This window comes from Bos indicus x Bos taurus, chromosome 26 (assembly GCF_003369695.1).
Source record: "Bos indicus x Bos taurus breed Angus x Brahman F1 hybrid chromosome 26, Bos_hybrid_MaternalHap_v2.0, whole genome shotgun sequence".
Classification (NCBI taxonomy): Eukaryota; Metazoa; Chordata; class Mammalia; order Artiodactyla; family Bovidae; genus Bos; species Bos indicus x Bos taurus.
This window is the reverse complement of record NC_040101.1, coordinates 48,247,033-48,319,121: the sequence shown is the minus strand read 5'-3', so window position 1 is coordinate 48,319,121 and position 72,089 is coordinate 48,247,033.

Here is a 72,089-nt window from a genome sequence, read left to right as displayed (position 1 = left end):
AATCCTGGGTCGAGTCAATTAACCTCTTAATTCTCAGTATCCTCATTTATTATTTTTCTTTTTTTAAAAAATATAGGAATACTATAATTTCTAGTTTCTATTCCTGAAAAATAATTTTTAAATGTATGTCATAGAAGTAGATGATCCTTTGGTAGAGACCTGTCACCTCGGGGAAAGTGAGAAATGTATTGTTACAGTAGAAATGTAGTTTTGGTGTTGCTGATTTTAAATACACTGATATTAAGAATAAAATCACCTTTGTAACATGTTTACTACTTCATCCCCTACAGATACGGTGAGGTTTTGCTTATTTAATTAATCAGGCATCTAAATGATTTAATCTTAAAGAACTTAGAAAATGCCCAATTAATACATAATGAATTCATACATAAGTCTACCAGATATCTTTGGTCTATTCTTAAGAATCTTAAAGAGCTAGTCATGATTTGCTGTATTATTTACTATACTCACTAGAGAAAAAAATAATAAATATTTAATAATATAAAGAATAAGTTTAAAATGCACATTACTCTACCACTCAGTTATAAACACAATATCATAGCAGATTTCCAAGTTTGCAATACATCTATATTTTTTTCCTATTTAGTGTTGGTATAGCTCACATATGCAATAACTTATTTTTCAATTAGTTTTGTAATATAGGTGTGTCATATAATTTGTAAAGTTCTCATAAACAGCATATCATGGCAACAAAAACTTCTATAACAAGTAACAAATTACCAAAAACTTAGTGACATAAAACAACATAAATTTATTCTTACCCAGTTATGAGATTCAAAAGACTAAAGTGCCTTTAGAACCTAGCATTTCTTCTGGAGACTGTAGAGGAGAATCTGTTTCCCTGGATTTCTAATTTTAAAGGCAGCCTGCATTTCTTGGCTTGTGACCCCTTCTCCATCTTCAAAGCCAGCAGTCTAGAAATTTTTCTTCTCTTATTTCCTTCCTACCTCTCATAAAAGACCTTGTAGATTTTATCATGCAGATTTAGAGAGGATAATTCAGGATAGCTAATTTCAAAATTCTTGATTAAATCCCACCTACATCATGAGAAACGCTGGGCTGGAAGAAGCACAAGCTGGAATCAAGATTGCCAGGAGAAATATCAATAACTTCAGATATGCAGATAACTCCACCCTTATGGCCGAGTGAAGAGGAACTAAAAAGCCTCTTAATGAAAGTGAAAGGAGAGTGAAAAAGTTGGCTTAAAACTCAACATTCAGAAAATGAAGATCATGGCATCTGGTCCCATCACTTCATGGAAAATATATGGGGAAACAGTGAAAACAGTGTCAGACTTTATTTTTTTTAGGCTCCAAAATCACTGCAGATGGTGACTGCAGCTATGAAATTAAAAGACACTTACTCCTTGGAAGAAAAGTTATGACCAACCTAGATAGCATATTCAAAAGCAGAGACATTACTTTGCCAACAAAAGTCAGTCTAGTCAAGGCTATGGCTTTTCCAGTGGTCATGTATGGATGTGAGAGTTGGACTGTGAAAAAAGCTGAGTGCCGAAGAATTGATGCTTTTGAACTGTGGTGTTGGAGAAGACTCTTGAGAGTCCCTTGGACTTCAAGGCGATCCAACCAGTCAACCCTAAAGGAGATCAGTCCTGGGTGTTCATTGGAAGGACTGATGTTGAAGCTGAAACTCCAATACTTTGTCCACCTGATATGAAGAGCTGACTCATTGGAGAAGACCCTGATGCTGGGAAAGATTGAGAGCAGGAGAAGTGGGTGACAGAGGATGAGATGTTTGGATGGCATCACCGACTCAATAGACATGAGTTTAGGTAAACTCCGGGAGTTGGTGATGGACAGGGAGGCCTGGAGTGCTGCGGTTCATGGGATCACAAAGAGTCGGATACGACTGAGCAACTGAAACTTAACTGAACTGATTAAAACTAGGCAACTGACATAGGTACATTGTGGTCATGATTACAGGGCAAGCTGCATTGTATGAAATGTGGGTCTTCCTAGGTTTGTGAGAAAGCACAGCTTTTGGAGCCTTTGGGATATGGGTACTTTTGAATTTGTTTATTTTCTATAAGATTCCCATAGTTCACAACCTAAATACAGCAGACAAAATTCATTATTGTTATATTTTCTCTGGGAACTTCTCAGGTGTTACACGGTAAAGAATCTGCCTGCTAATGCCGGAGACGCAAGACACGTGAGTTTGATTTCTGGATGGGGAAGATCCCCTGGAGAAGGAAATGATAACCTGCTCCAGTATTCTTGCCTGAAAAATTCCATGGACAGATGGGCCTCGAGGGCTATGGTCCGTGGGGTTACAAAGAGTCAAACATGACTGCGCATGCATGCAGATATTTTCTCTGGGATTTCTTCATAACTAATTTGCAGTGTGGGAAGTCACTAATTTTAAAGCAACTCAAAGATATTAAAAGAGGTTCTCGGAATAGGGAACCAAAGCTATGTTACTCTAATAACCTTAAAAAAAAAAAAAAACTTTTAATTTTTTTAAAGGATTTAGATCGGAATAATTCCTAGTGAACCTCATGTTTAACATTCTGTGATTATGTATACCTTCAAGATATAAGCATTAAAGTCTGAGGAGTTTGCATATGATATGCCTAATTTGACAGTTCTCATTTAGAAACTCAATAACATCCCTCTTGCCAAGAGAAGATAGTCTTGTTAAATACAATTATATTTTACTTTATCTAAGTGATACTAGTAATCTTATTCAAAAGATAAGCAATAAAATGATGATATGAAGAGTATCTTGCTGATATGTGGGAAAACACATTATTTGCTCTATGATTACACGTATTATCAGAATAAAAGCTGTATTTATTTTGACTGTCAATCATTTGAATGTGCCAGTGACATTATAGGACGTCTTGATTTAAACATGAGTGTCTAACAAATATATTTGCTTCTTCCTTCTTTCTAAATATGCTAATATCTTTATGGAAAATTATAAAAAAGGTGAACTAATTGCTAGACTCTGATATTTTAATATAAAAGCATATGAAAAGATAAATCATTGCCATAGGAACAATTCTACTATTCTACAGTGTAATTATCATTGTGATAAAAGATCCAGATTTTGCTCCTTATAACAACAATATCTTGTTCTTAAAATTCATTCTGCCATATATCTTTTAACAATAATATCTGAAACTTTTTAAAAAGCAACACTGTAACAAGACTATGAATTACATGGAAGTTTTTGAGGGTATATGTTGGTATATTATTTTATTTAAAAATTTTTTTGACTATCAACTATTTGATAGGTACTGTGGCTTAGAATCTAAAATATCACTAGCCTCCTTCTTCTGGTTCTCACTATTCATGCCTCTTTACTATAAAGTTTAATAAAACAACATGAAGTTCAAATACCCATCACTTTTCTTTGTGGCCACCATTCCTTGCTTCTTTGTTGTATACCTCAAGACCTGACAGACAAACACAGACACACCCTCTCACCTTTTCTCTCTATAAATTACTCAAAATGAACAGGATAATTATAGTATATGTGGTAATACTGTCAAACATAATCAATAATTCTAGATTAAGTGTGATTTTTATGACAAAATACAATTATTTATAATTGATTCTTATATGCTTAACGCTATTGAGTATAGAGCTTAGCTAATAATAAACTGCAGTTTATCTAGAAATAGTATCTGTAATAATTAGATAATAGGGAATCGATCACTTTTGTATAAATAAGAAAATAGTGGGGGTTTTTTTGTTTGTTTTAATTTAAGGTAAGCAGCTTTCTCAAAAATACAGACAGATACACACACACACAAACACACACACACACACATGATTCTTATAGGATAGCTTAGAAATTAGCACATATTAAAATGATGGAGGATGCGATGTTTGGATGGCATTGCCGACTTGATTGACATGAGTTTGAGCAAGCTCCAGGAGTTGGGATTGACAGGAAGGGCTGACATGCTGCAGTCCATGGGGTCGCAAAGAGTCGGACAGGACTGAGGGACTAAACTGAACTGAATGCCAAAGTGTAGAGCTTCCCAGGTGACTCAGTGGTAGAGAATCCTCCTGTGTATGCAGGAGAGGCAGGTTTGATCCCTGGGTTGGGAAGATCTCTTCGAAAAGTTTTTGCTGAACGACCCAAAAACACCAGGATTTTTGGCCTCCAGAGAAGAAGAATTCAATTTGGGCCCAGAGACGAGGCTTGATCGCTCAGAGCTTTTGTGTAATAAAGTTTTATTAAAGTATAAAGGAGATAGAGAAAGCTTCTACATAGGCATGAGAAAGGGGCAGAAAGAGTACCCACTTGCTAGTGTTAGCCATGGAGTTACATACTCTCTAATTAGTTATTAGAAAGAAAGTGAAAGTGAAGTCGCTTATTCGTGTCCGACTCTTTGCGACCCCATGGACTGTAGCCTACCAGGCTCCTCCCTCCATGGGATTCTCCAGGCAAGAGTATTGGAGTGGGTTGCCATTTTCCTTCTCCAGGGGATCTTCCAGACCCAGGGATCGAACCCAGGTCTCCCACATTGGGGGCAGATGCTTTAACCTCTGAGCCACCAGGGAAGCAGTGAATCAAAAGAATGTCTGGAGATTGTAAAGACCTCACTAGACCTACTCCCATAATTTCCACCTTAAGATAACAGGATTAGCCAGAAGGTTTTTTCCAGAGACTATCCTCAAGCAGAATATATTATTGTTATATAATCCTAAGGAATGTAGAGAGACAAAAAAGTTTGTCCTTTCCTGCTCCTTGAGAAATCCAGACCCCTCTTTCCTTGGGGACCCCTGGACTTGTTATCAGTCTGCTTAGGGAATGACTCTCTCATTCCCCCCTTTTCATTTAGGAGAATTATGTTACCAAGAAAAAGGGACGTTGTTTTATTTCCATAATTACTTCCTGCTGTTTAGGGGCATGGTCCCTAAAATTTTAAGGCAACATATTCTCCTAACCCTAATAGTGAGGGTCTGTGATCCAGGGACCTCAAGTAATAGTTGGAGGAGGCTGTGGCACACATAGGAGCTTGGACAACCATTTATAACTTAAAAGCTTTTAGAAGGTTAGAAAACCCCATTATACAGTTACAGATGTAAGGCAAAATAGTCATTAAACCAAGTTAAAATCAAAATGAAAAGTCACATTATGTCCATAGTTACATCAGTCTATCTTAAGGTTGTTCAGTTCAATTCAGTTCAGTTGCTCAGTCGTGTCCGACTCTTTGCGACCCCATGAATCGCAGCACGCGAGGCCTCCCTGCCCATCACCAACTCCTGGAGTTCACTCAGACTCACGTCCATTGAGTTGGTGATGCCATTCAGCCATTTCATTTTCTGTTGTCCCCTTCTCCTCCTGCCCTCAATCCCTCCCAGCATCAGAGTCTTTTTCAATGAGTCAACTCTTTGCATGACGTGGCCAAAGTACTAGAGTTTCAGCTTTAGCATCATTCCTTCCAAAGAAATCCAGGGCTGATCTCCTTTAGGATGGACTGGTTGGATCTCCTTGCAGTCCAAGGGACTCTCAAGAGTCTTCTCCAACACCACAGTTCAAAAGCATCAATTCTTCGGCACTCAGCTTTCTTCACAGTCCAACTCTCACATCCATACATGACCACTGGAAAAAACCATAGCCTTGACAAGATGGACCTTGGTTGGCAAAGTAATGTCTATGATTTTCAATATGCTGTCTAGGTTGGTCATAACTTTTCTTCCAAGGAGCAAGCATCTTTTAATTTCATGGCTGCAGTCACCATCTGCAGTGATTTTGGAACCCCAGAAAATAAAGTCTGACACTGTTTTCACTGTTTCTCCATCTATTTCCCATGAAGTGATGGGACCAGATGCCATGATCTTCGTTTTCTGAATGTTGAGCTTTAAGCCAACTTTTCTACTCTCCTCTTTCACTTTCATCAAGAGGCTTTTTAGTTCCTCTTCACTTTCTGCCACAAGGGTGGAATTATCTGCATATCTGAGGTTATTGATATTTCTCCTGGCAATCTTGATTCCAGCTTGTGCTTCCTCCAGCCCAGCATTCCTCATGATGTACTCTGCATATAAGTTAATCCTGAAAGATGATGCTGTGAAAGTGCTGCACTCAATATGCTAGCAAACTTGGAAAATCAGCAGTGGCCACAGGACTGCAAAAGTTCCGTTTTCATTCCAATCCCAAAGAAAGGCAATGCCAAAGAATGCTCAAACTATAGCACAATTGCACTCATCCTACACTCTGGTAAAGTAATACTCAAAATTCTCCAAGCCAGACTTCAGCAATACGTGAACCGTTATGTTCAAGCTGGTTTTAGAAAAGGCAGAGGAACGAGAGATCAAATTACCAACATCCACTGGATCATGGAAAAAGCAGGGGAGTTCCAGAAAAACATCTATTTCTGCTTTATCGACTATGCCAAAGCCTTTGACTGTGTGGATCACAATAAACTGTGGAAAATTCTGAAAGAGATGGGAATACCAGACAACCTGACCTGCCTCTTGAGAAACCTGTATGCAGGTCAGGAAGCAACAGTTAGAACTGGACATGGAACAACAGACTGGTTCCAAATAGGAAAAGGAGTATGTCAAAGCTGTATATTGTCACCCTGTTTATTTAAGGTTGTTAGATGTCATCAGTTTAAGAAGAGGCATCACACACGATTGTTGTTGAAAGTATTCACAGATTTGGCAAAAGTCTTTCTCTTGAAGTGGATATGTCCACCGCCGGAAGCCTTCCACTGATGAAGAAGGGAGCACTCCACAGACCCAGGAGTTAGAATTGATTGTGAAATTCTGCATAGGAAGTGAGCCCAGGACAAGAAGGCATTGTCTTGAGGATCAAATGGCAGATTCAGGATTGTTGGAGTCAGCAGAAGTAGGCTCACATAGATTATCAGGCCCATCTGAAAAGTACAAAGTAAAAGCATAGAAAGTAAAGACATAAAATGATGCCACTTAGTTCTGGTCAGGGTGCCACCTCTTAACTCGAGTGTGATGTACCCACGAATCAATTCCTGGCACTTTGACAGCTGTGGGAAAAGAAAGAATAACCTAGTAAGGGCCTTCCCAGGGGGGCTCAAGGGATGGGCCCCCAGACCCCAATGTTTTTATGAGGACCTCAGTTTCTGGCTCAAAGGCTTCCTGGCTAGAGGCTTGCTTAACTCAGAGGCTGGGTCAGGAGTCATCCCCTGGAGTTCTGTTAATGCCTATTGAAAAGCTGAGGGCTGAGTTACATAACGAGTTAATTCCAAGGCTTCAGGGTCTATAACAATGTCTGTGCATAAGAAAGGCCTTCCATAAATACATTCAAAGGTGGACAGTTCAAGCCCTCATTAAAGCTATGGTAGGGCTTTAATCCAGTGTCCTGTGTTTCTTGAGTTAATTTGTGCAGATGTCTTTTGATAATGTCACTAGCTTTTTCAACCTTTCCTGAGAATTAGGGTCTCCAGGAACAGTGTAAGTGATATTCTATTCCTAGAGCTTTAGACACCCCCTGAGTTACAGCAGCTTTACAGGTGGAGCCATTGTCACTCTGAAGGCTCCGTGGTAGCCCAAACCTGGGGATAATTTCATGGATTAAAATCTTTATAACTTCCTTAGTCTGGTCCCTACAACAGGGAAAAGCCTCAATCCATCCAGTAAAAGTATCTACCCAAACTTGTAAGGAAGAATATCCATTAGCTTTTGGCATATGAGTAAAATCAATTTTCCAGTCCTCTCCAGGATACTTTCTGCTTCGTTGTAATCCAGATTTTGCTAGCTTTTCAGTCTTTGGGTTATTTTTCTGACAAACCTCACACCTTTTGGTAATGTTCTTTAAAGTTTTCATTATATTTTTACCTTCAAACAAATGAGAAGCCATCTGGTAAGTACTCTCTGCACCCACTGAAAACTCAGGTGTAAACTCTTAAGAATTTTTCATTAAGCACTTTCAGGAATTATTAATTGCCTATTTTCAGACTGTAACCATCTTTTATCAGTGATCTTTGCTCCTCTTTTCTCATATCTTTCTAATTCTTCCTCAGTATATTGTGGTTTTCCTGTTCCACAGGACCTGTCCAGATCGAAGGTGTCTGTAGTGAAGGGGAATTTCCTAAAGTGCTGCTTTTCAGGCTTGACAGTCAGCCAGCTGATTGATTACCTTCAGCTACTTTACTCCCATCCCTATTGTGTCCTTTGTAATGCATAAAAGCTACTTCTTTAGGGCAATATATAGCAGTTAAAAGTCTCTTGATCTCTCTGAAATGTTTAATAGGTTCTCCTGTTGTTGTTTTAAACTGTCTTTCTTTGCATATTGCAGCATGAACATGTAAAGTCAAATAAGCATACTTAGAATCAGCGTAGATATTTACCCGCTGCCCTTTGCTTAACTCTAGAGCTCAGGTCAGAGCCACAGGCTCTGCTAACTGAGCACTGGTTCCGTGGTGGAGAGATTTTGCTTCTAAAACCTGTTCAGCAGTTACCACAGTGTAACCTGCTTTATGCTTTTCATCGCAGACAAAGGAACTGCCATCAGTAAATACTTCTATGTCAGGATTGTCTAATGGGGTATCCATTAGATCTTTCCAAGCTGCATAGATTAAAGTTAGGAATTGGGAACAATCGTGATCAAGTGTTTCATTTTACTTCTCAGGAAGGAAAGTGTCAGGATTTAAATTTACACAGACTTTAAGATTATTTACTGGTCTTTCTAAAAGCAATGACTGTTATTTAAGAAGCCTATTGTCTGTGATCAAATATTAACCTTAGAATTTAAGATTCCACTCACATCATGAGAAGTCAGTACAGTAAGATTCCATTCATTAATTATTTTTAAAGTTTCAGGTCATGAAACTAGAACACTTTCTAACACCATACACAAAAATAAACTCAAAATGGATTAAAGATCTAAACGTAAGACCAGAAACTATAGAACTCCTAGAGGAGAACATAGGCAAAACACTCTCCAACATACATCACAGGACTATCCTCTATGACCCACCTCCCAGAATATTGGAAATTAAAGGAAAAATAAACAAATGGGACCTAATTAACCTTAAAAGCTTCTGCACATCAAAGGAAACTATTAGCAAGGTGAAAAGATAGCCTTCAGAATGGGAGAAAATAATAGCAAATGAAGCAACTGACAAACAACTAATCTCAAAAATATACAAACAACTCCTACAGCTCAACGCCAGAAAAATAAATGACCCAATCAAAAAAGGGGCCAAAGAACTAAATAGACATTTCTCCAAAGAAGACATACAGAGGGCTAACAAACACATGAACAGATGCTCAACATCACTCATTATCAGAGAAATGCAAATCAAAACCACAATGAGGTACCATCTCGCACCAGTCAGAATGGCTGCAATCCAAAAGTCTACAAATAATAAATGCTGGAGAGGGTGTGGAGAAAAGGGAACCCTCTTACACTGTTGGTGGGAATGCAAACTAGTACAGCCACTATGGAGAACAGTGTGGAGATTCCTTAAAAACCTGGAAAAAGAACTGCCTTATGATCCAGCGATCCCACTGCTGGGCATACACACTGAGGAAACCAGAAGGGAAAGAGACACGTGTACCCCAATGTTCATCGCAGCACTGTTTATAATAGCCAGGACATGGAAGCAACCTAGATGTCCAACAGCAGATGAATAGATAAGAAAGCTGTGGTACATATACACAATGGAGTATTACTCAGCCATTAAAAAGAATACACTTGAATCAGTTCTAATGAGGTGGATGAAACTGGAGCCTATTATACAGAGTGAAGTAAGCCAGAAAGAAAAACACCAATACAGTATACTAACACATATATATGGAATTTAGAAAGATGGTAACAATAACCCTGTGTACGAGACAGCAAAAGAGACACTGATGTATAGAACAGTCTTATGGACTCTGTGGGAGAGGGAGAGGGTGGGAAGATTTGGGAAAATGGCATTGAAACATGTAAAATATCATGTATGAAACGAGTTGCCAGTCCAGGTTCGATGCACGATACTGGATGCTTGGGGCTAGTGCACTGGGACGACCCAGAGGGATGGTATGGGGAGGGAGGAGGGAGGAGGGTTCAGGATGGGGAACACATGTATACCTGTGGCGGATTCATTTTGATATTTGAAAAACTAATACAATTATGTAAAGTTTAAAAATAAAATTAAAATTAAAAAAAAAAAAAAAGGTTTCAGGTCCCAATAAAGCTGCTGCCCCAATTACTCTTAGGCAGTGGGGCCACCTACATGAAATTATATCTAATTATCTGCTTAGATAAGCAATAGGTTGCTGGTGAGGCCCTCGGAGTTGTGTCAAAACTCCCAAGGCCACACCTTTTCTTTCAGTTCAGTTCAGTTCAGTCTCTCAGTCCTGTCCGACTCTTTGCAACGCCATGAATCACAGCATGCAAGGCCTCCCTGTCTGTCACCATCACCGCAGTCCACTCAAACTCATGTCCATCGAGTCGGTGATGCCATCCAGCCATCTCATCCTCTGTCGTCCCCTTCTCCTCCTGCCCCCAATCCCTACCAGCATCAGAGTCAACTCTTTTCCAGTGAGTCAACCCTTCGCGAGAGGTGGCCAAAGTACTGGAGTTTCAGCTTTAGCAGCACTCCTTCCAAAGAAATCCCAGGGCTGATCCCCTTTAGAATGGACTGGTTGGATCTCCTTGCAGTCCAAGCGACTCTCAAGAGTCTTCTCCAACACCACAGTTAAAAAGCATCAATTCTTCAGCTCTCAGCTTTCTTCACACTCCAACTCTCACATCCATACATGACCACTGGAAAAACCATAGCCTTAACAAGACGGACCTTTGTTGGTGAAGTAATGTCTCTGCTTTTGAATATGCTATCTAGGTTGGTCATCACTTTCCATCCAAGGAGTAAGCGTCTTTTAATTTCATGGCTGCAATCACCATCTGCAGTGATTTTGGAGCTCCCCCAAAAAAGTCCGACACTGTTTCCCCATCTATTTCCCATGAAGTGATGCGACCAGATGCCATGATCTTTGTTTTCTGAATGTTGAGCTCTAAGCCAACTTTTTCACTCTCCTCTTTCACTCTCAAGAGGCTTTTTAGTTCCTCTTCACTTTCTGCCATAAGGGTGGAGTTATCTGCATATCTGAGGTTATTGATATTTCTCCCAGCAATCTTGATTCCAGCTTGTGCTTCTTCCAGCCCAGCATTTCTCATGATGTACTCTGCATAGAAGTTAAATAAGCAGGGTGACAATATACAGCCTTGATGTACTCCTTTTCCTATTTGGAACCAGTCTGTTGTTCCATGTCCAGTTCCAACTGTTGCTTCCTGACCTGCATATAGGTTTCTCAAGAGGCAGGTCAGGTTGTCTGGTATTCCCATCTCTTTCAGAATTTTCCCCAGTGCATTGTGATCCACACAGTCAAGGCTTTGGCATAGTCAATACAGCAGAAAGAGATGTTTTTCTGGAACTCCCCTGCTTTTTCCATGATCCAGCGGATGTTGGCTATTTGATCTCTGGTTCCTCTGCCCTTTCTAAATCCAGCTTGAACATCTGGAAGTTCACAGCTCATGTATTGCAGAAGCCTGGCTTGGAGAATTTTGAGCATTACTTTACTAGCGTGTGAGATGAGTGCAATTGTGATGTTGTTTGAGCCTTTCTTTGGGGAGGAATGGAAACGGACCTTTTCCTGTCCTGTGGCCACTGCTGAGTTTTCCAAATTTGCTGGCATATTGAGTGCAGCACTTTCACAGCATCATCTTTTAGGATTTGAAATAGCTCAACTGGAATCCCGTCACCTCCACTAGCTTTATTCGTAGTGATGCTTTCTAAGGCCCGCTTGACTTCTCATTCCAGGATGTCTGGCTCAAGGTGAGTGATCATACCATCGTGATTATCTTGGTTGTGAGGATCTTTTTTGTATAGTTCTTCTGTATATTCTTGCCACCTCTTCTTAATATCTTCTGTTCTGTTAGGTCCATACCATTTCTATCCTCTATCGAGCCCAACTTTGCATGAAATGTTCCCTTGGTATCTCTAATTTTCTTGAAGAGATCCCTAGTCTTTACCATTCTGTTGTTTTCATCTATTTCTTTGCATTGATCGCTGAAAAAGGCTTTCTTATCTCTTCTTACTGTTCTTTGGAATTTTGCATTCAAATGCTTATATCTTTCCTTTTCTCCTTTGCTTTTCGCTTCTCTTCTTTTCACAGCTATTTCTAAGGCCTCGCCAGACAGCCATTTTGCTTTCTGCCATTTCTTTTCCATGGGGATGGTCTTGATCCCTGTCTCCTCTACAATGTCATGAACCTCAGTCCATAGTTTATCAGGCATTCTATCTATCAGATCTAATCCTTTAAATCTATTTCTCACTTCCACTCTTTAATCATAAGGGATTTGATTTAGGTCATACCTGAATGGTCTAGTGGTTTCCCCTACTTTCTTCAATTTAAGTCTGAATTTGGCAATAAGGAGCTCATGATCTGAGCCACAGTCAGCTCCCAGGCTTGTTTTTGCTGACTGTATAGAGCTTCTCCATCTTTGGCTGCAAAGAATATAATCAATCCGATTTCGGTGTTGATCATCTGGTGATGTCCATGTGTAGAGTTTTCTCTTGGGTTTTTGGGAGAGGGTGTTTGCTATGACCAATACATTCTCTTGGCAAAATTCTATTAGCCTTTGTCCTGCTTCATTCTGTATTCCAAGGCCAAATTTGCCTGTTACTCCTGGTGTTTCTTGAATTCCGACATTTACATTCCAGTCCCCTATAATTAAAGGGACATCTTTTTTGGGTGTTAGTTCTAAAAGGTCTTGTAGGTCTTCATAGAATCGTCCAACTTCAGCTTCTTCAGCTGTTGGGGCATAGACTTGGATTACTGTGATATTGAATGGTTTGCCTTAGAAATGAACAGAGATCATTCTGTCGTTTTTGACCTTGCATCCAAGTACTGCATTTAGGACTCTTTTGTTGACTATGGTGGCTACTCCATTTCTTCTAAGGGATTGCTGCCCACAGTAGTAGATATAATGGTCATCTGAGTTAAATTCACCCATTTCAGTCCATTTTAGTTTGCTGATTCCTAGAATGTCGACGTTCACTCTTGCCATCTCCTGTTTGATCACTTCCAATTTGGCTTGATTCATGGACCTAACATTCCAGGTTCCTATGCAATATTGTTCTTTGCAGCATCAGACCTTGCTCCTATCACCAGTCACATGCTCAACTGAATATTGTTTTTGCTTTGGCTCCATTCCTTCATTCTTTATGGAGTTATTTATCCACTGATTTCCAGTAGCATATTGGGCACCTACTTACCTGGGGAGTTCCTTTTTCAGGATCCTATCATTTTGGCTTTTCATACTGTTCATGGGGTTCTCAAGGCAAGAATACTCAAGTGGTTTGCCATTCCCTTCTCCAGTGGACCTCATTCTGTCAGTGACAAACAAATTAAATTCTGACCCTGTGGGCAAGCTCAAAGTGGGAGCTTGCAGGAGAGCAATCTGAAGAACCTTAAAAGCCTTTTGAGCTTCTGGAGACCAAACCAGTTTGTCGGTTTGGCCCTGCTGAGTTTCAGCTATAAGTTTATATAAAGGCTGGGCAAGTTCCCCATAACCCGGAATCCAAATGCGACAGTAACCTATCATTCCCAAAATTCCTCTCAATTGTCTTAAAGTCATAGCTAGGGGATGATTTAGTATAGGTTTAATTCTCTCGGGGCCTATGGCCCTAGTCCCTTCTGGTATGATTTGGCCCAGATATCTAACAGATTGTTGACAACTGAGCTTCTTCTCTTGATGCCTTGTAACCGCAGCCTGCCAGAAAGTTTAAGAAATCTTCTGAGGCTTATGAACAAGCTTCCTCTATCTCAGCACAGAGCAAAATATCATCTACATATTGTAACACCACTGCTTCGGAGCTATTAAAATTTTGTAGATCCCGTGATAAACTTTGTCCAAATAAGTGAGGACTGTCACAAAATCCTTGGGGCAAAACTGTCCAGATTAATTGAGAAGCTGGCTCCGTAGGGTCCACAAAGGCAAATAAAAATTGACTTTCCTTCGCCAAAGGCACTGAATAGAGGGCATCTTTCAAATAAATTACAGAGAAATATTTGGCTCCTTCAGGAATTTCAGACAATAGAGTATAAGGATTAGGCACCACAGGATGTAAAGTAACTACAGCCTCATTTATTATTCATAAATCTTCAACTAGTCTCCACTTACCATTTGATTTCTTTATACACAAAATAGGAGTGTTGCATGGACTGTTACAGGGAATTAATAGTCCCTGCTCCTTTAAATTCTCAATGATGGGTTTTAACCCTTCCTTAACCTCAGGTTTCAGTGGGTACTGCTTCTTATGTGGAAATAATTGCGGGTCTTTGAGCTTGACAACTACAGGAATAGCATTCTGTGCTCGACCCACAAATTTTCCATCAGCTCATACTCTAGGATTTACATTTTGTTCAATTAAAGGGAGAGAAAGGGAAGGCTCCATATTCATGAAAACAGAGGCATGGACCTTGTTCAGTATATCCCTCCCCAAAAAGGGTGAGGGAGATTCTGGCACAATCAGAAACTCGTGTGAAAATAGCACAGAGTCTAAGTCTATAACAGAGTTATAGCTTAAAGAACAACTGAAGTAATACCTTTTGGTTCATCAAGACAGTCTCATTATGGAAGCGGATTGGGAAGAAAGCGGGCCAGGGGCTTCAGTAAGCAGGGAGTAAGTTGCCCCAGTACCTAAAGGAAATCGATGGATTGGCCCCCTACAGTTACTAATACCCAGGATTCCTCAGGTGTAATTAGGACGGGAACTTATGTGGGGACCCCCGGGCACCTTCAGTCCTGATTGTCTTGAGGGTCTGACCCCTGAAACCTACGCTTCTGGGGGCAGTCTCTCTTCCAGTGTGGTCCTTTGCAGACTTGACATGGAGCCAGGGATGGCTTAGATGCCTGAGGGCAATGCCGCTTGAGGTGCCCCTCCTTTCCAGAGTAATAGCCAGCCCATCCCTTTTCACCTGGGTCCCTCTGGGCATTTTTCTCAAGCTGTTCAAGAACAGTTTTCATAGCCATATCTGAGTAACCTTTAACCTCAGAGATGCTCTTGGAGCTAGAGCTCCATCTAGCTTCCAAACTTTCCATGCCTAGTGAGGCTAGGCGCTTCTTGACTACCAATCCAAGCTTAGGATGTAGGTAACAGTACACAGTAACAGCATAGACCACAAGTCCCTTGAAAGTCTATGATCCGACAGATGAGGTTAGTACTTCTAATTCCCAAGGAGTTATGAAATGGCCAAAGAGACCAAAAAGTTTGACCGAGAAAGGAGAGTTCAGTCCACATCCTTTGGCCATTTCTGATCTGTTCCCAAAGTAGACATTGGGTGCCTCTTGGGATTGGCAGGTCAGTATAAACCCCTGACAGGTTTCTGCCATAAGGTGTAGGAGGTTGACGTGGAACCGCAGAGCAGGGCTCCTCACTTGCTTCACGCAGGGCATTTCATTCATTCACACAAGCACACAGTAGAGTTAGTAAAGTACAGCAGAAAACGTGTTCGCTAGGAGAACAAAGAACTAGAGCTCCAAGCATCCTTACCTTGTCCTGAAGAATCCCAGATGAGCCACCAAATGAAAGGTTGTTGCTGAATGACCCAAAGACACCAGGATTCTTGGCCTCCAGAGGAGAAGAATTCAATCTGGGGCCAGAGATGAGGCTTGGTCGCTCAGAGCTTTTGTGTAATAAAGTTTTATTAAAAATAGTATAAAGGAGTTAGAGCAGAGAAGGCAATGGCAACCCACGCCAGTACTCATGCCTGGAAAATCCCATGGACAGAGGAGCCTGGTAGGCTGCAGTCCATGGGGTCACTAAGAGTCGGACATGACTGAGTGACTTCACTTTCACTTTTCACTTTCATGCATTGGAGAAGGAAATGGCAACTCACTCCAGTGTTCTTGCTTGGAGAATCCCAGGGATGAGGGAGCCTGGTGGGCTGCTGTCTATGGGGTCACACAGAGTCGGACACGACTGAAGCGACTTAGCAGCAAAGGAGATAGAGAAAGCTTCTGACATAGGCATCAGAAGGGGTCAGAAAGAGTACCCGCTTGCTAGTGTTAGTCATGGAGTTATATACTCTATTACTTATTACCGTGAATCAAAAGATTGTCTGGAGGTTGTAAAGAGCTCACTAGACCTACTCCCATAATTTACTCCTTAATATAACAGGATTAGCCAGCAGGTTTTTTCCAGTGACTATCCTCAAGCAGGATATATTATTGTTATATAATCCTAAGGAATGTAGACAGACAAAAAAAGTTTGTCCTTTCATCCTCCTTGAGAATTCCAGACCCCTCTCTCCTTGGGAACCCCTGGATTTCTTATCAATCTGCCTAGGAAATGACTTTCTTACCTTGCAGAAGGAAATGGCAACCCATTCCATTATTCTTGCCTGGGCAATCCCATGGGCAGAGGAGACTATTTGGTTACAGTCCATTGGGTTGCAAGAGTTAGACACAACTGAGCACATGCACGTGCACACACACACACACACGCTAGAGGATAGAGAGTAGATTCATTAGATTTCTTTTAAAAAAGTATTTGCTTGAGAGTGATTTCCAGAGGGAGCTCCAGTATTTATTAAGTACTATGTGTTTGTTGAGTCGCTAAGTCATGTCTAAATATTTGTGACACCATGAACTATAGCATGCCAGTCTTCCCTGTCCTTCACTATCTATATGTTTTAAATTGTTCTAAAATGTTCAGAAAAAAATCACAAAACAGTTTGTCTATAAGGTGTATTTAGCTTATTTTAAGAAGTAAATCAAGTCACATGAAGTGAATAGTCAAAATATAGCTTTATGTGAAATAGTAAAGACACTCTGTAGTTTCCTAGATCAGAATAAATGAAAAAAAGAAACCATTTAGTCAACAGCATCTTACGAGATTTTATTAACTGCAGATAATCCCCAATTATTGGTTTTATGTAAAATTCCCTACCAAATACCGCCTAATATGGGGGCTTTTTATCCATTCAATAAGCTTAAAATTTATATAAACTTCTTTAGTCCCATATCACTCTGAACACCCAACATTCCCTTCCTTTGTCTTATTCCCATTTAACTATGGGAGACTTCCCTAGTGGCTCAGACGGTAAAGCATCTGCCTACAGTGTGGAAGACCCGGGTTCAATACCTGTCAGGGAATGTTTGATGGGAGGATTCCTATGTGCTGTTTCTCATAAATCCTCTGTTCCTTATCAGCTTGTGCCAGAAGCGAGTAGAACTACAAGCAGCTCTCAAAGACTGAGGTCACTGTGTGAGGCAGGGTTGGGTCTCCTTTAGTAAACATTCTCTTTATGACAAAACTGCTTAGTCTCGTCCCCCTTTTTCTTGAGATATGGATTGTCTCTTGACCTTGTGACCATCATTATCCCTTGTTCCCTTGGTAACGGTTACTGTACGTTTGGTTTTCTGATCTTTATCACTGATGAAAGAAATTTCTTGTGCTACAGCCTATATATACTCACAGAAAAATCATTTAAGCACCTTTGCTCCATCAGAGCTTAGGTCGCTGTGTCATTTCTCTCTCTCTCTTTCTCTCACACACACTCTCTGGCTAATTCTCTGGAGCGTAGAGACGCGTCACGCTCATTCTTGGGCCTGGGCTTCTAAGACCCTCTTGTGAAGGAACTCTGTACCTTCACCCCCTCGAGAGGGCACCTGGTGCCTTCCTTCATAAACGATGCAAGCTCTGTACCAAGAGCTTTACTGGTTTTCTGCATAAACCAGGAAATAACAGCCTCTTTCTCTCTTTCACTTACTTATCATCAACTCTGGACCACAAGGTTCTGGTCCATTAAGGTCCCCAACAAATCCCTGGGTCGGGAAGATCTTCTGGATAAGGAAATGGCAACCCACTCCAGTATTCTTGCCTGGAAAATCCCATGGATGGAGGAGCCTGGTAGGCTACAGTCTATGGGGTCACAAAGAGTTGGACACGACTGAATATCTTCACTTCACTTCACCTCACTTCATAGGGGACTGAGATTGTGTAAGCAGAAGGGCATGCTTTTTTCTATAACTAAATGACATAATACTTCACAGGAATTTTACTGCTCTTTCCTCTTTTCCCATTATTTACTCTAGGTTTTATGAATGCAGACAGCTTTGCTCATCATTCTCAATTTCATTTATGTGCCAGACCTTTGCTTTGCACATACTTGTCATTTAATAAATATTTTAAAGAATGAAAGAAATAGTCTACTTCATTTCTAAGTGAGTGCTCTTCAAAATTGTGCTACAATTATTGTCTAATTTTAGACTTTCAGGGGAGCTTATAAATCATATCATCCACACATTTGATTGTACTAATGAAAAGTTTAATAACTTGTCAAGGGAAACATAATTAGGTAAGTGAAAACTTTATAACTTACTCCCGGGGTGTGTGTGTGTGTGTGTGTGTGTGTTTCTATTCCTTCTGAGACTAAACCTTGATTTTCTCAGGGATTATTTCTATTAATATATAAGACTTTCAAATCCCATTCACATTAGTTTACTTTAACCTATTGTGAATGTTCAGTCTAGGTAAGCTTTGTAGCACCCTCATTATATGTTACACATACTTAGCCTTTGATTATCTAAAAATCTAGATCTTTTCTCACATGGGATAATGCTGTATTTCTCTATATTACATTATGTGTTAATGCTGTGCACTGAATTAATAGCCAAAGTTTTTACAGCATACTCTGTTGGAGAAGGCAATGGCAACCCACTCCAGTACTCTTGCCTGGAAAATCCCATGGACAGAGGAGCCTGGTAGGCTGCAGTCCACGAGGTCACAAGGAGTGGAACATGACTAGCAATTTCATTTTCGATTTTCACTTTCATGCATTGGAGAAAGAAATGGCAACCCACTCAAGTGTTCTTGCCTGGAGAATCCCAGGGACAGGGGAGCCTGGTGGGCTGCCGTCTATGGGGTCACACAGAGTCAGACACGACTGAAGTGACTTAGCCGCAGCAGCAGCAGTTTGATGCTGACATTTTGTTTGTTTGGAGGCTTCTCTCTGTTATACTAAAGTGAACGTGTTGGCAATCATCTTACTTGTAGATGTTGTAATACTAATTATTGGTAGAGAATCCTAACTCCACTAACATAAAATGGCTTTATGTACTCTAACAAATTCCCAATGAAAAATGTGAGTGATCTCTAATTTCTATGCAGGTTAACTTTAATAACACTGAAACAATATACAGATTGTAAAGAACAACAACAACAAAACAAACAAACAAAAACTATGATGGATTGGGGTTTGTTGAGAAATGATTAAAATCCACTTAGCAAGAGTCTTACATATGTATGTGCATAAAAGTATGTGTGAGTGTTTTATACATAAGTACAAGAAGTGAATGCTGTACAGTGCTGTGCTTATCACTTTGTTGTGTCTGACTTTTTGTGACTCAATGGACTGCAACATGCCAGGCTTCCTTGTCCTTCACTATCTCTTGGAGTTTGCTCAAACTTATGTCCATTAGGTCAGTGATGCCATCCAACCATCTCATCTTTGGTTGTCCCCTTCTTCTCCTGCCCTCAATCTTTCCCAGCATCAGACTCTTTTCCTCTGTTGACTTTTTGCATCAGGTGGCCAAAGTATTGGAGCTTCAGCTTCAGCATCAACCCTTCCAATGAATATTCAGGGTTGATTTCCTTTAGGATTGACTGGTCTGATCTTGCTGTCCAAGGGATTCTCAAGAGTCTTTTCCAATACCATATACAAAAGTATCAAATCGTTTTATACTTAAAACTAATATAATATTTTCAGTCAACTATACTTCAATTAAAAAAATGTAAAATGGAAATAAAAGAACAATCAGAAAATAAAACAAAGTAGTAAAGGGAAATATTAATATATTGGTCATGAGTTCAAATGAAATAATCCAACTAAAGTGCTCAAGTCATGAATTAATAAAAGGGATAAAACACTGAGTGGTCATTAACTATGTATTAACCTTTATTGCTATTACCACAATTATCACAAAATATGGTTCTTAAGAGATGTTATCAAAAGTTAAAAAATATGATAATTACAACCAGGAAAAGATTTAAAGTGGTTTCTAACAAATGACATAAATTTTAAAAAAGAGGAATAGTAACAGTTTAGGAGAAAGTATATTGAAGTTTTACTAGTAGATATGTTAGCAAGATCACATGCCCATTGCTATTTTATATGTAATTCACTATGTTTTCCATTATCCTTGGAAAAAATAGGCATTTTTTCAATAATTAGGGAAAAATGCCCTACTGTGATGCCTACAATACAATATTGTTTATTGTCATACACTATGATAAGATTTACATGAAATTTATTACTTAATTCTTAGAAAATATGAATTCTGTAACATATAATAAATGTATTCAAACACAACATGTTTCTATCTTCTTATAATAACATTCAGTTCAGTTCAGTCATTCAGTCGTGTCTGACTCTTTGTGACCCCATTAACTGCAGCACAACAGGCTTCCCTGTCCATCACCAACTCCTGGAGATCACTCAAACTCGTGTCCATGGTGTCGGTGATGCCATCCAATCATCTCCTTCTCTGTCTTCCCCTTCTCCTCCTGTCTTCAATCTTTCCCAGCATCAGCAATCTTTCCAGTGAGTCAGTTCTTCCCATCAGGTGGCCAAACTATTGGAGCTTCAGTTTCAGCATCAGTCCTTCCAATGAATACTCAGGACTGATTTCCTTTACGATCATCTGGTTGGATCTCCTTGCTGTCCAAGGGACTTTGAAGAGTCTTCTCCAACACCACAGTTCAAAAACATCAATTCTTCAGTGATTTAGTTCTGTTCAGTTGCTCAGTTGTGTCCGACTCTTTGCGACCCCATGAATCACAGCACGCCAGGCCTCCCTGTCCATTACCAACACCCAGAGTTCACTCAGACGCATCGAGTCAATGATACCATCCAGCCATCTCATCCTCTGTCGTCCCCTTCTCCTCCTGCCCCCAATCCCTCCCAGCATCAGAGTCTTTTCCAATGAATCAACTCTTCACATGAGGTGGCCAAACTACTGGAGTTTCAGTTTTAGCATCATTCCTTCCAAAGAACACCCAGGACTGTTCTCCTTTAGAATGGACTGGTTGGATCTCTTGCAGTCCAAGGGACTCGCAAGAGTCTTCTCCAACACCACAGTTCAAAAGCATCAATTCTTCAGTGCTCAGCCTTCTTCACAGTCCAACTCTCACATCCATACATAACCACAGGAAAAACCATAGCCTTGGCAAGATGAACCTTTGTTGGCAAAGTAATGTCTCTGCTTTTGAATATGCTATCTAGGTTGGTCATAACTTTCCTTCCAAGGAGTAAGCACCTTTTAATTTCATGGCTGCTGTCACCATCTGCAGTGATTACCTTTCTTTATAGTTCAACTCTCAAATCCACACTTGATGACTGGAAAAATCATAGCTTTGACTAGACAGACCTTTGTTGGTAAAGTAATGTCTCTGCTTTTTAGTATACTGTCTAGATTGGTCATGATTTTCTTCCAAGTAGCAAGTGTCTTTTAATTTTATGGCTGCCATAACCATCTTCAGTGATTTTGGAGTTCAAAAAAATAAAGTCTCTCATTGTTTCTAATGTTTCCCCAACTTTCTGCCATGAAGTGATAGGACCAAATGCCATGATCTTCGTTTTCTGAATGTTGAGTTTTAAGTCAGCTTTTTCACTCTCCTCTTTCACCTTCATCATGAGGCTCTGTAATTTCTCTTTGCTTTCTGCCATAATGATTGTGCCATATACATATCTGAGGTTATTGATAATTCTCCTGGCAATCTTGATTCCAGCTTGTGCTTCATCCAGCCAGAATTTTGCATGATGTATCCTGCATATAAGTTAAATAAGCTGGCTGACAATATACAGTCTTGATGCACTCCTTTCCTGATTTGGAACCAGTCTGTTGTTCCATGTCCGATTTTAACTGTTGCTTCTTGACCCATGTACAGATTATTCAGGAGGCAGGCAGGATAGTCTGATATTCCCACCTCTTTAAGAATTTTCCACAGTTTTTGGTAACCCACACAGTCAAAGGCTTTGGTGTAGTCAAAAAAGCAGAAATATATATATATATATATATATATTTTTTTTTTTTTCTGGAACTCTCTTGCTTTTTCTATCATTCAACAGATGTTGTCCTCTGTCTTTTCTAAACGCAGACTGAACATCTGGAAGTTCACAATTCACGTACTGTTGAAGTCTATCTTGGAGGATTTTGAGTATTACTTTGCTAGTATGTGAAATGAGTTCAATCATGCAATAGTTTGAACATTCTTTGGCATTGTCTTTCTTTGGGATTGGAATAAAAACTGACCTTTACCAGTTCTGTGGCCACTGCTGAGTCTTTCACATTTTCTGGCATATTGAGTACAACACTTTCATAGTATCATCTTTTAGGATTTTATATAACTCAGCTGGAATTCCATCATCTCCACTAGCTTTGTTCATTGTGATGCTTCCCAAGGCCCATTTGACTTTGCCTTCCAGGATGTCTGGCTCTAGGTGAATAATCATACCATCGTGGTTATCTGGGTCATTAAGATCTTTTTTATATAGTCCTTCTGTGTATTCCTGCCACCTCTTCTTAATATTTTCTGTTTCTGTTAGGTCCATACTGTTTCTGTCCTTTATTGTGTCCATCTTTGCATGAAATGTTTCCTTGGAATTTCTAATTTTCTTGAAGAGACCTCTAGTCTTTCCCATTCTTTTGTTTTCCTCTCTTTCTTTTCATTGTTCACTCAAAAAGGCTTTCTTATCTCTCCTTGGTATTCTTTGGAACTCTGCAATCAGATGCTTATATCTTTCCATTTCTCCTTTGCCTCTCACTTCTCTTCTTTTCTCAGCTATTAGTAAGGCCTTCTTAGACAGCCATTTTGCATTACCCTCCCCACCCCACCCCCGCTGTGGGGATGGTTTTGATCACTGCCTCCTGTGTAATGTTATGAATCTCCATTTGTACTTCTTCAGGCACTCTATTAGGTATAATCCCTTAAATATATTTGTTACTTCCAGTGGATAATTGAAAGGGATTTGATTTAAGTCCTATCTGAAAGGCCCTACTTTCTTCAATTTAAGTCTATTTTTCAATAGGTTTTTCATGATATGAACAACAGTCAGCTCTCAGGTTGGTTTGGTTTTTTGCTGACTCTATAGTGCTTCTTCATCTTTGGCTGCAAAGAATATGATCAATCTGATTTTACTATTGACCATCTGGTTATGTCCATGTGTAGAGTTGTCTCTTGTGTTGCTGGAAAAGGATGTTTGCTGTGACCAGTGCATCTCTTGGCAAAACACCATTAGCCTTTGCCATGCTTCCCTGGGGGTTCTCAATCCCTTTGCCAGATCCCAAGTTTGGGAATTTGGCAATAAAGAGCTCCTTATTGCCAAATTCAGACTTAAATTGAAGAAAGTAGGGAAAACCACTAGACCATTCAGGTATGACCTAAATCAAATCCCTTATGATTATACAGTGGAAGTGAGAAATAGATTTAAGGGACTAGATCTGATAGATAGAGTGCCTGATAAACTATGGACTGAGGTTCATGACATTGTAGAGGAGACAGGGATCAAGACCATCCCCATGGAAAAGAAATGAAAAAAAGCAAAATGGCTGTCTGGGGAGGCCTTACAAATGACTGTGAAAAGAAGTGAAGTGAAAAGCAAAGGAGAAAAAGAAAGATATAAGCATCTGATACAGAGTTCCAAAGAATAGCAAGGAGAGATAAGAAAGCCTTCCTCAGCGATCAGTGCAAAGAAATAGAGAAAAACAATAGAATGGGAAAGACTAGAGATGTCTTCAAGAAAACTAGAGATACCAAGGGAACATTTCATGCAAAGATGGGCTTGATAAAGGACAGAAACGGTATGGACCTAACAAAACAGAAGATATTAAGAAGAGGTGACAAGAATACACAAAAGAACTGTACAAAAAAGATCTTCATGACCAAGATAATCACGATGGTGTGATCACGCACCTAGACCCAGACATCCTGGAATGTGAAGTCAAGTGGGCCTTAGAAAGCATCACTACGAACAAAGCTAGTGGAGGTGATGGAATTCCAGTTGAGCTCTTTCAAATCCTGAAACATGATGCTGTGTAAGTGCTGCACTCAATATGCCAGCAAATTTGGAAAACTCAGCAGTGGTCACAGGACTGGAAAAGGTAAGTTTTCATTCCAATCTCAAAGAAAGGCAATGCCAAATAATGCTCAAATTACCACACAATTGCACTCATCTCACATGCTAGCAAAGTAATGCTCAAAATTCTCCAAGCCAGACTTCAGCAATATGTAAACTGTGAACTTCCAGATATTCAAGCTGGTTTTAGAAACGGCAGAGGAACGAGAGATCAAATTGCCAACATCTGCTGGATCATGGAAAAAACAAAACAGTTCCAGAAAAATATCTATTTCTGCTTTATTGATTATGCCAAAGCCTTTGACTGTGTGGATCACAATAAACTGTGGAAAATTCTGAAAGAGATGGGAATACCAGACCACCTGACCTGCCTCTTGAGAAACCGATATGCAGGTCAGGAAGCAGCAGTTAGAACTGGACGTAGAACAACAGACTGGTTCCAAATAGGAAAAGGAGTATGTCAAGGCTGTATATTGTCATCTTGCTTATTTAACTTATATGCGAAGCACATCATGAGAAATGCTGGGTTGGAAGAAGCACAAGCTGGAATCAAGATTGCCAGGAGAAATATCAGTAGCCTCAGATATGCAGATGACACCACCCTTATGGCAGAAAGTGAAGAGTAACTGAAAAGCCTCTTAATGAAAGTGAAAGTGGAGAGTGAAAAAGTTGGCTTAAAGCTCAACATTCAGAAAACAAAGATCATGGCATCTGGTCCCATCACTTCATGGGAAATAGATGGGGAAACAGTGGAAACAGTGTCAGACTTTATCTTTTTGGGCTCCAAAATCACTGCAGATGGTGACTGCAGCCATGAAATTAAAAGATGCTTACTCCTTGGAAGGAAAGTTATGACCAACCTAGATAGCATATTCAAAAGCAGAGATATTACTTTGCCAACAAAGGTCCATCTAGTCAAGGCTATGGTTTTTCCAGTGGTCATGTATGGATGTGAGATTTGGGCTGTGATGAAAGCTGAGTGCCGAAGAATTTATGCTTTTGAACTGTGGCATTGGAGAAGACTCTTGAGAGTCCCTGGGGCTGCAAGGAGATCCAACCAGTCCATTCTGAAGGAGATCAGCCCTTGGTATTCTTTGGAAAGAATGATGCTAAAGCTGAAACTCCAGTACTTTGGCCACCTCATGCGAAGTGTTGACTCATTGGAAAAGACTCTGATGCTCAGAGGGATTGGTGGCAGGAGGAAAAGGGGACAACAGAGGATGAGATGGCTGGATGGCATCACTGACTCGATGGACGTGAGTTTGAGTGATCTCCAGGAGTTGGTGATGGACAGGGAGGCCTGTCGTGCTGAGATTCATGGGGTTTCAAAGAGTCAGACATGACTGAGTGACTGAACTGAGCTGAACTGAAGGTTGGGAAATCTCTTGTGTACTCTAAAACTTTTGCAAAAGTGCAAGAACTTCTTTGGTATAATTATTCTCCAGCTTGTGGGTGATCTGCTTGTTGGTTCCATAGTGGAGCTAATGGTGACCCTCATCAAGAGAAGTTATGTCACACGCCTCCCAGGTGTGCTGCAGCCAGAGACCCTGTCCCCGCAGCCAGCTTCTGCTGACTCATGTCTCGTCAGGAGACATTCAGAGATTCAAAGGCAGGTCTGGCTCACTCTCTTGTGGAAGCAATTGCTCCTTTTCCTGGTTCCTGGTGCACACAAGCTTTTGTTTGTGCCCTCTGAGCATCTCTTGAGAGTATGAGATTTGATTTTTAAATATGATTGTACTCCTCCTGCCATCTTGTTGGGGCTTTTCCTTTGTTCTTGGATTCAGGGTATCTTTTTTTTGTTGGTATCCAACATTCTCCTTTTGATGGTTGTTCAGCAGCTAGTTGCAATTTCAGTGTGTTCTCACAGGAGAAGATGAGTGCATGTCCTTCTACTCCACCATCTTACTTTTCTTAGGCCATAAGCAGGTGTGAGATTAGTGAAACAGTAAAGTTCAAAATTTGGGTTTTTGCTTCAGTCTCATCCTCTATCAACAGGTTTTTCATCTTCTTTATCTTGAGTTAATGCATCTGCTAGGTTTTATTCTAAAAATGTGACTTTGGAATAAGTCATAGCTTTTCTGTGTTATAATCTGGTGCCTACACCCTTCCCTATAATTTTTTTTTTAGTTATTGCCTTTTATGGAAACTCATAATCAATGTTCTTGTTTAAAAAAGTCTTTCAATAAAGGTGGTTGTTAATACTTCACTCAACAATCTGATGCAGCAATTATGGTATGTTATTATAAAACTTTTTTAATCATATAAATATGGGAGAGTAAGTTTAAAATTTTCATTAGTAAATATTATAGCTTCTTTGATTATAATCACCTTATCTATAGAAGGTTGATGGACCTATGGGCACAGGACTCAGTAGATATGTTTGGGAAAAGAATGATACAATTTAAAGATATTTATAACATATTTATATAACTATGTATGAAAGACACATTTCTATTTATCTTCAGTTTAAAGTTACACTCAGCCATTCAACTAGTACCTGATGATGTCTCCTATTGCTCTCAAAAGAAATGGTCTTACTATTATTTTCTGGTATCATCTGATAAACTTAGATAATTACTGAATCAGTCTTTCTAGGAACTTGCAAAAGAAAATTTTAAAAAATGGAAACCTTATTAATGCTAATAGGTCGCTGTGGTAACAGGAAATTATTGCATCCACTGAGTCCTGTTGGATAGAACATTGACCTTGTAACTTAAAACAGTTAATATAATTTACCTATTAGAATTTAATTACAACTAGTATTGTGTTCTCTTGAAGCAATGTGTTGCTTATTTTCAGATGGCAGTAAACACTCTCAGTCTCACATCTTCACATTTGCTTCAGCAAGTCGTGCGACAGTAGTGTTATTTAGATGGTTACTATTGGCTGCCTTCATTGCTGACTTAGTCACTTTTGACCCTCAACAACCACCTTGTTAGAGACCAAAGATTATGCAGGCAAATATAGGAGTGTTATATATAACTATCCAAATAAATAGGTCAGTAAATAAGGCAAGAACAGCATCACCATCATGTTCATTTGTCACTGTTTACTTGTTGGACATTCTTCCTCTAAAAGTGATTAGTAATCAACTTAAAGTTAAGTCAAGCATACAATATGTGGATGGCCTACATGGGGGTTGTAACTACTCACTACCCACTCATTACTCATTCAAATGCTGTATTATCTACTAGTGGCGTGCCAATGTTTATTATACCTGGAGCAGAGAATTTTAAAAGAAAAAAAAAATCTTTCTATCATAGGACATAATTATTTTCTATAATTTGTGCTATCTCAGGAAAGTAGTTGTTTTGTTCTTTATTTTTGTTTTTAGTTCTAAAGAGACAACAACCCAAGACATACAGATAGCCCCACAGACTATGAGAAGATACTTAACATCACTAATCATCAGGAAAATGAAAATCAAACTCACAGTGAGATATAACATCACATATGTTAGAATGAATACCAACAGAGACATAAAAAATATGTGTTGGTGAGTATGTGGAGAAAAGGGAAATTTGGATTATAAACTGTTACAGCCACTATGGAAAACAATATGGATGTTCCCCAAATGATTTAAAAATAGAACTATAGTTGAATCCATTGTTCCATTTCTAGATATTTACCATAGACATAAGAAAATGAAAATATTAATTTTCAAGAAATTAAAATTAAAATTCAAGAAAGATACATGTACCCTAATGTTCACTGCAGCACTCAACCATAAAAGAAGGAAATTATGCCATTTGCAGTAACATTGATAAACCTAGAGATTATAATACTAAATGATATGTCAGAAAAAAACAAATATTATATCACTTATGTTAGGAAGAAATTATGCTAAAGCTGAAACTCCAGTACTTTGGCCACCTCATGCAAAGAGTTGACTCATTGGAAAAGACCCTGATGCTGGGAGGGATTGGGGGCAGGAGGAGAAGGGGATGACAGAGGATGAGATGGCTGGATGGCATCACTGACTCGATGGACATGAGTTTGAGTGAACTCTGGGAGGTGGTGATGGACAGGGAGGCCTGGCCTGCTGCAATTCATGGGGTTGCAAAGAGTCAGACATGACTGAGCAACTGAGCTGAACTGAACTGAACTGATATGTGGAATCTGAAAAAAAAAAAAAAAAAGATACAAATGAACTTATTTAAAAAAACAGAAATAGACCCACAAACATAGAAAATAAATTTATGGTTAGGAAAATAGGGAGGAACAAATTAGGAGGATTAACATATACACAGTACTATACATAATATAGCCTGGAGGAGGACATGGCAACACTCTCCAGTATTCTGGCCTGAGGAATCCCATGGGAAGAGGAGTTAGAGATCTACAGCCCACAGGGTTACATAGAGTTGAACATGACTGAAGCCACTTAGCATGCACATACATAGTAGAGATAACCAACACACACCTATTGTATACACAGAGAACTATAGTCAGTATTTAAAATAACCTATAAGGGAAAAGAATCTGAAGAAAGAGTAGATAACTAGGTAGGTAGATAGAAGCATAACTGAATCACTGTGATACCCCTAAAACTTATATGACATTGTAAATCAATTATACTTCAATTACATAAAGCCAACTGACAATGAAGCTTAAGCACATTCACAAAATACCACAACAGCATATAATTAGCATTTTATTGAATAACTGGTTACTGCAGCCTAGTAAAGTTGACACATCAAAAGATCATCACTCATTGTGGTATGTGAAAGTGAAAGTGAAGTCGCTCAGTCATGTCTGACTCTTTGCGACCCCATAGACTGTAGCCTACCAGGCTCCTCAGCCCATGGGATTTTCGAGGCAAGAATACTGGAGTGGGTTGCCATTTCCTTCTTCAGGGGATCTTCCTGACCCAGGGATAGAACCTGGTCTCCAGCATTGTAGGCAGATGCTTTACCGTCTGAGCTACCAGGCTGATTTTCACGTTAACCAATGTTGCAAACCTAGCTTGAGGACAATAGTTATTATTTTCATTGTGCAAATAATGAAGCAGACTTGGAGAAATAGTATCACTTGCTCAATGTCATAAAGCTCAAAAGTGATGGAGCTCAAACTGGTACCCATGTCCTAAGACTATAATGTTGTCAATCTAACTCTCGATTAAAATACTAAAGTTCTAAGTAATATTTGAAATCCAGGAAGAGCTTTAGAAGAAAATATAGTAGTTTTATGACTATTAAATTTTAGAAGTTGTTAAAAATAAGGTAGAAAGAATGACAGGCTTTTTTATTTTGCCAAACAAATGCAAATGAAAAAATAAATATAATCAAAATCACTATATTATCATTAAGCAACATTTAACTCCAAGAAACTTAAAGGACATAATCTTAAAGTACTATACAATTTGTCTCAAGAAAGTAGATGGTATTCTTTAATGACAAGAAGATACATTGCAATTATATTTACTTTCCTCATTTGATTATCAGCATATGAAAATGTCTCAGACTTTCATTGGGGAACTTCTGGTTTGTAAATAATAATGTTGACAGAGGTTGGAGGAAGGGAGAGAGAGTGACAGAGAGAGGGAGAGACAGGATATGTATGTAAGGAATATGAGGGCACAAAAATTACTAAAGAAATTGTAGAGACTTCACTCATCTGGAAAATATAAAAAGCAGACAGTTGACTTTATCTACAACCTAACTAAAATGCTTTAAAGCTAATCCTGGGAAAAGACTGTCCTTTATAAAGTTTTTTAAAAAACTGAACTTCAAATTTCCATTTGTATTTATAAATAAACCGAACTTCTGTTCTACAACTTTTCTTTCAGATTCACACTAGTGAAAATGACATTCTGAAACACCACTGGCAAGACAGTTGCTGGTGTCAGAATAATGAAATATGAACCACAAAGCAAAGAAAGTTAATAGTCAAATTAATTAGATCCTTGTATTAATATATATTTTATATATCTGTATATTATGAAAGCAATGCTATATTTCTTAGAATGTCATTTTGAAATTGAAAAACTTTACAAAATCCCTGAATGTAATGAAAAGTCTGGCATTTTCAGTAATAAACTCTAAGGAAATACGAAAATGTAGAAGTGAATAGAAACAGGTAATATATTTAATATTTAGAAGACTCTGTAGGTAAATGGCACCATGACTGTTCAATTGTCACAGAAACTGTGTGGAGTGTCAAAGTACAGGTTGATGTTGAACATCTCCCCTGCACATAACCCTCAAATACCAGCATTACATGATCACTAATTGTTGGCATATCAAGACTACTGACCATAGTTCCATAAACATACCAGGGAGGCAGGTTATGGCAAGATCTGACCACAGGGTGGAATTTGTTTAAGGTCATGCTTTGGTGTTTCAGTTTCTAAGAAAAAGTAGATAGTTTGTTTGTAAAGCAAAAGACTTTTTTTTTTTTTAATTTTTTTATTATTATTTTTTATTTCTTTTAATTATAAATTTCAAAATGAATCCACCACAGGTATACATGTGTTCCCATCCTGAACCCTCCTCCCTCCTCCCTCCCCATACCATCCCTCTGGGTCGTCCCAGTGCACCAGCCCCAAGCATCCAGTATCGTGCATTGAACCTGGACTGGCATCTCGTTTCATACATGATATTTTACATGTTTCAATGCCATTCTCCCAAATCTTCCCACCCTCTCCCTCTCCCACAGAGTCCATAAGACTGTTCTATACATCAGTGTCTCTTTTGCTGTCTCGTATACAGGGTTATTGTTACCATCTTTCTAAATTCCATATATATGCGTTAGTATACTGTATTGGTGTTTTTCCTTCTGGCTTACTTCACTCTGTATAATAGGCTCCAGTTTCATCCACCTCATTAGAACTGATTCAAATGTATTCTTTTTAATGGCTGAGTAATACTCCATTGTGTATATGTACCATAGCTTTCTTATCCATTCATCTGCTGATGGACATCTAGGTTGCTTCCATGTCCTGGCTATTATAAACAGTGCTGCGATGAACATTGGGGTACACGTGTCTCTTTCCCTTCTGGTTTCCTCAGTGTGTATGCTCAGCAGTGGGATTGCTGGATCATAAGGCAGTTCTATTTCCAGTTTTTTAAGGAATCTCCACACTGTTATCCATAGTGGCTGTACTAGTTTGCATTCCCACCAACAGTGTAAGAGTGTTCCCTTTTCTCCACACCCTCTCCAGCATTTATTATTTGTAGACTTTTGGATCAAAAGACTTTTATATTTAGAATTTCATGAGTGAATATTAAGAGTTACTATTACAATGTTAATAATTGATTGAGCTTTAAAATAAGAACCAGATTGTACTACATTAAATTTAGGTAATTTGGCATAATAACAATGGACAGTGACTTCACTCAATAATATGTTTTATAATTTTGAAAATAAAAAAATAACACTACTTTTTAATTCTAAAACATGGAACAACAGACTGGTTCCAAATAGCAAAAGGAGTATGTCAAGGCTGTATATTGTCATCCTGTTTATTTAACTTATATGCACAGTACATCATGAGAAATGCTGGGCTGGAAGAACCACAAGCTGGAATCAAGATTGCTAGGAGAAATATCAATAGCCTCAGATATGCAGATGACACCACCCTTATGGCAGAAAGTGAAGAGGAACTAAAAAGCCTCTTGATGAAGGTGAAAGTGGAGAGTGAAAAAGTTGGCTTAAAGCTCAACATTCAGGAGACGAAGATCATGGCATCTGGTCCCATCACTTCATTGGAAATAGATGGGGAAACAGCGGAAACAGTGTCAGACTTTATTTTTCTGGGCTCCAAAATCACTGCAGATGGGGACTGCAGCCATGATATTAAAAGACGTTTATTTCTTGGAAGGAAAGTTATGACCAACCTAGATAGCATATTCAAAAGCAGAGACATTACTTTGCCAACAAAAGTCCATCTAGTCAAGGCTATGGTTTTTCCCGTGGTCATGTATGGATGTGAGAGTTGGACTGTGAAGACAGCTGAGCGCTGAAGAATTGATGCTTTTGAACCGTGGTGTTGGAGAAGACTCTTGAGAGTCCCTTGGACTGCAAGGAGATCCAACCAGTCCATTCTGAAGGAGATCAGCCCTGGGTGTTCTTTGGAAGGAATGATGCTAAAGCTGAAACTCCAGTACTTTGGCCACCTCATGCGAAGAATTGACTCATTGGAAAAACTCTGATGCTGGGAGGGATTAAGGGCAAGAGGAGAAGGGGATGACAGAGGATGAGATGGTTAGATGGCATCACCAACTCGATGGACGTGAGTTTGGGTGAACTCCAGGAGTTGGTGATGGATAGGGAGGCCTGGAGTGCTGCGATTCATGGGGTCGCAAAGAGTTGGACACGGCTGAGCGACTGAACTGAACTGAAAAGTTAAAAATGTGATTCTATCCTTGTAAAATGTGAACAAGATAATTATGGTAATCTGATATATATTTTAAAATTTCATGAGTAAAAATATCTTGCATTAAGTTCAAAAAGTATTATGATAAGACTTTAACCATACAAGCTGTAATTTAGGTCAAAACTGCTCCTTCTGAACTTCAGTAGCCTCTTTTGTCAAATGAAGGGTTTCTGTCTCTGGTCTGTAAAGATTCTCCTTTTAAAATGAACATTTTTAGCTTCTAGAGAAGAAAACTACACATTTCTAATAACAATTGATTTGAATAGTAACATCTTATCTACTAGATGTTCTAACTAAAATAAAAACATTTCAAATTTTTATGGCAAACTTAGCCAAAATTTTCAAGTTAATTTTTCAATATTGATTGGATGATTATATAAATATAATGGGTACCCCATCCAGAATGCTAGAGGTGAATTAGGAAAGATGTTGACCCTTGAGAAAACTATGGTAAAGCAGTCATGACTGTAAATTAATCATCTAAATTAGTCTGTGTGAATCTATTAAAGACACAGAGATGGATAGATGAAAATAGATTGATATACCAAATTTTCCTACCAAAATTCCAAAGAAACCAAAGTATCTTCATATACCAGGACTTTTTCCAATAGTAAAATTCTAAACTCATTAAAATGTAAAAATCTGAATATAAAGTTCTTTGGTTGATCTTAGTAACATGTGTAATACATTTTGTCTCAACTTTGGTTTTGTTCTTTTGTCTTCAAAGTTTCAACAGGCTTCTTTCAACTTCAGAGCTTAACTTTTAAAACCTACACTTTAAAACTTAAATTCTTCTCATTTAATCTAATCTCTGTCTATCTTTGAAAAAGTTATAGTGAAAGCACCTGATTACATATCGGTGAAAATTGTACTTGTCTTTGAAAGTAATACAATTAATGAGTCAATTTATTCTTGGGTTCATTCCAGGTTAACAGTGTAATTTACACATTAGCTCTGGGTTTTATGTTTTTTATTTATTTTTTTTTTGTCTGCTGTAGGTATTTGTAATGTTGGGTTTTCTTTGTTTGCTTTTCTTGTTTTGTCAGTTTTGCTGGACAAAGAGGCCCAGGTATTTGGTCAAACGTAAATCTGCATGTTTCTGTGAGGGTGTTTCTAGATAATACTGACATTTAATAGTTAACCTTTAGTAGATTTTGAGTAAAGGGGATCGATTTCTATAATGTGGGCCTCATCCAATATATTAAAAGTCTGAACAAAGCAAAAAAGCCCAGCATCCTTAGAGCAATAAAATATTCTTCAGTAAATTGCCTTCAGGCTTCACCTGTGACATTATCTTACTGTTTCTATAGCAGATGGGTTTCAGACTTGCATTGAAATATCAGTTCTCCTAAGCATCCAGCTTTTTGCCAGTCCTGCAGAATTTTCATGTTGGACTTACCAGCCTCAATAATTGTGTGAGCTAATTTGTTTAAAATAAATCTACCTGTATTTGTATCTATATTTATACCTATGTCTATGTGCTTGTGTGCTCAGTCATTCAGTTATGTCCAACTCTTTGTCACCCCATGGACTGTAGCCCAACAGGCTCCTCTGTCCATAGGGATTCTCCAGACAAGAATACTGGAGTGGGTTGTCACGCCCTCCTCCAGGAATCTTTCCAACCCAGGGACTGAACCCAAGTCTCCCCCATTTTAGGATTCTTTACGTCTGAGCCACCAGGGAAGTGCATCTATATCTAAAGTTATATCCTATTGCCTCTGTTTTTCTAAAAAAGCCTAACATAGATTCAGTACAGAGTGAGTGATTAATGAGGAATAAAATCTTAAGGGTACACTTTCAAATCAGTTCTGGATGTTCTGTATCCTACAAAGTAAAAGGAGATAATAAAATAACAAGAAAACACAGAAAATTGAAGTTTTCCTTGTGATAAGTATGGTAGGCAAACTTCAAAATCCCCTCCTGTCTCTTGGTATTCACAACTTTATGTAATCCTCCTCAATTTGTGTTTGATCTGTACCTAACCATTGCTTCTACCTAAAAGAATAAATAACCAGTAAAGGGATATCATTTTCATGTTTAGGTTACAAAAAAGTAGATAGTCCACTTACTAGAATTCTCTCTAAATTTTGCTAGTATTCTCCCTTGCCTCCTTGCTTTCTTGCTCTGATGAAGTTGTTTGACACCTTTTGAGATGCTCCACTAAGAAGTCCATGTGGCAAGCAACTGAAAGAGACCTTTGTTCCATAAATTCTGAGTAACCCAGGCCTTAATCCAACAAAATACCAGAAACTGAATCTTGTCAACAATTAAGTGAGTTGTCCTAGAAGTGGATCTTCTTCAGTGGAGACTTCACATGAAACTACATCCCTAGTTAACACCTTGATTGCAACTTTGTGAGACACAGGAATCTAGCTAAGCTGTATCCAGATTCTGGACCCACAGAAACTTTGAGATGTGGTTGCTTATTAAAATGCTAAATTTTTGCATAATATATATTTATTATGCATTAATAGATACATACTTGTCTGTTAATAGAAAAATAAAAAACAATACATAACTTAAGAAATTATTTCAAACGTATCTAAAATATGTAATTTGTTCCTTATTTTTAGCATGGATAGTAAAATAAATTATTTACTCTGGAGATAATTACAGTTTTGGTTAAGTAACCGAATTTAAAGGCCCACCTGTATTTTTTTCCTCTCCTATTTTATAAACTGTTTACAAATTTTAAATGGTTATTACTGTTAATCAGAAACAACAATTTTATGATAGGCAAACGTTTTCTAATAATTTTTCTGTAGCAATTGTTACCCTATATTGAGTGGGAAAAATAATTAAAGTTAAAATATAGTCAGTATTATTCCCCCAAATAATGCAGAGGAAAACTAATTATTCTTGATTTAATGAAGATGATCTGGTAGATATATAAATGTTATTTAATTGAACCTGATGTCTTGTTAAAAACACAGAGTGAAAAAAAAGGAAATTGATATTTCTAATTCTATGACACATTTACACATTTTTTTTTCTTACCAATCTATTTTCTGTCAATATAACCTAGCTAAGTGTTTATAGAATCCTGTGTAAATAAGATTATTGATTTTGTTCAATTGTGCTTTCTTTCATTCAGTAAAATTATTTAGGGTTTCATCTACCTTGCTGTTTATATCAATAAGAAAGAAAGAAGGTTAGTCATTTAGTCATGTCCAACTGTTTACATCCGTTTGGACTTTAGCCTCCCAGACTCCTCTGTCTATGGAGTTTTACAGGCAAGAATACTGGAGTGGGTTGCCATTCTCTTCTCCAGGAGATTTTCCCAACCTAGGGATCAAACCTGGGTCTCTCACATTGCAGGCTGATTCTTTACCATGCAAGCCACCAGAGAAGCCTCTATATCAATTAATCCATTTCTTATTATTGCTGAAAAGCTTTTAATTATATGAATATATTACAATTTGTTTATCTATTCACCTTTACAAGGACATTTGACTTGTTTTCAGGTTTTGGTTAGCAAAGATAAATCTGCTATAAATGTCTGTGTACAAGTCTGTATGGACATGTTGTTCAGTTGCTCAGTTGTGTCTGACTCTTGGACACCTCATTATAGAACTCCAGGCTTCCCTGTCCTTCACCACCTCCTAGAGCTTGCTCAAACTCATATCCATTGAGTCAGTGATGCCATCCAACAGTCTTGTCCTCTGTTGTACCCATCTCCCCCTGCCTTCAATCTTTCCCAGCATAAAGGTATTTTCTAATGAGTTGGCTCTTCACATCAGGTGGTCAAAGCATTGTAGCTTCAGCTTAAGCATCAGTCCTTCCAATGAATATTCAGGGTTGATTTCCTTTAGGATTGACAGGTTTGATCTCCTTTCAATCCAAGGGACTCTCAAGCGTCTTCTCCAACACCACAGTTAAAAAGCATCAATCTTTCTTTGTCGTTCAACCTTTTTTAGATCCAACTTTCAAATCCATACAATGACTACTGGAAAAACCATAGCTTTCACTATAGAGCTTTGTCGGCAAAATATTGTTTCTCCTTTTTAGTATGCTGTCTAGATTAATTGTAGCTTTTCTTCCAAGGAACGAGCATCTTTTAATTTCATGGCTGTGGTCACCATCTGCAGTGATTTTGCAGACCAAGAAAATAAAGTTTGTCACTGTTTCCATTGTTTCCCTATCTTTCTGCCGTGAAGTGATGGGACAGAATGCCGTGATCTTCGTTTTTTGAATTTTAAGTCATCTTTTTCACTCTTGTCTTCCACCTTCATCAAGTGGCTCTTTAATTCCCCTTCTCTTTATGCAATAAGGATGGTGTCATCTGTATATCTAAGGTTATTGATATTTCTCCTGACAGTCTTGATCCCAGCTTGTGCTTCATCCAGCCCGGCATTTCGCATGATGTACTCTGTATATAAGTTAAATAAGCAAGGTGACAATACACAGCCTTGATGTACTCCTTTCCCAATTTTGAATGAGTCCATTGTTCCATGTCCGGTTTTAACTGTTGCTTCTTGACTTGCATACAGGTTTCACAGAAGGCAGGTAAGGTGATCTGGTATTCCCATCTCTTTAAGAATTTTCCAGTTTGTTGTGATCCACACAGTCAAAGGCTTTAGCATAGTCAATGAAGAAGTAGATGTTTTTCTGGAATTCTCTTCCTTTATCTATGATCCAATGGATTTTGGGAATTTGATCTCTGGCTCTTTTTTTTTTTTTTTAAACTTTATAATACCATATTGGTTTTTGCCATATATCAAAGTGAATCTGCCACAGGTATACATGTGTTCCCCATCCTGAACCCTCCTCCCTCCTCCCTCCCCATACCATCCCTCTGGGTCGTCCCAGTGCACCAGCCCCAAGCTTCCTATATCCTGCATTGAACCTGGACTGGCGACTCGTTTCATATATGATATTATACATATTTCAATGCCATTTTCCCAAATCTTCCCACCCTCTCCCTCTCCCACAGAGTCCCAAAGACTGTTCTATACATCAGTGTCTCTTTTGCTGTCTCATATTCAGGGTAATTGTTACCATCTTTCCAAATTCCATATATATGCATTAGTATACTGCATTGGTGTTTTTCTTTCTGGCTTATTTCACTCTGTATAATAGGCTCCAGTTTCATCCACCTCATTAGAACTGATTCAAATGTATTCTTTTTACTGGCTGAGTAATACTCCATTGTGTATGTGTACCACCGCTTTCTTATCCATTCATCTGCTGATGGACATCTAGGTTGCTTCCGTGTCCTGGCTATTATAAACAGTGCTGCGATGAACATTGGGGTACACGTGTCTCTTTCCCTTCTGGTTTCCTCAGTGTGTATGCCCAGCAGTGGGATCGCTGGATCATAAGGCAGTTCTATTTCCAGTTTTTTAAGGAATCTCCACACTGTTATCCATAGTGGCTGTACTAGTTTGCATTCCCACCAACAGTGTAAGAGGGTTCCCTTTTCTCCACGCTCTCTCCAGCATTTATTGCTTGTAGACTTTTGGATCACAGCCATTCTGACGGGCGTGAAATGGTACCTCATAATGGTTTTGATTTGCATTTCTCTGATAATGAGTGATGTTGAGCATCTTTTCATGTGTTTGGTAGCCATCTGTATGTCTTCTTTGGAGAAATGTCTATTTAGTTCTTTGGCCCCTTTTTTGATTGGGTCATTTATTTTTCTGGAGTTGAGCTGTAGGAGTTGCTTGTATATTTTTGAGATTAGTTGTTTGTCAGTTGCTTCATTTGCTATTATTTTCTCCCATTCTGAAGGCTGTCTTTTCACCTTGCTGATAGTTTCCTTTGATGTGCAGAAGCTTTTAAGTTTAATTAGGTCCCATTTGTTTATTTTTGCTTTTATTTCCAATATTCTGGGAGGTGGGTCATAGAGGATCCTGCTGTGATGTATGTCAGAGAGTGTTTTGCCTATGTTCTCCTCTAGGAGTTTTATAGTTTCTGGTCTTATGTTTAGATCTTTAATCCATTTTGAGTTTATTTTTGTATATGGTGCTAGAAAGTGTTCTAGTTTCATTCTTTTACAAGTGGTTGACCAGTTTTCCCAGCACCACTTGTTAAAGAGATTGTCTTTTCTCCATTGTATATTCTTGCCTCCTTTGTCAAAGATAAGGTGTCCGTATGTGCATGGATTTATCTCTGGGCTTTCTATTTTGTTCCATTGATCTATATTTCTGTCTTTGTGCCAGTACCATACTGTCTTGATGACTGTGGCTTTGTAGTAGAGCCTGAAGTCAGGCAGGTTGATTCCTCCAGTTCCATTCTTCTTTCTCAAGATAGCTTTGGCTATTTGAGGTTTTTTGTATTTCCATACAAATTGTGAAATTATGTGTTCTAGCTCTGTGAAGAATACGCTTGGTAGCTTGATAGGGATTGCATTGAATCTATAAATTGCTTTGGGTAGTATACTCATTTTCACTATGTTGATTCTTTCAATCCATAAACATGGTATATTTCTCCATCTATTTGATTTCTTTCACCAGTGTTTTATAGTTTGCTATATATAGGTCTTTAGTTTCTTTAGGTAGATATATTCCTAAGTATTTTATTCTTTTCGTTGCAATGGTGAATTGAATTGTTTCCTTAATTTCTCTTTCTATAACACCTATCCTACTCAAATTCTTTCAGAAAATTTCAGAGGAAAGTAAACTTCCAAACTCATTCTATGAGGCCACCATCACCCTAATACCAAAACCTGACAAAGATTCCACAAAAAAAGAAAACTACAGGCCAATATCACTGATGAACATAGATGCAAAAATCCTTAACAAAATTCTAGTAATCAGAATCCAACAACACATTAAAAAGATCATACACCATGACCAAGTGGGCTTTATCTCAGGGATGCAAGGATTCTTCAATATCCGCAAATCAATCAATGTAATACACCACATTAACAAATTGAAAAATAAAAACCATATGATTATTTGACAAAATTCAAGATCCATTTATGATCAAAACTCTCCAGAAAGCAGGAATAGAAGGAACATACCTCAACATAATAAAAGCTATATATGACAAACCCACAGCAAACATTATCCTCAATGGTGAAAAATTGAAAGCATTTCCTCTAAAGTCAGGAACAAGATAAGGGTGCCCACTTTCACCATTACTATTCAACATAGTTTTGGCCACAGCAATCAGAGCAGAAAAAGAAATAAAAGGAATCCAAATTGGAAAAGAAGAAGTAAAACTCTCACTGTTTGCAGATGATATAATCCTCTACATAGAAAACCCTAAAGACTCCACCAGAAAATTACTAGAGCTAATCAGTGAATATAGTAAAGTTGCAGGATAGAAAATCAACACACAGAAATCCCTTGCATTCCTATACACTAATAATGATCTCTGGTTCTTGTGCCTTTTCTGAATCCAGCTTGAACATCTGGGGGTTCTCAGTTCATGTACTGTAGAAGTCTAACTTGGAGAATTTTGAGCATTACTTTACTACCATGTAAAATGAGTGCAAACATGTGGTAGTTTGAACATTCTTTGGCATTGCCCTTCTTTGGCATTGGAATGAAAAGTGATCACTTTTCCAGTCCTGTGGCCATTGCTGAGTTTTCTAAATTTGCTGGCATATTGTAATGATTTATGATTTACTTTTTCATGAGTGAACACTTCAGAGTAGAATGACTGGAATGGGTGCTAAGAATATGTTTACCTCTTCTTCAGAATATGTATACCTGTTTACAGTATAAGAAACTGCCTCACTTCTTCTCAAAGTAGTTGTGTATTTTACAATTCCAACATATAGCTGTATATATGTCTATATATATGTCTACATCAATATCTACATTATATTTGTATATGTGCATGCATTTATTTGTCAAATCTGATAGCCCTGAGTTTAAGTTCTATCTACAATATAGTATGATGTTATAGTAATAAGTTACTTATTTTTAATATTAATTTTCATAATGTTATAATTTGTCACTTCCACTGTATAATCATAAGAGATTTGTTTTAGGCCATACCTGAATTACCTAGTGGTTGTCCCTACTTTTTTCAATTTAAGTCTGAATTTGGCAATAAGGAGTTCATGATCTGAGCCACAGTCAGTTCCTGGTCTTGTTTTTGATGACTGTATAGAGCTTCTCCATCTTTGGCTGGAAAGAATGTAAAGAGTTTGATTTTGGTATTGACCATCTGGTGATGTCCATATATAGAGTCTTCCCTTGTGTTGTTGGAAGTGGGTGTTTGCTATGACCAGTGCGTTCTCTTGGCAAAACTTGATTAGCCTTTGCCCTTCTTTATTCTGTACTTCAAGGCCAAATTTGCCTGTTACTCCAGGTACCTCTTGACTTCCTACTTTTGCATTCCAGTCCTCTATAATGAAAAGGACATCTTTTATTGGGTGTTAGTTCTAGAAGGTGTTGTAGGTCTTCATAGAACCGTTCAATTTCAGCTTCTTAAGCATTACTGGTAAGGGCATAGCCTTGGATTACTGCGATACCGAATGGTTTGCTTTGGAAATGAACAGAGATTATTCTGTCATTTTTGAGATTGCATCCAAGTACTGCATTTTGGACTCTTTTGTTGACTATGATGGCTACTCCATTTCTTATAAGGGACTCCTGCCCACAGTAGTAGATATAATGGTCATCTGAGTTAAATTCACTCATTCCAGTCCATTTTAGTTCACTGACTCCTAAAATGTTAATGTTTCCAGTCTTGCCAACTCCTGTTTGAGCAGTTTCAATTTACCTTCATTCATGGACCTAACATTCCAGGTTCCTACGCAATATTGTGAAGATCTTTTTTGTATAGTCCTTCTGTGCATTCTTGCCACCTTTTCTTAATATTTTCTTCTTCTGTTAGGTCAGACATCCTGGAATGTGATGGAGGTGGAAGTGATGGAATTCCAGTTGAGCTATTTAAAATTCTAAAAGATGAAGCTGTGAAAATGATGCATTTAATATTCCAGAAAATTTTGAAAACTCAGCAGTGGTCACAGGACTGAAAAAGGTCAGTTTTCATTCCAATCCCAAAGAAAGGTAATACCAAAGAATGCTCAAACTACCACACAATTGCACTCATCTTACATGCTAGCTTAGTAATGCTCAAAATTCTCCAGGCCAGGTTTCAGCAATACGTGAACCGTGAACTTCCACATGTTCAAGTTGGATTTAGAAAAGGTGGAGGAACCAGAGATCAAATCACCAACATCTCTTGATCATGGAAAAAGCAAGAGAGTTCCAGAAAAACACCTAATTCTGCTTTATTGACTATGACAAAGCCTTTCACTGTGTGGATTACCACAAACTGTGGAAAATTCTTCAAGAGATGGGATACTAGACCACCTGACCTGCCTCCTGAGAAATCTGTATGCAGATCAAGAAGCAACAGCTAGAACTGGGCATGGAGCAACAGACTGGTTCCAAATTGGGAAAGAAGTATGTCAGGGCTGTATATTGTCACCCTGCTTATTTAATTTATATACAGAGTACATCATGAGAAACACTGGGCTGGATGAAGCACAAGCTGGAGTCAAGATTGCCAGGAGAAACATCAATAACCTCAGATATGTAGGTGACACCACCCTTATGGCAGAAAATGAACGTCTAAAGAGCCTCTTGATAAAAGTGAAAGAGAAGATTGAAAAAAGTTGCTTAAAGCTCAGCATTCAGAAAACTAAGATCATGGCATCTGGTCCCATCACTTAATGGCAAACAGATGGGGAAACAAGGGAAACAGTGACTGACTTTATTTTGGGGGGCTCCTAAATCACTGCATATTTTGACTGCAATTTTGAAATTAAAAGACACTTGCTTCTTGAAAGAATAATTATGACCAACCTAGATAGCATATTAAAAAGCAGAGATATTACTTTGCCCACAAAGGTCTGTCTAGTCAAAGCTATGGTTTTTCCAGTAGTCATATATGGATGTGAGTGTTGGGCTAGAAAGAAAGCTGAGCACCGAAGAACTGATGCTTTTGAACTTTAGTGTTGGAGAAGATTCTTAAGAGTCCCTTGGACAGCAGTGAGATCCAACTATTCCATGCTAAAGGAAATCAATCCTGAATATTCATTGGGAGGACTAATGCTGAAGCTGAAACTCCAATATTTGGCCACCTGATGCAAAGAAATGACTCATTTCAAAAGACTCTGATCCTGGTAAAGATTGAAGGCAGGAGGAGAAGGGGATGACAGAGGATGAGTTATTTGGATAGCTTCATTGACTCAATGGACATGAGTTTGAGTAAACTCTGGTAATTGGTGATTGACAGTGAGGCCTGGCATACTGCAGTCCATGGGGTCGCAAAGAATTGGACACGACTTAACGACTGATCTGCACTGATGCAATATTGTTCTTTACAGCATAGAACTTTACTTCCATCACCAGTGACATCCACAACTGGGTGTTGTTTTTGCTTTAGCTCCATCACTTCATCCTTTCTGGAGGTATTTCTCCACTGTTCTCCAGTAGCATATCGGGCACCTACCGACCTGGGGAGTTCAACTTTCAGTGTCCTTTTTGCCTTTTCATACTGTTCATGGGATTCTCAAGTCAAGAGTATTGAAGTGGTTTGCCATTCCCTTCTCCAGTGGACCATATTTTGTCAGAACCCTCCACCGTGATCCATCCGTCTTGGTTGGCCATGATTTCATTGAATTAGACTAGGCTGTGGTCCATATGATCAGTTTGATTAGTTTTCTGTGATTGTGGTTTTCAGTCTGTCTGCCCTCTGATTGATAAGGATAAGAGGCTTATGGAAGTTTCCTTATGGGAGAGACTGACTGAGGCGGAAATGTTCAGTAAATCTTTAATCCAATTTTCTGTTGATGGGAGGTACTGTGTTCCCTCCCTGTTGTTTGACTTGAGGCCAAACTATGGTAGAGGTAATTAAGATAATGGACCTCCTTCAAAAAGTTATGTGCAACAGTCAGTGTCCTGACCCTGCACCAGGCTGCCACTGACCTACACCTGCACTGGAGACTCCTGGACACTCATGGGCAAGTCTGGGTCAGTCTGTTGTGGGGCCACTGTTTCTTTCTTTTGGGTCCTGGTGCACACAAGGTTTTGTTTGTGCCCTCCAAGAATCTGTTTCCCCAGTCCTGTGTAAGTTCTGGTGGGTCTATGGTAGGGTTAATGGTGACCTCCTCCAATAACACATATGCCATACCCAAGCCTATTGCACCCAGAGCCCCTACTCCTGCAGCAGGCCATTACTGACCCATACCTCTGCAGAAGACACTCAGACACAGTTCAGGCTCAGTCTCTGTAGGATCTCTGGGTCCTGGTGTGCACAAAGTTTTCTCTGTGCCCTCCAAGAGTCTGTTTCCCCAGTCCTATGTAAGTTCTGACAGGCCATTGCTGACCCGTACCTCCACAGGAGATGCTTAAACACTCAAAGTCAGGTCTGGCTCAGTTTCTGTGGAGTCTTCTGGTGCACACAAGGTTTTGTTTGAGCCCTCTGAGCATCTCTAGCAGGTATGGAGTTTGATTCTAAATTTAATTTTGACCCTCCTACTGTCTTGCTTGGGCTTCTCCTTTGCCCTTGGATGTGGGGTGTATCTTTTTGGTGGGATCCAACATTCTGTTGATGGTTGTTCAGTAGCAAGTTGTAATTTTGGTGTTCTCTCAGGAAAAGATGATGAGCACATGTCCTTCTACTTTGCCATCTTAGTTAGCTAAGTGAACAATAATGCTGAAGAGGTGGCAAGAATACACAAAAGAACTATATAGAAAAGATCTTCATGACCCAGATAACCACAATGGTGTGATCACTCACCTAGAGACAGATATCCTGGAATTCAAAGTCAAGTGGGCCTTAGGAAGCATCAGTACAAAAACAGCTATTGGAGGTGATGAAATTCCAATTGAGCTATTTCAAACCCTAAAAGATGATGCTGTGAAAGTGCTGCACTCAATATGTCAGCACATCTGGAAAACTCAGCAATAGCCACAGTAATGGAAAAGGTCAGTAGCCCACCAGGCTCCTCCATCCATGGTATTTTCCAGGCAAGAATGCTGGAGTGAGTTGCCCTTTCCCTCTCCAGGGGATCTTCCTGATCTAGGGATCGAATATGGGTCTCCCTCATTGCAGGCAGACTCTTTACTCTCTGAGCCTTTAAAAACCATCATTAGACTTACCTCTCTGGAATAAATACCACCAGGGAATTGAAAATAATTCTTTTTATATATTCATTAACTCTATTTGCTAATATTTTGTCTTTTGAGTCTATATATATGAAGCACACTGGTCCATGATTCTCTTTCTTTCTTTCTTTTAAACTGTCTTTAGTGTTAAGGTAATCTCAGCTGCACAAATTAATTGGTAATTTTGTCTTCTTGTTTTTCTAGAATTGGATCCAAGACTTCTTTATTCATTTGGTAGAATTCTTCAAGGAAACCCTCTGGATCTTGGAATTTCTTTAGAGAGAGAGTCTTAAATACAATTTCAACTTCTTTAATACTGATGGGGCTCTTCAAATTATGCACTTCATAGTTGGTGAGTTTTGTAATTTTGTGTTTTTGTTTTTTTTTTTTAAGAATCATTACATTTAAGATATAATCATATATTTTGGCTAAGTCTCCCAGCTCATTTTTTGTTTTATGTTTGCTCCTTTGGTTTCCATTTCTGCTTTCATTTTCCTAATTTGTGTGTGTGTGTGTTACTCAAACAGCTTTTATAAATCTATTTTGTTTTACATACAGTATTTTTGAGTGCATCTATTTATGTAGCTTTCGAATAATAGTTCTAAGAGTTATATACATACAAACAGAGATAAAGATAAACTATAGATAGAAATGTTGATGTAGATATCATAGTCTTTTGGTGGTGTCATTTCCCAAGAAAGAATGAAGTATATAAGCCTTACCTCCTTCTACATCCCTTTACAGCTTCTTTCTATTTATAATTATGTTATTTTCTCAATATTCATTAAAAACCATTACAGAGAGTTTTATAATTTTGTTTCAATTGTTAAACATAATTTAAAAATTCAAGAAGGAAACACAATCCATTTTGTTTGCTCAATTTTTTGCTTACTGTACGCTTCTGTCTTTACTGATGCCTAAGAGGTTCATGACATTGTACAGGAGACAGGGATCAAGACCATCCCCATGGAAAAGAAAAGCTAAAAAGCAAGATGGCTGTCTGGGGAGGCCTTACAAATAGCTGTGAAAAGAAGAGAAGCGAAAAGCAAAGGAGAAAAAGAAAGATATAAGCATCTGAATGCAGAGTTCCAAAGAATAGCAAGAAGAGATAAGAAAGCCTTCTTCAGCAATCAATGCAAAGAAATAGAGGAAAACAACAGAATGGGAAAGATTAGAGATCTCTTCAAGAAAATTAGAGATACCAAGGGAACATTTCATGCAAAGATGGGCTCGATAAAGGACAGAAATGGTATGGACCTAACAGAAGCAGAAGATATTAAGAAGAGGTGACAAGAATACACAGAAGAACTGTACAAAAAAAGATCTTCACGAACAAGATAATCACTATGGTGTGATCACTGACCTAGGGCTAGACATCCTGGAATGTGAAGTCAAGTGGGCCTTAGAAAGCATCACTATGAACAAAGCTAGTGGAGGTGAGGGAATTCCAATTGAGCTATTTCAAATCCTGACAGATGATGCTGTGAAAGTGCTGCACTCAATATGCCAGCAAATTTGGAAAACTCAGCAGTGGTGACAGGACTGGAAAAGGTCAGTTTTCATTCCAATCCCAAAGAAAGGCAATGCCAAAGAATGCTCAAACTACTGCACAATTGCACTCATCTCACATGCCAGTAAAGTAATGCTCAAAATTCTCCAAGCCAGGCTTCAGCAATACATGAACCATGAACTTCCTGATGTTCAAGCTGGTTTTAGAAAAGGCAGAGGAACCAGAGATCAAATTGCCAACATCCACTGGATCATGGAAAAAGCAAGAGAGTTCCAGAAAAACATCTATTTCTGCTTTATTGACTATGCCAAAGCTTTTGCCTGTGTGGGTCACAATAAACTCTGGAAAATTTTGAAAGAGATGGGAATACCAGACCACCTGACCTGCCTCTTGAGAAATCTGTGTGCAGGTCAGGAAGCAACAGTTAGAAATGGACATGGAAAAATAGACTGGTTCCAAATAGGAAAAGGAGTACGTCAAGTCTATATATTATCACCCTGCTTATTTAACTTATATGCAGAGTACATCATGAGAAATGCTGGACTGAAATAAGCACAAGCTGGAATCAAGATTGCTGGGAGAAATATCACTAACATCAGGTATGCAGATGACACCACCCTTATGGCAGAAAGTGAAGAGGAACTCAAAAGCCTCTTGATGAAAGTGAAAGCCTGAAAAAGTTGGCTTAAAGCTCAACATTCAGAAAACGAAGATCATGGCATTTGGTCCCATCACTTCATGGGAAATAGATGGGGAAACAGTGGAAACAGTGTTAGACTTTGTCTTTTTGGGCTCCAAAATCACTGCAGATGGTGACTGCAGCCACGAAATTAAAAGACGCTTACTCCTTGGAAGGAAAGTTATGACCAACCTAGATAGCATATTCAAAAGCAGAGACATTACTTTGCCAACAAAGATCTGTCTAGTCAAGGCTATGGTTTTTCCTGTGGTCATGTATGGATGTGAGAGTTGGACTGTGAAGAAGGCTGAACACCGAAGAATTGATGCTTTTGAACTGTGGTGTTGGAGAAGACTCTTGAGAGTCCCTTGGACTGCAAGGAGATCCAACCAGCCCATTCTGAAGGAGATCAGCCCTGGGATTTCTTTGGAGGGAATGATGCTGAAGCTGAAACTCCAGTACTTTGGCCACTTCATGCGAAGAGTTGACTCACTGGAAAAGACTCTGATGCTGGGAGGGGTTGCGGGCAGGAGGAGAAGGGGACGACAGAGGATGAGATGGCTGGATGGCATCACTGACTTGATGGACGTGAGTATGAGTGAACTCCGGGAACTGGTGATGGACAGGGAGGCCTGGCGTGCTGTGATTCATGAGGTTGCAAAGAGTCGGACACCGACTGAACTGAACTGAACCGAACTGAATGGTATCTTAACTTACTGTTTCTTTTCTGTTAGGATGACTTTTGTAGACATTCATTTAAGATAGGTCTGATAATGATAAGAATCTGCCTGCCTAAGTAGGAGACACAGGAGATATGGCTTTGATTCCAGGGTCAGGGAGATTCCCTGGAGCAGTAAATGGCAACCCACTACAGCATTGCCTAGAGAATCCCATGGGCCCAGAAATCTGGTGGGTTACACTGTATGAGGTCGCAAAAAGTCAGACATGACTGAGTGGCTGAGCATGCATGCATGATAATAAGTTAGCTCAGCTTTCCTTCATCTGTTAATGTCTTGATTTCCCATTCATTACTGAAGTTTATTTACATTGCATATAAGATTCTGGGCTGACAATTTTTTGAGCACATTAAATACATTGTGCAACCTCCTCTTTCCTCCATGGTCTTAGTTGGAGAGAAATTCCTGTCATTTAAATTGTTTTCCCAGTTGGTAAATTGTGATTTTGTCTTGCTGCTTTCAGTATTTTAACTTTGGTTTCAGAATTTCAACTATCATGTCATGCAGATTTCTTTGACTATATCCTATTTTGGATTCATTCATCTCCTTAAATCTGCAGGTTAATGTCTTTCGCCAAATTTGGAAAATTTTAGCCATTAACTCTGCAAGTATGTTTCAGTTTCTCCTCACTTTCTTCTACTCCTAGGACTGTAATGCTTGATATTTTATTATAGTCTATTCATTTATTCCCCACTGTTTTATCTCTATTGTTTCAGTAATTTATATTGTTCTAGATTCCACTTCAATGATGCATTCTTCTACATTCTGCTTTAAAGTCCATTCACTAAGTTTTTATTTCAGTTACTTTATTTGCATTTGATTCTTCTTTTTAATTGTAATTTATTTGGTGAAATGTTCTATTATTTCATGTGTTTTAATTGTGTATGTAATTGTTCTTTTCTTAGTAATTTTGTTATGGCTACTTTGCAATCTTTGTCTGGTAACTAATTTCTCTGTCACCTCAGCATTTGCATCACTGAATTGTCCTTTTAAAATTCTGTTTGAAATCATTCTGATTTTTACTGTGATGTGTGATTTTCAATAGAAAATTTCATATTTTGGATATTAGGTTATGAGCTTCTGGACCTTATTTAAGTCCTCTGTTCTAACTGCCTTTCTCTGATACTGCTCTGTTGCAGGAAGTAGGGGGCCTCACCTCTTTACCTAGAAGTTGAAGAAGTGCATTTTCTTTATTCAGCCTGTATAGACTTGGAGGAATCCTCATTAATTTTGTGTGGGCAGTAGAATCAACTTGATTCCTCAGGGTTGTGGGCTTTTTATCCCCCTTTGGGGATGAATATCCCAATCCCTATCTGTCTATCTCTGACTTCACCCTAGCTTGCATGGCAGGCACCTTGTTACATCTTGGTTGGGGTAGAATAGCAGGCTCCCCATTTGGCCTTCTTTGGTGTGGGTCAGTGTACAACCTCTATTTTTCTGTGATATCTGTCTGGATAAGAACAATTATTGTCTAAATGTTTTCTAGGCCTCTAAATATATATATATATGCCATGCACACTTCAGAAATCTTTATATTTGATGTTATAACAGCCCCATAAAGTTGATACTACAGATATCGACTGTAGTATCAAGAAATCAAAGAGAAAAAAAAAATAAATGTTTGCCTAATGATCTAGGGCTGATGCTAAAGCTGAAGACATTTCTCATATAACATTATGAGAAATATTCTCATATTTCTCATATAATATTTCTCATTATACAGAGAAATGTTTTCTCTGTAGTTCTTTGGTAGAAGGATTATGCCTATTGTTGTAACTTCAACATTGGCTTCTTCAGTCATAACTTTATCTGAGTCAAAAAATACCCAGCAAAATCACTAATGTGCCCTTTCCTGAGTTTGAGGTCTTCAGAGAGTCTAGCTGCTTCTCTATACCTTTCAGAGAGAGTCTGTATAGATATATAGATTACTATGATTAATGTTCAGCACTTTGTATTATATTTAGTGGGAGTAATAGGGACAAGTATGCCTATTTTATCTTCTTGGAAGTGCTTTATAGCCTAGTTTTCAAAAGTTTTGTCTCTGAACTAAATGATTATGGATACAAATTCTGGTTCTGTTATATGAAAAATCTAGTCCATTGTTGTTGTTCAGTTGCTAAGACCTGTCCGACTCTTTGCAACCCCATGGACTACATCATTCCAGGCTTCCCTGTCCTCCACTGTCTCCTGGGGTTTGCTCAAATTCACGTCCATTGACTTGGTGATGCAAACCAACCATCTCATTCTCTGTTGCCCCCTTCTCCTCCTGCCCTCAATTTTTCCCAGCATTAAGGTCTTTTCCATCACGTGACAAAATTATTTGAGCTTCAGTTTTAGCATCAGCCCTAGATCATTAGGCAAACATGTAATCCTTTTTTTTTTATCTTTGATATCTTTGATACTACAGTTGATATCTCTAGTATCAACTTTATGGGGCTGTTATAACATCAAACATAAAGATTTCTGAAATGTGCATGGCATATATTTAGTATTCAATAAATTTTAGCTACTATGCATTTTCTGTATATTCAGAATTTTTATTAAAAAAGTTAATTGTGAGAAAAAGAAATAAAACAGTAAATTGAATATATTTAATTCTGAGTATCACCTACTTCAATAATTTGGTTTCCATGAAGACCCTATTCATAATCAGCTTTTATTTTCTCAGCTACTTTTGGATAGCATGTGTGTACCATCGCTGTCATTGTCCTGTTGCTGTTACCTGGATTTCAAATTTCCTCTCATCAGTAACTACAGTAACTATAAATTGTGGTGTAATATAGCTCTGGAACATTTCCTCTTTCTGCCTTTGTTGAAATTGTCATTTTAACTCCATAAGTTCAGCACACAGTATTGCTGTAGATCCTAATTTTATCACATTTCCTGCTTAAGCAAATTGTTACTCTCAGTCAAGGGACAATCTTTATGTGCAAAAACATGTGGAAAAATATTTGTGTCTTTCTCAAAAAATTACTATTTCTTTATCAGTAAAAAAGTAGCAGTTTGTTCTGAAGTATCTTTATAATACTTTAATTCTAGTATAGAGTTAAAATGCTCAACAATTGAGTACTGACATTTGGCATGATGCACCAGTGTATTATTTTAACGGATTTTTATACTCTGTTCAGTTCAGTTGAGTCACTCAGTAGTGTCCGACTCTTTGTGACCCCGTGAATTGCACAACGCCAGGCCTCCCTGTCCATCACCAGTTCCCGGAGTTCACTCAGACTCACGTCTATCAAGTCAGTGATGCCATCCAGCCATCTCATCCTCTGTTGTCCCCTTCTCCTCCTGCCTCTAATTCCGCACAGCATCAGAGTCAACTCTTTTCCAAGAGTCAACACTTCTCATGAGGTGGCCAAAGTACTGGAGTTTCAGCTTTAGCATCATTCCTTCCAAAGAACACCCAGGGCTGATCTCCTTTAGGATGGACTGGTTGGATCTCCTTGCAGTCCAAGGGACTCTCAAGAGTCTTCTCCAACACCACAGTTCAAAAGCATCAATTCTTTGGCACTCAGCTTTCTTCACACTCCAACTCTCACATCCATACATGACCACTAGAAAAACTACAGCCTTAACTAGATGGACCTTGGTTGGCAAAGTAATGTCTCTGCTTTTGAATATGCTATCTAGGTTGGTCATAACTTTCCTTCCAAGGAGTAAGTGTCTTTTAATTTCATGGCTACAATCACTATCTGCAGTGATTTTGGAGCCCGAAAAAAATAAAGTCTGACACTGTTTCCACTGTTTACCCATTTATTTCCCATGAAGTGATGGGACCACATGCCATGATCTTAGTTTACTGGATGCTGAGCTTTAACACAATTTTTTCACTCTCCTCTTTCACTTTCATCAAGAGGCTTTTTAGTTCCTCTTCACTTTCTGCCATAAGGGTGGTGTGATCTGCATATCTGAGGTTATTGATATTTCTCCTGGCAATCTTGATTCCAGCTTGTGCTTCTTCCAGCCCAGCATTTCTCATGATGTATGCTGCATATAAGTTAATTAAGCAGGATGACAATATACAGCCTTGACATACTCCTTTTCCTATTTGGAACCAGTCTGTTGTTCCATATCCAGTTCTATCTGTTGCTTCCTGACCTGCACACAGATTTCTCAAGAGGCAGCTCAAGTGGTCTGGTATTCCCATCTCTTTCAGAATTTTCCCCAGTTTATTGTGACCCACACAGTCAAAGGCTTTGGCATAGTCAATAAAGCAGAAATATATATTTTTCTGGAACTCTTTTGCTGTTTCAATGATCCAGCGGATGTTGGCAATTTGATCTCTGGCTCCTCTGCCTTTTCTAAAACCAGTTTGAGCATCTGGAAGTTTACGGTTCACGTATTGCTGAAGCCTGGCTTGGAGAATTTTGAGCATTACTTAACTAGTGTGTTAGATGAGTGCAATTGTGCAGTAGCTTGAGCATTATTTGGCATTGCCTTTCTTTGAGATTGGAATGAAAACTGACCTTCTCCAGTCCTGTGACCACTGCCTGAGTTTTCCACGTTTGCTGGCATATTGAGTGCAGCACTTTCACAGCATCATCTTTCAGGATTTGAAATAGCTCCACTGGAATTCCATCACCTGCACTAGCTTTGTTCATAGTGATGCTTTCTAAGGCCCACTTGACTTCACATTCCAGGATGTCTGGCTCTAGGTCAGTGATCACACCATCGTGATTATCTGAGTTGTGAAAATCTTTTTTGTACAGTTCTTCTGTGTATTCTTGCCACCTCTTCTTAATATCTTCTGCTTCTGTTAGGTCCATACCATTTTTGTCCTTTTTCAAGCCCATATTTGCATGAAATCTTCCCTTGGTATCTCTAATTTTCTTGAAGAAATGTCTAGATTGCTCATTGATTGAGCAATCAAACAGATCTTATTTATTGCTGAGAAAGGCTTTCTTATCTCTTCTTGCTATTCTTTGAAACTCTGCATTGAGAAGCTTATATCTTTCCTTTTCTCCTTTGTTTTTTGCGTCTCTTCTTTTCACAGCTATTTGTAAGGACTCCCCGGACAGCCATTTTGCTTTTTTGCATTTCTTTTCCATGGGGATGGTCTTGATCCCTGTCTCCTGTACAATGTCACAAACCTTCGCATTCATGAGGAGGAGCTACCCTGTGTCTGAAGTCAGGGGTGGCAGCCGAGAGTGACAGGCTGCGATGGCACAGGAGCAGCCAAAAGGAGCTACTCCTCGTCCGAGGTCAGGGGCAGCGGCCAGGAGGAGGTACTCCATGCCTGAGGAGTGGTGGCTGTCGTGGCGCAGAAGGCCCCAGAGGCGCTACTGCACGTTCAGCATCAGGAGGTGTGGCAGTGAGGAGATACCCGTCCAAGGTGAGGAGCAGCGGCTGAGCTTTTCTGGAGCAGCCCTGAAGAGATACCCCACGTCCAAGGTAAGAGAACCCAAGTAAGATGGTAGGTGTTCTGAGAGGGCATCAGAGGGGAGACACATTGAAACCATAATCACAGAACACCAGTCAACCTAATCACACTGACCACAGCCTTGTCTCAGTGAAACTAAGCCATGCCGTGTGGGGCCACCCAAGACAGACAGGTCATGGTGGAGAGGTCTGAGAGAATGTGGTCCACTGTAGAAGGAAATGGGAAACCACTTCAGTATTCTTGCCTTGAGAACTCCATGAACAGTATGAAAAGGCAAAATGATAGGATACTGAAAGAGTAACTCCCCAGCTCAGTAGGTGCCCAATATGCTACTGGGGATCAGTGGAGAAAAAACTCCAGAAAGAATGAAGGGGTGGAGCCAAAGCAAAAACAATACCCAGCTGTGGATGTGACTGGTGATAGAAGCAAGGTCCAATGCTGTAAAGAGCAATATTGCGTAGGAACCTGGAAGTTAGGTCCATGAATCAGGGCAAATTGGAAGTGGTCAAACAGGAGATGGCAAGAGCGAACGTCGACATTCTAGGAATCAGCGAACTGAAATGGACTGGAATGGGTGAATTTAACTCAGATGGCCATTAAATCTACTACTATGGGAAGAAATGGAGTAGCCATCATGGTCAACAAGAGTCTGAAATGCAGTATTTGGATGCAATCTCAAAAACAACAGAATGATCTCTGTTCGTTTCCAAGGCAAACCATTCAGTATTACAGTAATCCAAGTCTATGCCTCAACCAGTAATGCTGAAGAAGCTGAAGTTGAACAGTTCTATGAAGACCTACAAACCTTTTAGAACTAACACCCCAAAAAGATGTCCTTTTCATTATAGGGGATTGGAATACAAAAAGTAGGAAGTCAAGAAACACCTGGAGTAACAGGCAAATTTGGCCTTGGAATTCAGAATGATGCAGGGAAAAGGCTAATAGAGTTTTGCCAAGAGAACGCACTAGTCATAGCAAACACCCTCTTCCAACAACACAAGATAAGACTCTACACATGGACATCACCAGATAGCCAATATCGAAATCAGATTGATTATATTCTTTGCAGCCAAAGATGGAGAAGCTCTATACAGTCAGCAAAAACAAGACTGGGAGCTAACTGTGGCTCAGATCATGAACTCATTATTGCCAAATTCAGACTTAAATTGAAGAAAGTAGGGAAAACCATTAGACCATTTTTAGGGTAGTCAATTAAAAAAAAATTGAACGTTTAAGAAAACTGATAAAGCCAGTATATTGAAAAATCATGAACATAACGTTTTTTTTTCATTTTTATGTTTCCTGATTCTGTTTCGGGCCTTATCAAACCCAAATTACTCCTCAACAATTGCTTCCCAATCTGAATAAAAAATAAAAAATTGGTTTAGCTCAAAAGAAGCTTTCATTCTCAAAGCTAGTATTCAATAATGTTCATTTTGTTTTCTTTCTGCATCATGGCACCCCACTCCAGTACTCTTTCCTGGAAAATCCCATGGATGGAGGAGCCTGGCAGGCTGCATAGAGTCCATGGGGTCACTAAAAGTCAGACACGACTGAACGACTTCACTTTCACTTTTCACTTTCGTGCATCGGAGAAGGAAATGGCAACCCACTCCAGTGTTCTTGCCTGGAGAATCCCAGGGACAGGGGAGCCTGGTGGCCTGCCATCCATGGGGTCTCACAGAGTCAGACATGACTGAAGAGACTTAGCAGCAGTTGCATCTTAAGCACAATTTGTTCAACAGGAAATAATCTATTTGGCTTTCAGACCAGTAGCAGGCATCATTAAGCTCAATGAGACCTCATCTACATGCAAGAAAGTATTGAACCCTAGCATCACCAACATGAAGCTACTTTGATGGGTTTCAGTTTCCTCTCTGGAGCTCAATACAACAAGCTTAATAGGTGACACAATAAATATTTTATATGTAAAAGCCCAGAGGGTCTTTTTTAATGTAGTTAAATTTGGTGAAGAGATTGTGACATCACAATGTATAATGCTACAGCAGCCTTAGGTTCAGCATTATGATTTTCTGCTAAGTTTTTCTAGTACCTTCTGAATGAAGAGTTCATTTTAAAACAATCAATCATGTCAATGCTGAAACTACTTTAAAATTAGCGTGGCAATTCTGAAGAAACTGAAATAGTGATGTTTCAAACAATACATTTTCTGAATTAACATCTACACATTCAGTTCAGTTCAGTCACTCAGTCGTGTCTGACTCTTTGCGACCCCATGAAACGCAGCATGCCAGGCCTCCCTGTCCATCACCAACTGCTGGAGTTCACCCAAACTCATGTGCATCAAGTTAGTGATACCATCCAGGCATATCATCCTCCGTTATCCCCTTTTCCTCCTGCTCCCAATCCCTCCCAGCATCAGGGTCTTTTCCAATGAGTCAACTCTTCGCATGAGGTGGCCAAAGTATTGGAGTTTCAGCCTCAGCATCAGTCCTTCCAATGAACACCCAGGACTGGTCTCCTTTAGGATGGACTGGTTGGATCTCTTTGCAGTCCAAGGGACTACACATTAACTGCATATAAAGAAGAATCACTTCATATATTTATGTAACCATTGTTGAAACTAGAAGAAACTTAAAACTATAATAAAAATATAAAAATGTAAACTATGGAGAGAAGCTTAATTGCAAATCATATTAAAAGTTGTAATGTAGATGCCTTTAAAAAGGCAAGATTATACTAATTTTTGTAAAAAGGAGATTATAGTATGATTAAACATTAACATTCAAACGCTGATTTAAATTGTGCATATATTTTTCTCATTTCTTATTGAATTTATGATCATTGATGAGTCACTTAAGTAAATGTAAGCCACACCCTAAAATTTATGTCCTATTTAATGTGCTTAAATATTACTATATCAGAACTTATATTTTATTAATATTTTGAGTGTGGAAAATTTAGACTGTGCAGGCTTGTAAATCTGTAAAAGATACATTACTAATTGTTTACAATATGAAATATTTTAAGTACAAACATATCTTGTAATCTTGTAAATTGACCATCTGGTCAAAAAAGTTTTATTAATTAAAACACAGCATTAAATGAAAATATTTTAATTCAGCATTTATCTTTCATATTTAAAACAAGGGATCCTCATATCACTGATTGTTAGACTATATTTAACTAAGAAAAATAAAAATTGTTTTGTGTGACTGCCCTTTAAATTACATAATACATAAATATGTTGTGACCAACTTTTTAAAATAGCTGAGTTTCAAAGGCATGTTAATAGAATCCCTCAAAAAATCAGCCATAAAAGATGATTGAAATGATACTTTTATGGCCAACAAAGGAAATTATGAATGACTTAATAACCTGATTTATAAATAGAATTATTTTAAATAGTTTAATCAATTAGTTTGATAAGAAAACATATTTGTAGTTTTTATAGTTTACCAGCTATGCATCAAGTTGAGGAAATCATTCAGCTGCCTGAGTGGGTTTCTGTTTTACTGTTGTTAGTGTATTTTAGATATATAAAATGCAAATGATAATTATTTAAGTATTTCATAGGTTTGTTGACTAGGGAATTCTAGTTACAACACAAGCTAATGGTTTCTAGCAAACATTTTTTCTATGCAAAGCTTTATTTTTACAGCAGTTTTAAGTTCACATCAAAATTAAGAGGGAATAATAGAGATTTCACAGATTTCTCCTGACTCCACACATGCATAGCCAACGGTATTATCAATATCCCCCAGTGGAGTGGTATGTCTGTTACAATTGATGAGCCTACATTGACTTATCATTATTGTCCAAAATGCACAATATATGTTAGAGCTCACTGTTGGTGTTGTACATTTTTCGGGTTTAGACAAAAGTAATTATATTTGCCTATCATTATGGAAAATAATACAATATTCTGAGTTAAAAAACTAAATAGCAAATTAAAATTCTAAATATATTCAGATCATACAAAAGAAGACAAAAAAGAAGAAAGAACGGAATCAAAATCCGGAGGTAGAAACAGAAAAAAAAACATAATAAAATGGTAGACCTAAATCCCAGAGAAGGCAATGACAACCCACTCCAGTACTCTTGCCTGGAAAATCTCATGGATGGAGGCGCCTGGTGGGCTGCAGTCCATGGGGTTGCACAGAGTCGGACATGACTGAAACAACTTAGTAGCAGCAGACCTAAATTCAACTATATGAATCCTTAATTAAATGTTGATAGGATAACTGTATAATGCCATACTGTATGAAAATCATAGAAGGCCCCCTCTTGTCACCTTCCAGTCATTATCTACACAATATTTTCCTGATATCTAACAACATTCATTTTTGTCTGTTCTAAAACTTCATCTGATTAGTATCTTACAATATGTAGTCCTTTGTGTCTGATTAATTTCACTTTGTATTGGGCTTGTGACATGAATCCATATTGTTGCTGGAAGTTACTGTTTATTTTCATTTCTGTATAATATTTCACTTTACAAGTAAATCAAACACATTTATTCATTCTTCTGTTAATAGGTATTTATGAAGTTTATCAAGATTGCTGGGAGAAATTTCAATAACCTCAGATAAGCAGATGACACCACCCTTATGGCAGAAAGTGAAGAGGAATTAAAAAGCCTCTTGATGAAAGAAAACTAAGATCATGGCATCTGGTCCCATTATTTTGTGGGAAATAGATGGGGAAACAGTGGAAACAGTGTCAGACTTTATTTTGGGGGGCTCCAAAATCACTGCAGATGGTGATTGCAGCCATGAAATTAAAAGACGCTTACTCCTTGGAAGAAAAGTTATGACCAACCTAGATAGCATATTCAAAAGCAGAGACATTACTTTGCCAACAAAGGTCCATCTAGTCAAGGCTATGTTTTTTCCAGTGGTCATGTATGGATGTGAGAGTTGGACTGTGAAGAAAGCTGAGCACTGAAGAATTGATGCTTTTGAACTGTGGTGTTGGAGAAGACTCTTGAGAGTCCCTTGGACTGCAAGGAGATCCAACCAGTCCATCCTAAAGGAGATCAGCCCTGGGTGTTCTTTGGAAGGAATGATGCTAAAGCTGAAACTCCAGTACTTTGGCCACCCCATGCAAAGTGTTGACTCATTGGAAAAGACTCTGATGCTGGGAGGGATTGGGGGCAGGGGAGAAGGGGACGACAGGGGATGATATGCCTGGATGGCATCACCGACTTGATGGACATGAGTTTGGGTGAATTCTGGCAGTTGGTGATGGACAGGGAGGCCTGGCGTGCTGCAATTCATGGGGTTGCAAAGAGTCGGACACAACTGAGCGACTGAGCTGAACTAAACTGAACTGAATGAGGTTTATGGTTTGAACAGTTATGAATAATAATCATATTAGCATCATAATATGCATGCACACACATTTTAAACATACATAAACATTACAGTGAACATATACATACAAGTGACATTGTTGCATCATAAGGCTATATGTTCATTTCTGCAATTACTGGCAGTTCTCCAAAGTGTTTCTATCAATTTTTTTTGTCTGCAGAAAAGATGTTCCTGGTGTGCCTCACATTTATTCTGAAAACTTGGTATTATTTGATTAATTCAGCCAATCTCTTTTGCATGTAGTCATATTTTTTGCAGGATTTATTTTGCATTTTCCTAATGTCTAATGAAGATTAGAAGTTATGTATTTATTTATATTTATATATAGTGAATCCAATCCCATTTATCACTAAAACAATAATTTCCATTGCACTGAAGTGTCATATTTGTCCTAAATCAAATGACAGAATATATGTGGTCCAATTATGAATTGCTTATGCAGTTTCATTGATCTAATTTTTCTATCCCTATATAAATTACATTTTAATCCTGATGATAGTCATTTTTTAATCCTGATGATAGTCATTCTCCAATTTTTAGAAGGAATTTCTTCATTATTTCACCACCTAGTATGATTATTTTATAGATGTTTATAATTTTATTGTATTAATGATGTATTATTACTCCTAGGTATCCAGTTTAAAATTGTGTTAAATACATTTCTGGAATCTACTTAGATGATTAAGTTTTCTCCTTTTTACTAATATGTTGAGTCCCAGAGATTAATTTTCTAATGTTAAACAACTCATACAAAAAATTCCACTTAGTCCTAATTCATTGCTTTATTTATGTCAATGGAATCAATTTTTTATACTTCATAAAGGGCCGAATTTTTCATCAATATTCGTGAGAAATATTGTTTTATAATTTATGACTTTTATAATCTTTGACATGTATTGTTTTGTTTTGCTGGATTTATCTCTGCCCCTTAAAATCAACAATTATAGCAAAATTTTTCATTAAATTAACATCAAGCAAAAACTTGCACAGACACTGTATTAAAAATAGTATTATGTACAAATGGACAATAAGCACTTGAAAAAGTTCTGATCATCATTTCCATTATACAATTGGAAAGTAAACTGCAGTATGATAGCGTTTCATACTCACTGTGCTTAGAGTTGTGAGTTACCAGACAGAAAAATAGTTTGAAATCCTGTTCCAATTTATTTTTCCCTCTAGGATTTTAAATCTAACTTGGTTTCTCAAGCCCAATTTCTACTAAGTCTTCCTAAACTACACCTTAAGGCTTTCAAGCATGACACTTTGTTTTTCAGATACTTTGCCTTAACTCTTTCAGTCTAGTTCAGCTCAGCTTTCCCAATTCATGAAATGACCTGGTGAGCAAAACAGTTCTAATTCTAAGCCTCTAGCCAAATTCCAGGATGGATTACTGACTATAAGGTCAGCTGTAATTCTCAATGCACCTCCACAAGCGTCTTGCCTTTTTGAATTTTTTCTCCTCCTAAACATTGTCCTCTCTAAAATCCTCGGATGCCTTCAAGTGTATTATTTGCTGTTTAAAGGGGAACTTTAGTCTCCTAAGTACTATACAACCCTACCAAGTGTTATTTAGAAGTATCATTTTTTCACAGTATATATTTAATGTAAAAGATGTTTTATTGATATGATTGGAAGCTGAAAAAAATTAAATGCCTATTGTGTACTTGACCCTGTGTCAAGTAATGGGAATACAGTATTATACTAAGAGATGATATCATGATCTTCCTGAATCTTTTCTACCGGGGTCCAGCCCCAGTTGGATCCAGGGATTCCCTCAGGAGGACGGCATTGGCGATTAAAAAGATAGATAAAAGGAGAAAGACACAGAGGCTTGACCTGACTGGTTTACGTGGGAAACTAATAAAGTTTGTGACACCGAACTTGCTCTGAACACGGAGGCTGCAGCGCCCTCTTGAATAGCTGAAGGTGCCCCACCTTAGGCACCTTCTTGAGTGGGTCTTAGAAGCCCAGGCAGGTAAGTGGTCTCAGTGAGCCCCCACACACGGATCAGTCACCCTGAAGGAAGAACAGAGAAGAAAAGGAGAGAAAAGGAAACAAGAAAGAATGACATGAGGAGACCAAGCCTGATGAGCAAGGCCCACAACTTTATTTTTCCAAAGTAGTTTTTATACCTTAAATTGTGCATAGAGGATAATGGGGGTGGGGGTGGGGGTAGAGTCATGCAAGGTCAGCAGTCCTTGACCCTTATGGAAGCCAGGCTTTCTTTCTGCAAACTTTTCATGTGCAAAGGCTTTAGGTGATTTACATCATCTTCTGGCCAGGAGGCCTATTAACATTTTATGACCCTTTCTTCAGAAAACTTATTTTTCTCTAAAGGAGGTTATTCTAAAGTCAGGCGCCACCCTCCAAAAGCATTAGATAAAATTGCATTCCTATAGGGCAAAAGTGTGGTGGGCTATAACAAGAAAAGAATTAACTCAAGGGTCCAAGGTTACAAACATTAAAGCTACTACTTACATTTCTATATACCAACTATATTAATCAATACACTCCCAGGGACACAGTAGGTAAGGGATATGGAAACTTGGCAGCAAGCATTAGCTCAACAAAGAAATCCTCTACTACTTCTATTCTAACAATTTTAACTCTCTGAGAAGCTCTGCATTGTTAGAATATTTTAAGCTTCCCATGCCTCTTGTGGTTAGGAGGCTGTGAACAATCACATGCGGAGCTGCAGGAGTCCGAACAAACCTGTCAGGCAAGCTAGAAAGTCATCAGAGGGGTTTGAATTGAAACATTCCTATTATGCCCAGGAGACTTATTAACTAGAGCTCTAAGTTGATTTTCTTCGGAGAAAGGTGGTCGGGGATAGCCCCCCGTTAATGTCAGAAGACTTGGTGAAAGTCGTGAAATAGTAAATCAGATTTTGGTTTTGGGGTAGATGCTCGGGCAGGTCCAGGAGGCCTCTCGAGTCCTGATTCACCGTTGCCTTCAGGGCCTCTCCTCATGACCTTTGTCATGGGTAGGAACTCCCATGCTGGATCCCTGGCTCCCGGCACTTTTCTATGATGAAAAACAGAAATGTAACCAAGTCAATCACACAGAAAATGCTTCATAAAAATAAAAATCAATATTCTGAACTGGAAAATACTTTTCTCCTTTTTGTAGGAGTTTATTTAGTAATTTTATTAGTTAAGTTACCCTCATCTATCACAAACATTTCATCTTTTACCCAGAGAAAACTTCAGACACAGGTATGTTAATGTCTAAAGAATTGCTTTAGAAGAAATAAAATTTCTCTAAGAATTATCTTGTTAATATTAATGACTGCAAAAAGTAACACTAGATAAGAATGTTAGAATAATCTTGTGTATACCTAGCACATACTGTGGTTGAATCCCTTAGTATAAGAGAATTTCTTTTTCATTCCTTTTTTTATTTCTTCATTCCTCTTTAAATATGTGCAGGAAGCAGATGACATATCCAGTTATTAACAGTTGGCAAAACAGGTAAGAAGTAAGAAACATTTAAGGGCTATTTGGTGCTAGGGAGCAATATACATCCTGTTACATAGGGAATTAACCATGAAGCTCTCATTATGAACTCATTAGTTTTAATGAGTATTTGTGGCCAATCTGAAATTTTCACATTGAATTAGCATGAAGTTATGTAGCATAGGTGTTTAGTTGTCAGTGGATCTAATATTTAATGTGAATAGATGAAAAGACCCCAGAATAAAAATCTATCATTTGCAAAGATAGAAAAGTTTGGGAAAAAATATTTTTATGTTAAATTAGAAAAATGTAAGAAAACTTGAAGAGTCTATTGTGTAAAACTCGATTCCATCTCATTTATGAGATGTGTAGATGTATGTTTTTGTATACTTAGCAGTAATACATTAAAATGTTCATAAATTTATAGTGTCAGTATTTTTATTACATATGTTGTAATCTTCAGTATGATTATTTTTATTCAAATATGATTCATAGAATAAAATTCATTTTCTGGTACCTAAGCTTTAAAACTTTCTTCATTAATATGCTTGCAATAAAACGTCCCCAGTATACTAGGGGACACTTCAATAAGTGTGAATGCATTTGTGATTTTTATCTTGTTCAAATGAGGCCGTTTCCTTATCTTGTTATGTAACCAAAAGTAGTAGTAAATAAGCACAGTAACAAACATCTGTACTGCCTTTGACTAGCCACATTTATCTTAATGTTTCACTATTTTTGTGTACAACATTTGCAGAAATCACTGAAGAAACTTGATACTGTGTCCTGAAAACTCCAGAGAGATATTTTATTCAGTTTGTATTTTGCAAGCTACTGGAAAGATACCTCATAGTGACTATCCGAATGTATCACATATAATGTCTTAATGAGTTTGAAAGTACACTTTTTTGTACTATTTAAGCTTTACTCCATTGTCTCTTGTTCTCATTTGTCTAGCAGTTATATTCGTAAGCATGTGCATGCTAAGTCGCTTCAGTTCTGTCTCTCTTTGTGGTCCTAGGGACTGTAGCCCGGCCAAGCTCCTCTGTCCACGGAATCCTCCAGGCAAGGTTACTCTAGTGAGTTGCCATGCCCTCTTCCAGGGTATCTTCCAACCCAGGGATTAAACTGATGCCTCTTATGTCTCCTGAACTGGCGCGTTTCTTTACCACTAGGGTCACCCCAGAAGTCCCATATTAAGTATGATTTCCTATAAAAAAAAAAAAATCACCAGGTGTCCAACCATTAAAAAAAAAATCATATTCATTTGAAGATTTCAAAATCTGCATTGAGAATGTATGATTAGTTTTGTCAGAGGAAAGCCAGTATGTTGATTATATCAAATGTCTGCTCATTGGAAAATAAATAATGTCATCACTGTACATGTGAGTAAATACTTTCCACAACCATGCAAACATAATTTTGAAGTATGTGTATGTCTTCTTACGGTTCATACTATCACAGACAGGCTGTATAACCTTAACCTCTGATTTCTGATAGATAGTAGATACAATAGTAATATTATGTGTTTTCAGCATAAAAGGAAACAAAGGATGGACTGCATTAGGAATTTGAACTCAATAAATATTGAGTCTCTGTTTTTTACACTTTTGCAAAAAGCAACATCACTTGTATAGCATAGTTTGCCCTAATGTCATGTTTCTGATTTTCTAGATCTGTGTTGGGGCTTGGGAATTTCATTTATAGAAAATCATGTGGTACTTGAACTCCGAACTATAATACAACATATGTGACCCTAGAAATACTGCTGTTCATATTCAGAGTGAAAAATTAAAGCTAGCTTTAGTATAGATTCTAAAAAGGTAAATAAAACTTCAAAATTAAAGGGGGAAAAGTAAAATAAATAAATTTATTTTTTAAATAAATCTAAAATATATCCTCATATAAAACTATTGAGGAGAGCTTGTGCTTCTCTTTTTTTTAATGGAGGGTAATTGCTTTACAGTGTTGTATTGGTTTCTGCTATACAACCTTCAGTTCAATTCAGTTCAGTCGCTCAGTTGTGTCTGACTCTTTGCGACCCCATGAATCGCAGCACGCCAGGCCTCCCTGTCCATCACCAACTCCTGGAGTTCACTCAAACTCACGTCCATCGAATCAGTGATGCCTTCCAGCTATCTCATCCTCTGTCGTCCCCTTCTCCTCCTGCCCCAAATCCCTACGAGCATCAGAGTCTTTTCCAATGAATCAACACTTTGCATGAGGTGGCCAAAGGACTGGAGTTTCAGCTTTAGCATCATTCCTTCCAAAGAAATCCCAGGGCTGATCTCCTTCAGAATGGACCTCCTTGCGGTGGGATCTCCTTGCGGTCCAAGGGACTCTCAAGAGTCTTTACCAACACCACAGTTCAAAAGCATCAATTCTTCGGCGCTCAGTTTTCTTCACAGTCCATCTCTCACATCCATACATGACCACAGGAAAAACCATAGCCTTGACTTGACGGACCTTTGTTGGCAAAGAAATGTCTCTGCTTTTGAGTATGCTATCTTGGTTAGTCATCACTTTCCTTCCAAGGAATAAGCGTCTTTTAATACAGCCTTAGGTATACATATATTTCCTCTCTCTTGAACACTCCCTCGCACCCCGCCCCCCCACTCCATCCCACCCCTCTAGATTGTCACAGAGCACCAAGTTGAGCAACTTCCCACTAGCTGTTTTACATATGGTAATGTATATGTCTCAGTGCCAATTTCTGAATTTGTCCCACCTTCTCCTTCCCTGACTGTGTCAATGAATCTGTTCTCTATGTCTGCATCTCTATTCCTCCTCTGCATATAGTTCACCAGTAACATTTTTCTAGATTCCATATATATGCATTAATAAATGACATTAGATTTTCTTTTTCTGACTCACTTCACACTGCAGGTTCACAACAACAGGCTTGAGGTTCATCCACCTCACTAGAACTGACTTAAATTTGTTCCTTTTTATGGCTAAGTAATATCCCATTGTGTATATGTACCACAACATTATCCATTCATCTGTCAATGGACATGTAAGTTGCCTCCATATCCTGGCTACTGTAAATAGTGCTGCAATGAATATTGGGGTGCATGTGTATTTTTGAGTAATATGCTTCACTTTTTCTTTAATAAAAAGACTCATTCTTCTTTGCATCTTTATTTCAAGCACTAATTTAGCAATTAATGAGTTAGTACAAAAATTCAGCTTTGCTTTAATATGAAGTCTCAAAAACTTACTTGTGTGTTTTCTTACAAAGGATGCATTTTGCTTTCTTAAGAAAATGTTGGAAAATATTATATTTTCTGTGATTCCATTTGCAGTAAAGTCCAATAATTTTGTTTCCAAAAAATATACATTAAATAAGCTATCATTTCTTAACACTTTTGAAAACTAAAATTGTTTTTTATTTGTCTATATTCTCTATTAGAAATTATTTTTTAACATTGGATAGTTTGACAAGGATTTACATGATGAAGTGGAAGAGAAACAATTATCCAAAAACATTTTACAAAAAAGTTCCATCAGTTATATGTAATTTTCGTATTTTCTACATTATCTGTAACTCTGACAAACTTCTTTTGTTGTATATAAAATTTTTTTCAAATCAGATCAGATCAGTCGCTCTGTCGTGTCCGACTCTTTGCGACCCCATGAATCACAGCATGCCAGGCCTCCCTATCCATCACCAACTCCCGGAGTTCACTCAGACTCACGTCCATCGAGTCTGTGATGCCATCCAGCCATCTCATCCTCTGTCGTCCCCTTCTTCTCCTGCCCCCAATCCCTCCCAGCATCAGAGTCTTTTCCAATGAGTCAACTCTTCGCATGACGTGGCCAAAGGACTGGAGTTTCAGCTTTAGCATCATTCCCTCCAAAGAAATCCCAGGGCTGATCTCCTTCAGAATGGACTGGTTGGATCTCGTTGCAGTCCAAGGGACTCTCAAGAGTCTTCTCCAACACCACAGTTCAAAAGCATCAATTCTTCGGTGTTCAGCCTTCTTCACAGTCCAACTCTCACATCCATACATGACCACTGGAAAAACCACAGCCTTGACTAGACAGACCTTTGTTGGCAAAGTAATGTCTCTGCTTTTGAATATGCTATCTACGTTGGTCATAACTTTCCTTCCAAGGAGTAAGCATCTTTTAATTTCATGGCTGCAATCACCATCTGTAGTGATTTTGGAGCCCAGAAAAATAAAGTCTGACACTGTTAGGAGTATGAAAATTATAAATCCTATATATCATACTTAAGTATCAATGTAATAGATGCATTTTAGTATATGCCAACTGACTCTAAGATATATTTATATATTAACTAATCTCAGCACTCAGATTAATCAATTGCTTTACATTGTTCTGTTATCCTTCATCTTTAATATAAAGGCTTTGATGTGTCTATATTTCTTAGAACATTACAAACCTATTATCAGTTCAAGATAATCATATAGTCTAGCTGTCAAATTCTGCTTATTTCTAGTGAGAATATATTAGCAGTCAAATTGTACCCAGGAAGGTACAGCATTTGGTGTTAACGCATATATCAAGAGATAGTCAGCAAGACTTAAGTTTTCTTAACGTGTTAACATAATTAATAAAACAATTATTGTATAAGAAATGCAAATAAAATTTTGAGTAAAAATATTTCCATTTTGTGTATTTGTTTAATAAAATGTTCCACATATACTTATTTTTGCTTTGTTCTTTTTTCCTTTATTTTCATTTTTGGCTTTTAAATAATATGGATTGGGCAAATAACACCTCTTTCATATTATAGAGTAAATTTTATAATTTCCCATTTTCATATACTTATGTAAATCTCATTATTTCTTTTTCCCTTTCTCTCAGTCCCTTATTCTTGTCCTTTCCCTATTAAATGTTTGTATTCCTTTAGCAATTTTTGTTGTTGTTGTTCTTGTCTTTTTTCTTTCTTTCTTTTAATAGAGCCAAAGACTTGACAGAATACTATTTTGAGAAGAAAGAGGGATGTTTTTAATGTACTTATATCCCAAAGCTAGCATTAAAAACAATATCAAATCAATGGTTTAATGATATATAAAACATGGTTGTGTATAGTCCGAATTGTTTTTTGTCTTATAAAAATTATTATTATTACTATTAATAATATAACAAGGGGCCAACTATCATCATGTTCTTGTTCTGTGTAAAAAATGTTTTCTTGAATTTGAATTTTCTCTTTCCTAATAATTACTTCTATATATCATTCTGCTACTTGAGTGTGCTTTTATCACCTGTAGTTTACAAAACCCTATGCAGCAATATTATAGTTTGCTACTAGTTCTTACATAAGCAATGCCAGTGATATCCTTCTAGCTTAGCTTCAGATTTCCAGAAATGTATTTTGTTTAGCACTATGACTAAGTAAGTAAATCAAGAACAAGCCTATCGGATTCTCTCTCTCTTAATACATGCACACACATACCACACATACACATACATATGTGGAAAATTCTTAGAGATGGAAATACCAGACCACATCGCCTACCTCCTGAGAAATCTGTATGCAGGTCAAGAAGCAACAGTTAGAACTGAACATAGAACAACAGACTGGTTCCAAATCAGGAAAGGAGTACATCAAGGTTGTATATTGTCACCCTGCTTATTTAACTTATATGCAGAGTACATCATGCAAATGCCAGGCTGGATGAAGCACAAGCTGGAGTCAGGATTGTCAGGAGAAATATCAATAACCTCAGATATGCAGACGACACCACTATTATGGCAGAAAGTGAAAAACTAAAGAGCTTATTGATGAAAATGAAAGGAGAGTGAAAATGTAGGCTTAAAGCTCGACATTCAGAAAACTAAGATCATGCCATCCGGTCCCATCACTTCATGGCAAACAGATGAGGAAACAATGGAAATAATGAGAGACTTTATTTTTGGGGGTTCCAAATTCACTGCAGATGGTGATTGCAGCTATGAAATTAAAAGACACCTTTGCCAACAAAGGTCCATCTAATCCAAACTATGGTTTTTCCAGTAGTCATGTATGGATGTGAGAGCTGGACTGTAAAGAAGGCTCAGAGCTGAAGAATTGATGCTTTTGAACTGTGGTGTTGGAGAAGACTCTTAAGAGTGCCTTGGACTGCAAGGAGATCCACCCAGTCCATCCTAAAGGAAATCAGGCCTGAATATTCATTGGAAGGACTGATGCTGAAGCTGAAACTCCAATATTGTGGCCACCTGATGCAAAAAACTGACTCATTGGAAAAGATCCTGATGCTGGGAAAGATTGAAGCCAGGAGGAGAAGGGGATGACAGAGGATGAGATGGTTGGATGGCATCACTGACTCGATGGATATTAGTTTAACTCTGGGAGTTGGTGATGGAAAGGGAAGCCTGGCTGAGCTACTAAACTGAACTGAACTGATATATGAATTTCCTCCACCAAGGGATCTTTCAGACCCAGGAATCAAACTGTCATCTCCTGTATTGCAGGCAGATTCATATATATAAATATAAATATATATATATATATATATATATATATATATATATATATATATATTTAGTTCAGAAATGTCTCAGCAGATGTAATTTCATAAACCTTCAATTAGAGTCAAAGTTTTCAATTCAGTGAACTCCTTTATGTTTCTGTTTAGCCTGAATATCATGAAATACTTTGTGGAAGAAAGAATCTGGGAGTTATGGTACACCTCAAGTAATGAAGCCTTTTGCTTAATGTTCTGATTATAATTCTACTTTTCTCATGTTTTTTTAAATAGGGTTTTAAATCCTTATAATGTCTTCATTTTTGCTGCCACTTAAAAGACCTAGACCTACCCTTATGTTTTTGCTGTGGTTTGTTTATGAAAGCAGATTGTGTCTATGATACACAGTCATGTACTTGTTGGATATGCATGTTTATGCACGTTTTCTTGTAAAGTAAAATATTAGCTAGTTTTGAAACATAAATTAATACAAATTTATTTAATTTCAACTTATTCAAAATCTTTTTTTGCCCAACGAAATCTTAGCTGTATTTATGCTACTAAGTATGTGTGTATTTTCTGTTTATTTTTGTTTTGGCTTGCACTAATACAGTTTGTTAACAGAAAGCAATAATTTGAGGAGACGTGTTCAGATGGTGACCACTCTTCTTTCAGATACTGTGAGAAGGAGCGAAGATGACATTCTCAACCTGCCTGATCCATTTTCATTCCTGAATGATCAAGGGCTCTGAGGGCTAAGTGTGTCACAGGTTAAGGGTTCTTTGTTCTACTTGCTATTATGACCCAGAGTTTGATGTTTAAGACAGTGTTGCCCAGCTCCTTGCAACTCTGAACCATGCTTAAGTGGCCAACATGTTGGCATGTGGAAAGGATTCATTTTTGTCTGACTTAAATGTTATTCCACGACTGACCTGACAGATGATTTCCTGGCCAGAGAGAGCAGTCATGTGGATAAAAGTATCATTAAAGGTTGCAAAAATGTGGCAGACACCAAATACATTCTCTCATTTAGCTACCCAAGGTCTGAAGCTGATGACCTGTTCTTTCTTCTTTTCCTCCTTTTTGTGAGATGCCATTACTGTGTATTTTCTTTGGGCTATGCCATGAGAAAATTAATCGTTTTTTTATGTACAGGTATGTAAATATGTTATTCAGTTCAGTCGCTCAGTTGTGTCTGACTCTTTGTGACCCCATGGACTGTAGCACACCAGGCCTCCCTGTCCATCACTAACTGCCAGAGCTTGCTCAAACTCATGTCTATCAAGTCAGTGATCCCATCCTACCGTCTCATCCTTTATCATCCCCTTCCCCTCCTGCCTTCAATCTTTCCCAGCATTGGGGTCTTTTCCAATGAGTTGGCTCTTTGCATTAGATGGTCAAAGTATTGGAACTTGAGCTTTAGCATCCGTCCTTCCAATGAATATTCAGGGTTGATTTTCTTTAGGATTTAAATGAAATCTGTTACTGTTTTCACTTTTACCCCATCTATTTGACATGAAGTGATGGGACCAGATGCCATAATCTCAGTTCTTTTAATGTTTAATTTTAAGCCAGCTTTTCACTCTCTTCTTTCACCCTCATTAAGGGTCTCTTTAGTTCCTCTTCAATTTCTGCCATTAGAGTCGTATCATCTGCATATCTGAGGTTGTTGATATTTCTACCTGTAATCTTGATTCCAGCTTATGATTCATCTAGCCCAACATTATGCATGATGTATTCTGCATAGAAGTAAACAAGCTGGGTGATGATATGCAGCCTTGATAAACACCTTTCTCAGTTTGGAACCAGTCTGCTGTTCCGTGTCTGGTTCTAACTCTTGTTCTTGACCTAAACAGGTATCTCAGGAGGCAGGTAAAGTGATCTGGTATTCCCATCTCTTTAAGAATTTTCCAGTTTGTTGTGATACACATAGTCAAAGGCTTTAGAATAGTCAGTGAAGCAGATACTTTTCTTGAATTCTGTTGCTTTTTCTATAATCTAGAGGATATCGACAATTTGATTTTTGGTTACTCTGCTTTTTCTAAATCCAGCTGTACATCTGAAAGTGCTCAGTTCACACACTGTTGAAGCCTGGTTTGAAGGATTTTGAACACAGCCTTGCTAGAATATGAAATGAGCACAATTGTATGGTAGTTTGAACATTCTTCGGCATGTTCCTTCTTTGGGATTGGAGTGAAAACTGACTTTTTCTAGTCCTGTAGCCATTGCTGAGTTTTCCAAATTTGCGGCATATTGAGTAATCACTTTCACAGCATCATCTTTTAGAATTTGGTATAATTTTGCTGGAATTCCATTACCTCAACTAGTTTTGTTCATAGTAATGCTTCACAAGGCTCACTTGACTTCACATTCCAGGATGTCTGATTCTAGGTGAGTGGCCACATCATCGTGGTTAGGCAGGTCATTAAGACCTTTTCTGTATGGTTATTTTGTGTAGTCTTACCTTTGCCTTTCTTTTTCTTTGGTATGGTTTTTGTCACCGTCTCCTGTACAGTGTTACAAACTTCTGTCCATAGTTCTTCAGGTACTCTGTCTTCCAGCTGTAGTTCCTTGAATCTGTTACTTCCACTGTATAATCATAAGGGATTTGATTTAGGTCATATTGGAATGGAATAGTGTTTTTCCTTATTTTCTTCAATTTAAGTCTGAATTTTGCAATTAGGAGCTCATGATCTAAGCCACAGTAAGCTCCAGGTCTTGTTTTTGCTGACTGTATATGGCTTTCCCATCTTTGGCTGCAAAGAATATGATCTGTCTGATTTCTATATTGACCATCTGGTGATGTCCATATGTACAGAAATTCTTGTGTTTTTGGAAGAAGGTGTTTGCTATGACCTGTGTGTTCTCTTAGCAAAACTCTGTTAACCTTTGCTCTGCTTCAGTTTGTATTCCAAGGCCAAACTTGCTTGTCACTCCAGGTATCTCTTGTTGCTTGTCACTCCAGGTATCTCTTGACTTCTTACTTTTGCATTCCAATATCCTCTAATGAAAAGGACTTTTGTTGTTGTTGTTGTTAGTTCTATAAAGTCTTTAGTTCTTCATAGAACCATTTAGCTTCAGTCTTTGGCACTAGTGGTTGGGGCATAGACTTGGGAAATCCACATACAATAATCATTTTATGTCAATAATTTTGTAGTTATGCCCAACTTTAAGAAAACTTGGTAAAGAGAAACCAGGATATTTTAATGCCACCACCTTGTAGAAGGAAAAGATGTAGTTTTAGTTCTCTTACAATGATGTTGTAGTTGATTGATTTGTAGGATACTTAACCAGAGTGATTCATAATTTTTAACATGTAATTTATGCTATATATCTTGTGCTTTGAAAGATGGAAAGTCTTCTAGCCTCATCCATCAGAGTTCAGATAGAAGAAGCAAGAAGAATCACAGATCCAGAGCAGCTAAGAAAAAAACCATATTACAGAATATTAATCACAATGAAAAAGCAGAGAGTCATGTCGCAGATAAAAGGACAAGATAAAATCCTAGAAAAACAACTAAAGAAAGCAGAGATTTGCAACCTTCTAGAAAAAGAATTCAGAATAATGATAGTGAGGATAATCCAGGATCTCAGGAAAAGAATGGAGGCAAAGATTGAGAAGATCCAAGAAATGTTTGCCAAAGACCTACAAGGACTAAAGAACAAGGAAACAGAGATGAATAATACACTAGAAGGAATCCATAGCAGAATAACTGAGGCAGAAGAATAGATAAATGACCTGAAGGACAGAAGGGTGGAAAACACTGCTGCAGAATAGACTATAGAAAAAATAATGAAAAGAAGTAAAGGCAGCCTAGGAGACCTCTGGGGCAAAATTAAACACACCAACATTTGCATTATTGGAGTCCCAGAAAGAGAAGAGAGAAAGAAATGACCTGAGAAAATATTTGAAGAGATAATAGCTGAAAACATCCCTTAAATGGGAAAGGAAATAGTCAACCAAGTCCAGGAAGCATAC